This window comes from Vombatus ursinus, unplaced genomic scaffold, assembly GCF_900497805.2.
Source record: "Vombatus ursinus unplaced genomic scaffold, bare-nosed wombat genome assembly UNPS02014847.1, whole genome shotgun sequence".
In the NCBI taxonomy this organism is placed as follows: Eukaryota; Metazoa; Chordata; class Mammalia; order Diprotodontia; family Vombatidae; genus Vombatus; species Vombatus ursinus.
In genome coordinates, this window is record NW_020954625.1 from 95,441 (window position 1) to 157,351 (window position 61,911).

Sequence of the window (61,911 nt, forward strand, 5' to 3'; positions counted from 1 at the left end):
GAAAGTGAACTACTTCACTTCTCATGACTCTGAGGGGGAACCTAAGGATTTGGGGTCTAATGATATTGTTGCACATGAGTCCCCACTGGTATGCTTATCAAGGATCATCAGCCAGTTGCCTCATTTAGTTTTTAGAAAGGACATTTACTAATCAGGTAGAGCAAGGACATTTGTTCTAGAAATATCTTCCCAGAATGGAAGTACACTCTTCCTTTGTATGTGCTTCCTTTCTTCATTTGCAAAGTGAGGATAATAATACCCAACTTACCTAGTTCCACAGGCTATTGTAAGTATCAAAAGCAAAAATGCCTGCATGGTGCTTTAGATGTCTTAATATGCTATATAAATATTTGCTGGTATGATTATTATTAAATTACATATGACAATTCTTATTGCAACAGGTTTCATGGGATATCATACAATAATTCTATAGAAGAAAATTCTGTAATCTTCATTTTTGGCATGATCTTGCCAGAAACAATTTTTATTAATTAATAATTCTTCTAATCCAAATATATTTCTGTTTAGAGAGATGAAAACATCAAAGATAGCCATAAATGGTGGAGTAGCAAGAAACCATTCAGTCAAATTGTCTCCCACAACTACTTTAACAAATATTTATGATGACTAGATTGAGTAGTGGAGAAGAAACCCAAGAAGAAAGTACAATGGGTCCATTTTTTTTCTACCCAAAGGTCACAGATTTAGTGCACCTGCAAGTGACCAAAGCAAGAACTACAGATTGGGTTGGTAAAGGTTTATATGCCTAGAGCGGTGGTGGGGGGGGGGAACCTGAGAACTCCAGGCAACATGTGACCTTCTAGGTCCTTGGGTGAAGCCTTTTGAGTGAGTCCAAGTTCTACAGAATAAATCCTTTTAGTAAAGGAATTTGTTTTTTGAAGTTTGCATTCAGTCAAAGAGCAGCACTTGAGAACATAGAGGGCCACATGTGGCCTTGAGGCTGTAGGTTTCCTGGCCTAGAGCCTTTGAAATATCACTAAAAAGACTTTAAAGTGAAAAGGGAAAAAGAAAACTACCTATGTAGTTTTTATGTATTATCTTTATTACAGAGAGTAGCTACAGTGTGGGAAGAATAGTAGCAAAAAATCTTGAAACTGACAGAAGGCCAAGTCTATGGAAGAATCCCATAATAAAATCCATTATCTCTAAAAATTTGTTCCAGAGTATGGGAATCAAGCAAAGGCAACTACAGATTCTCTTGCAAGGAGGGAAATTTGACTTTTTTTGTATCAAGACATGGTAGGATGAGATCCTTGTGTGGAATAAAAGTATACAATATTCAAAAGAAAACCGATAAAGGTCAGTTAAGGGAGGAGGGGAGCGAGAGCAGCAGCATGTGAGGAAATTCCAGAAAGAGGAAAAGCAAAGGGGAAACCATTGGAGTGAAGCTCAACAGAGGGGAAAATAGAGACAATGTTGTCATTAGAGTTACCTGGATGGAAAGAGGAAACAACCAAGGAATTTGGGAAGAGGAGATATGAGATAGCAATGATTGGGGATTTCAAAATCTGGACATCTGCTGGAATATCCTTTCTCTTTTCTCTCCCTCTCTCCCTCTCTCTCTCTCTCTCTCTCTCTCTCTCTCTCTCTCTCTCTCTCTCTCTCTCTCTCTCTCTCTCTTCCTCTCTACCCTGTCTCTCAACTGCCAGGGGACACAGTGGTTGGAGTTCCAGGAGTTAGGAATGCTTGGGATAAAATTCAGCCTCAGTCACTTACTAGCTTTGTAACCCTGGGCAATTTATTTAACTTCTATTTCTCTCCCTTTTCTCATCTGTAAAATGGGGATAATAGTAGCACCTACCTCCTGGGATTGTTGTTGTGTGGATCAAATGAAATAATTATTATAAAGCACTTAGAAAAGTGCCTGTCATATAATAAGTACTATAAAAATGTTAATTATCATTATCTGTCTGCTATGTCTCTCTATCTTTCTCTTTGTTCTGTCTCTCTACTTTATCTGCCTCTCTGTGTCTCTCTATCTGCTTCTGTCTCTATTTCCTTAACACTCTGTCTCTCCTCTCTCTGTCTCTGACTCTCTGTCTCTATCTGCTCCCCTCCTTAAAAAATATCATAAGGTCTTGACTTACCTAAATGAAAATATCACGTTTCAAAAAGTGATATGTCAATTCTGGATCTCATTCTCACCAAAGAGAGACTAGTTACTTAGGTGGAAAGGAAAAAGGACCATTGGAGAGTTGATCATGGTATCTTAGAGTTTGTGATAGAGAAGAGAGCTAGTTATAGGCTAACAAACAACTGAGTTACAGTGAGAGCAGATTCCATAGAGTTTGGATAAAGGATGGGTAACATCCTGGGAGCTCAAATTCTACAGGAGTATTAAATCCAAGAGGAATGGAAAGCTCTTGGAATGAAATTATGTAGAAAAGAAAAGAATAACAGAGCCAATGAGGAAGATAAGAGGGAGGGATACACACACACACACACACACACACACACACACACACACACACACACCATGACAAGACCCCAAAATCTGCAGAACTGCTTTGAATGTTACTTAATGATCTGACTGATGAGCCAAACCAGGTTTTCCATATTCTGGTCATCCCTTTGTTCTTGGGGGATGTTGTAAAAATTCTTTCCCTTCCCCCATCCTCCTAGAGCTTCCCCCAAACTGATGAGGAGAAGGTAAAGGGGAAAGCAATGAAGAGGAAAACTAGGTAATTACGTGCCTGCCTTTACCTCCTTAAGAGAGTTTTTCTGCATTTCGTTATATGAAATCAGCAGTCATCCTCAGATCTACTGCTTAAACAATGGATACGGAGTGTAAATTCTCTCAAGGCATAGGAGCCAGAGACAAAATAATTGCAACAATTTCTATATTCTTAATGATATGATTTGTATTCCCTAGATTAGGAACCTGGAAGTGGTAGCTTGAGAAGGAATTAATATCACATGAAAGTGAGAAGTGCTATGCTCAATGATCAGTCTTTTGTTGCTCCCTAGTGGTCACAGGGGATAGTGCAGCCCATTGAGAGATTAGCAGCACTATGTATATAAAAGCTATCATTTATTCTTATATATTTATATCTATAATATTCATATATTAGAATGTTAATTTACATATTTATTTTATAGGTTGACTTATATTTTATTTTATTTGTATATTTTTTTCCAGAGTGCTTTGCAAACATTATTATATTGTATCCTTATAAAAGCCCTGAGAGGTGGATGCTGTTATTATCCCATTTTACAGATGAGGAAACTGAAACAGATAGAAATTAAGTGACTTGCCAGAGTCATAGAGCTACTAAGTGTCTAAGGCTGAATTAGAGCTCAGGTCTTCCTTATTGCCGGTCCACTGTTCTATCCATTGCACCACTTATCTGTTTTGATGGAAACTACATGTTATGTGAAGGAGAGAAGAGATATGTTTTCAGGCTGGCCCCATAAAACAGATCTAGCAAGAATGAAATTACAAAGGGTCAAAGGCATAGTGTAAGGAAAAATATTTCCTGACAATTACAGCTATCTCAAAGCGAAATGAGCTGTGTTGGGAGGCCCTATCATTGAATATCTTCAAGGAAAAGCTGGAGGAACACTTTAGGGTCTTTTGGGGTTTTTTTTGAGAAGAAATTATTTTCTTATTCAGGTACCAATTGTTCCAGACGGTCTATAAAGTCCTCTGATTCTGTGAGTTTTGTTCTGAGCATTTCCCTAGGAAAGAAGCTCTATTCTCCTAGGAAAACACATAAACATATCACCCAAATGAGGAATCCATATGAGTGCTCATATTGTGAATTTCCTTTATTTTCAAATTATTTATATAATTTAATCATATTTAAAACACTTTGCAATATTTATAGAGCTATGTAAATATGATCTTATTATTATTATAGTAGATTTCAGAGTGTGTTTGTGTTCCTGTGATAGCTAGACGGCCGGCATAGTAAGTAGAATGCTGGATTTGGAGTCAGGAAGACCTGAGTTGAAATCTTTTCTCAAACACCCATTTAACTATGGGACACTGGACAAGTGAACTAACCTCTGCTTGCCTCAGTTTCTTCATCTGTAAAATGGGAATAATAGCCCTTACCTCACAAGTTTGTCTTAAGGATCAAATGAATTATATACATAAAGCACTTCACAAACCTCAATGATAGAAATGCTAGCTGTTATGTATATGTGAATGTGATTTTACTTAAACAACAAAACCCTAGTGTCAGAAGCTTGGAATAGTGTGGGACCAATACAGCTGTGCCTAAGACACTTTCAGAGATTGGTCATTTTCTCAAAGCATCCATGCATGTCATCATCCACGCAGGCCATCATCCACCTAGAACTTCATAGAAAATGATCAAAGGGTTACCTGAAGCACAGAGAGTTTACAGACCTATGGAAACATGGCTTGTAAGTATTAAGGGCAGGCTTTGAAGCCAGGTTTTCTTCACTGCAAGTCTGCCTGACCATTTTTGGTATCCCTCAGATGGTGGCCATGCTGGGATGCTAGTGTTGGCAATTAAAAGATAGTCTTCAAAATGCAGCTTGCCTATATTCAACAAATATTTATTAAGCAAGTACCATGTATGGGACCTGGATGAACCCTAGGGCAGCAGAGGTAGACCCAATACAGATCTTCCCTCATGTAGTCACAGCCTAAAAAGGGTAGAGACATACATCATTAGCTAGAAGGCAAAATTGAAGAAGGAGGAGATCCAGCAAAGGACTATGGGAAATGAGAGGAAGGAGATATCACAATCACTTTGGGAGGTCAGGCAGCACCTGAACTGGGCCTTGAAGGAAAGGAGGGACCTCCAAAGCCTGAGATTAGGCCTTAGGGAATGGAATGAGGAAAGGCATGAATACCAGAGAGAGCAAGACAAGAACAGGGGGTTCAGATTTCTCTGCAATGTTCAATATGTGAATCATGAAATGATGCTGGGAAGGTTAATTGGAGGGAGATGATGCATAGCCTTGAATGCTAAGGTCAGGAAATTATAGTTCAGGTGTGCTGAACCTGAGTCCCCCTCACTTTGGGCACTCCAGTTAGCTACTCCAGTTTCTAGATACTTTGTGAGTCAGTATCCTCTCCATCAGTTCATGCACCGATGTGTTTAACTTTACCAGTCATGCACTTAGCTCAAAAATAAGACATTCGGAGGAAGCTAGGTGACACAGTTGATAGAGCACTGACCCTGGAGTCAGGAGGATCTGAGTTCTAATCTGACCTCTGACACTTGACACTTACTAGCTATGTGACCCTGGACAAGTCACTTAACTCTGATTGCCTTGACAAAAAAAAAGAACATATCTTTAAAAATTAGGCATGTAAATTAAGTAGCAATGTAATAAGAGAACACTCCCCCCTTCCTCATAAACCTAAGATTCACTCTTTCTCAATGTAAAGCATATTTAATGAGAAAGTAGACCTGCACAGGAATCACTTGTGGGATGTGCAAATATCTGGTAATGCATATGGCAAGCACAACTATATGAAGGAATACATGCAATCTTGTGGCAGCTAGGTAACATTATAATGCATAGAGTACTGGTCCTGAAGTCAGGAAGTGCTGAGTTCAAATCTGGCCTCAGACACTTAGCAGTTGTGTGACCCTAGGCAAGTCACTTAATTTCTATTTCCCTCAGTTTTCTCAACTTTGAAATGAAGACAGTAATAGAACCTACTTTGTCCACAGGACATATTGTGAGGATCAAATGAGATAATACTATAAAACTCTTCATTCACTTCCCTAAAATACTTTGCAAAACTGAAAAAGTTATATAAATTCCAGCTACCCTTATCATTATCTTTATCAACCTATTGTTAGCCTAGCATCCTGTCCAAAATTTACTGGAAATGCTGTAGTTAGTAACCCTCTCCCCTGCAGTGAATATGATACAGCTTTTTCACCAGCTCTTTTAGCTATATCCACAGTCTAACAGGGAGTGCAATGATTAATATGCCTCTTCCCTGCAGATGAAAGCTATAACTCCTTTAGCCTACTTCCTTCAATCTCCTATTCTGCCTCAGATATTGTCCCCATCTGAGGAACTATGTTCAGAGTCATTTCTCTGTTGGGCTACTGGAAAGCCTCTCTCCTGCACTGAAGACAACTGTGATGTTCAATCAACATTCTTAGCCAATACGGTTAATGTTTTCATCAGTTCTAAGACAATTTTTTTTTTACCCATTGATTTAAAAAGTCTGCTTTTCTCTCAGTCAGTCCTATCAACCAATGATGAAGAAGCTTTTCCTTTCAATCATCTTATAGAAAAAGAGAGAGACCTACACTGAGATTAGTCCTGCCCTTTGAACACTTTTGTTTTTACTCTTCTGTTAACTGCTTTCCTTCTTCCAAACTCTTCTGTTAACAGTCAAACTCTGTTTTCTCCTTTAAGCCCCAGTTTTTTTCTGTCATCTGACTGTTGATCAAAAACCCTTTTTAATTCTTAGAGCTTATCATACACATTTCAGGTAAGTATCCCCAGGACTCAACTTCTGAAAGGATTTTCTTTAAGCTCAAATCTAACCATGTCACCTCCCTACTCAGTAAACTCCTGTGTAAACTGGATAAATAAGCTCTTATCCTATTGTCTTTAGGATAAGATAAAAGCTCTTCTGCTGGCTTTTAAACTCCTTTACAAATCACCCCAACCTATCTTTCAGCACTGATTATACATCATTCCCCTCCCCATAGTCTGTGACAGAGATAATTTGTCTTTCTCTATGTCTCTCCCACATGGCATTCCATTTCCATCTTCATGCCTTTGCATGGCTTATTCCCCATCCCATAATTGCCTTACCTTTTTACCTCTGCCTTCATGGAATCGCTCACTTCCTTTATGATGCAGCTTAAGCACCACCTTCACATGAAGGTTTTTTTGATTCCCCAACTTCTAGTGTTTTCAATCCCAAACTACCTTGTATTCATTTTCTATTTCTTCTCTGTTTGAATATATACACACACATATGCACGCACATACGTATACACACATGTCACCTCACTCAATAGAACATAAGCTCTTTGAGAATAGGGATTAATTTTTCATCTTTGTGCCCCTAGCAATTGTGCGTGGCACACAGTAGGTATTTAATAAGTGTTTATTTATTGATTGTGTCTTCAGACAGATAAGGGGTTGAATGACTGTGGTAAAGAAACTATTTTAACCTCACCTAATCGGCCCTTCTATTCCCTGTAAAGAGCAATGCATTTACTGGCTGAAAAAAGATGAAAGACTGTTAACTTTGTTAGACTTCCTCCAGCAACCCATCACTGCCTGGTGTCTCTTAAGTAGGCAATGCAGAACTAGTGGTGGTATTGGAGTGGAGGACTAATAACTAACATCACAGCAGGACATTGGGAAGATTCCTGCAGACACATGCAAAGACAGATTGAGTAGAGTAGAGATTGGAGTCAGGGACATAGTTATAGATCTATTGCAATAGCCCAAGTGAGAGATTATGAGAGCCTGTTCTAGGGTGAGGAGAAGATGGAATCCATTGAGAGATGGTGAAAGGTAGAATCAAAGTCCACAAATCTTGGCGACATGTTGTATTTGGGGAATGAGAGGCAAGGAGAGAGTCAAAGATGATTCTAAGGTTTCAATTCTGGGTAACTGGGAGGATGGTGATGCCAGTAACAGAAATACAAAGCATAACTATATAAATTAAGAGATTTGCATGATTTAGTCCTTGAAAAACAAACCTGGTTTTTCACAGAGCTGGTGCTAGTAGCAAATAGATTCTTTTTAACCCAGTTTATTTATTTATTTTTAGTTTTCAACATTCAGTTTGATAAAATTTTGATTTCTGAATTTTTGTCTCTCCCTCCTCTTTCCTCTCCCCAAGATGGCATGCAAACTGATATAGGTTATACATGTACAGTCTTATTAAACGTACTTCCACGTTAGTCATGTTGTGAAAGAAGAATCAGAACAAAAGCTAAATACTACGAAAAAGAAAATAGTATGTTTCCATCTGCATTCAGACTCCATAGTTCTTTTTCTGGATGGGGATAGCATTTTCCATCATGAGACTTTTGGAATTGTCTTAGATCCTTGCATTGCTGAAAAGAGCTAAGTCTATCAAAGTTGGTCATTGCACAATGTTGCTGTGACTGGGTACCCAAAGTTTATTATGTTTTCTAGGAAAGAAGTGGGACTGAGGAGTCAATGATAAATCTGGTATTTTGGAGGAAGCTGGAACTGCTGTCTTATCATTTTAATTGTGAAGTTAAAAGGTGAATAAATATTTTGAAAAATGAAGTTTTTTAAAAATATCTGCTATATGTGGTTAATATTACTTTATTTTAGTGACCAAGAATAATCAAGAACAAAGTTTGACTCTTTTCCTTTGTTGTTTGTAGGTCAGTTGTGTCTGACTCTTCATGACCCCATTTGGGGTTTTCTTGGCAAAGTAGTTTGCCCTTCCCTTCTTCAGCTCATTTTCCAGATGAGGAAACTGAGACAAACAAGGTTAAGTGACTTTCCCAGGGTCACACAGCTAATAAGTGTCTGATGCTGGATTTGAAATCATGTCTTCCTGACTCCACACCTAGCTCTCTATCTAGCTGCACATGAGGTCTTTTTAATTTTTATAAATTGATATTCTTTATTTTTATAATGCCCCCATTTTAGACTCTATCCTTCTCTGGTCCCTTGCTAGACAAGTCATCTCTCTTTTTGAACTTTTTTTTTATTAATTTTGAACTTAAATACCAAAATACCAAAAAAAAGAACATTTCCATGTACACGGCACAAGATAAGAAGAGGATTCAATATAAAACCATAAATTCTCATTACAGTTTACTTTAAAAAATAAAAAGAAGCTATACAATAAACACTACACATCATTTTCAAAGTAACCAAGTTTCTGTGGTTCCTTCTGATGTTTCTTTTGTTCTCTGCTACCTACTTTTTATTTTTTTCTCCTTCACCAACCCACCAAACCCAATCCACAATTTATACATATATAGATATACATACATATATATATACATATATATATAAAACCACATAATACAAACTTTTATTTATCATGTCTTTCAGAATGAATTGATCTTTAAATGTTTGGTAGAATTCGCTTATAAATACATCTGATTATAATCCTTTTTTCTTAGGAAGCTTATTTATAGCCTGTTCAGTTTCTTTTTCTTTCTTTTTTTGGGGGGGAGGTGGTTAGGCAATGGGGTTAAGTGACTTGCCCAGGGTCACAGAGCTAGTAAGCGATATGTATCTGAGGTCGAATTTGAATGCAAGTCCTCCTGATTCCAGGGCCAGTGCTCTATCCTCTGTGCCACCTAGCTGTCCCTCAATTTCTTTTTCTGAAGTAGGTTTATTTTGATATTCTGTTCCCTCTTCTATTAATCTAGGCAGTTACAATTTTTGTAAAGATTATTCTTCTTCACTTAAATTGTTAAATTTATTGGCATCCAGCAAATCATCTCTTATAACAGGAAATAAAAAAGAAAGAGAAATAAAAGCAGTTGAGCAAAACTGACCAGCATATTATCGACTGCATTTGTCAGAATATGCAGTATTCCACACCCATAGTCCCCCATTTCTGCAAAGCAGGGGGGGGGGGTGTATGTTCTCACCTCTTTTTAAAAACCAACCTTGGCAATTATAATTATACAATGTTGAGTTTCTTTCCCCCCCTTTTTCTTTTTTCTTTTTCTTTTTCTTCCTTCCTTTCTTCTTTCCTTCCCTTCTCTTTCCATTTATGTATTATGATCATTGTGTAGATTGTTTTTCTCATCTGTTTATTTATTCTGCATCAGTTCATATAAATGTTACCATGCTTCTTGGATAAGTATTCACAGACTTCTCCTTCTGACATACCAAATTGTCTTGGACTAGAAAAGTCTCACCTCAAATTTTATTGGCTTTGCAACTCCAGAATTCAATTTGATACATTATTTTCAAGTTGTTTGGAAGAGGATGTTCACGTGTTAATCTGGAATGCTACTTCTACTCCACCTCACCTTTTTAACATCCCTCATATACACCCCCTTCTCTGCTCCGACACTGCTGCTACTCTAAGACCAGCCCTCATCACTTCATGCCTGGAAAATTGCATCCAAGTTGCTACTGGGTCTGCCTGCCTCAGCTGTTTCCTCACTCAAATCCATGCTCCACTCAACCACTAAAGTAATTTTCTAAAATGCTGGTCTGATCACACACACACCACTCAATAAATTTCAGTGGCTTCTTATGGCATCTAGGATCAAATACAGAATACTTTGTTTGGCATTCAAAGCCCATCATAACCTAACCCCCTCCTACTTTTCCAGTCTTCTTATGCCTTCTTCCTTAATGCATACTCTTTGATCCAGTGATGCTGGGCTTCTGAATGTCCCACAAAGATGACACTCCATCTCTTAGCTCCAGACATTTTCTCTGGCTGTCCCACATCACTGGAATGGTCTCCTTCTTCATCTCTACTTATTGCCTTTTTTTCTTTTGCTTCCTTTAGGTCCTAGCTAAAATCCCATCTTCTACAGGAAGGTGTTCCAAACTCTTAATTCTTGTGCCTTCCTTCTGATAATTCCTTCATATTTATCTTATACATTGTGTGTGTGTATGTGTGTGTGTGTGTGAGAGAGAGAGAGAGAGAAAGAGAGAGAGAGAAAGAGAGAGAGAGAGAGAGAGAGAGAGAGAGAGAGAGAGAGAGAGAGAGAGGGAGGGAGAGAGGGAGAGAGCTCTTCCAGGGAAGACAAGGTCTGTCTTTTATCCCTTTTTGTATCTTCAACACTTATCACAGAGCCTAGCACAAAGTAGGTTCTTAAGAAATGTTTATTGACTGGCTATATTCTTTACTAAATTTATTGACTAAGTGTATAGAGGGGAGTTTAAAGTGAAAAGACTGGAAATGTAGGATGGGGTTAGGTAGTGATGGATTGTAAAGTCAACCAACACATTTTATATTTGATCCTGGGAGTAATAGGAAATGACTGGGGCTTCCTATAGACATGATCAGACTTGTGATTTAGGAAATCTATTTGGCAGTTGAGTTTAGCAACATAGATTGAAGTGCAAAGAAAGGTAAGTCAAGAACATTGATTAGAAGTTTATTGCATGACATCAGAAGTGAGCTAACAAAGGCTTGAACCAGAGTGGTAGCTGTGTAAGTTGAGAGAAGGAAACATATATAACAGATGTCAAGATAGAAACAATATGACTCATCTAGAGATTGGCTACTGGGGATAAGGAGGTGAGAAGAGTTGAGGATGACACTGAGATTGCGATCCTAGGTAACTAAAAGGGTGGTAGTGCCCTCGACATTAATAGATAAGTTCAGAAGAAGGGAAGGTTTAAGGAGAAAGTTATCTCTGTTTTGGACATGTTGAGTTCAAGATGTATGTGGGAATCGAGGTTGAAATATGTCCAATAGGCTGTTGGTATTGTGAAATTGTCCATGAACAAGTCCACAGATACCCTTAAAACTATCCATAGACCTTCTTCATCAGTCCTTGGACCTCAGGTTAGGAGCCTCTACTATATAGAAAGACTAAACAAGGGCATGGGACAGAGTTTTAGGGGGCACGCATGGTTGGTAGGGATGACCTGGATGAAGGTCCAGCAAAGGAAACTGAGGAGGAATGAGGCAGGTGGGAGAAGTACTACAAGAGGCACCATAACACAGGGGAGTAACAGCTGGTCTTGCAGTCATGGTGGTCCTGGGCTTATGTCCTGTCTATGTAATCCTGGGCAAGTCACTTAAACTGTTAGCAGCCCGAGCAATGTCGTCTAAAATTGTAAGATACAGACCAGATGTCAATGTTTAGGCACATTTTGATAGTTTTTGTTGCTCTCCACATTTTTAAAAAGAGCTAACATTTCATTCTTATCTTCTTTTCTCATGTGACCTGAATATTTACATTATTGATTCTTTGAAACTTGTAGTGTTTGATGTAACTTTGGAAATTGTTTACACTGGGGAGGAGAGACATATTGCCATTCAGTTTTCTCAGCAGTTTTGTGCAAAGGTCACTTTCCTGAACATAATAGTGGCTTTTGAAAAAGTGGAGGGTGCTGAATTCAACATTAGGAAAGCTACATTTTGGGAAAAAAAATCCTCAGTTTCCAAAGAGTCACCAGTTTTATCCTAGCCATCACTGGGGGAAGGTCATAGCTGTAGACAGAGATTGCTGCTTATGAGTACTGGGAGAGAAGACCTCGTATTGACTGACAAGTGACAATAGTCTTTGCTTTTAGAACCTACTGACTGTTGTATCTTGGATGAGATAGTCACAAACACAGAAGATGTGCTGTAGCTAAGGTGGGCCAGGCTGGGCTTTGTTCCAGGGCCCCAACACTGAGAGGGTGAGGACAACATGTGTATTCTTTCAGTAAGTAGAACAATGGATCTTAGAGCCTAATCCACAAGAATAAATGGTGAACTGGGCAGCCTATCGCTGATGTCTTCCTCATCTCTCTCCTCTGACAAATTGACTCCATCCCATTGGAGCTCTTTTCTGGTTTGGTCTTGATCTCTTACCTACCCCAGTGGTTTCCTTTGCAGTTTCCCAGGGTCTCTGTCTCTTCAATACAGTGCAACGTCCTGGGCAATTCAAAGTGCTTTTGAAGTCACTTGGTGCTTCCTCCTCTGATGTCAGAATTGCTAATTACGGTTCTGACTGTTTCTATGAGTTAACTAGCACAGTTAAACGATTATTTGTCATGGCTCTTGCTCTCAGTCATCTCACACCCTTAGTGGCCATAGAATTCTAAACTCGTTCATAGAGCTGAGTCTTCTGTTTCAAGTGATCTCGGCCACAATGTGGCCACATGGGAAGGCGGAAGAGAAATAGAGGAGCGGTACAGTGTCAAGGAAATCCAAAGAGGAGAATTATTGACCTAGAAGGATTGTGTGGTCAATAATATCAAAAGTTCCAGAGAAATCAAAAGATGAAGATTGAGAAAAAGCAACAGCATTTTGCAATTAAAAGACACACTAATCTCAGAGAGAGCAGTTTCTTTTTTGTAACAATAATAGAAGACAGATTGTGGGGAGGGGAGTTAAGTAGGAGGTGAGAAAATAGAGGCCAATGGATAGATCATTTTTCTAGGAGATTGATCATGTAAGGAAGGAGTAGCAGAGAAGGGCAATATAATTGGGGTTGAACAGAGCATGGAGAGAGATTACCAGGTGCATTTCCTATTGGCCATGTGTGACTCAGCACCCTTGAACTTTCAAGATGAAAAGCCAGTCTTGAAGGACTCGTCCTGTGCCTTCCAGAGGTTGAAGCAAACCCTCCTCCTACACTGAGGCAGAAAAGATGTTAACTCAGTGCATATTCAAAAAGGAATATTGTGTCATTTTTGATGGGCTGAGAGTGCTGAGTAATGCAGAGACAATAACAACCTATCAGGGAATCTCTGGGAATTAGATGGGTTTTTTTGTTTCCTTTTAAGAACGAAAGAGATGTGCTCATGATTGTAAGCAGTAGGGAAGGGAGCAGGTGACATGAAGAGACAAAAAGTTAAGAAAAAACAAGGGAGGATAGAAGGCACAAGCTATCAGAGGAGAAAGGAGCTTTGATTAGGGGTCCAAGTAGAGGGGCTGATAGTTGCAAGAAAAAATGCTGCCTCTTTTTTCTGTTCTTCCACCACCCTCTACCATCCTGGAACAAAAGAAAGGAGGTGTGTGTGTGTGTGTGTGTGTGTGTGTATGATGCAGAGGTGATTTAGAATACAGAACTGTAGAAAATTATAAATTATCAATAGATATTTTCAAACTTTTTTCAGTGTTATGCTGACTTCAGAATTCTGGCAAGGGGGAAGGGGATAATGTGAGAGGACTCAGTATAAAAGAGAAATCTCAAAATAGGTGCTGAAGGACAGGAGATAATGAGTCACAGAAGAGTTCTGTATTTAGTGGCAAGTCTACAGTAACAGATAAGGCAAGTGGTTATTGGAATGTGGTAAGTGATGCATGTCTCCATAGGTCAAGAAAACAAGGGATTTTGACATTGAGGTCAATTTAAAATGGAACTGATTCATTATTAGGTCAGGATGCTGAAAGGAAAAAAGTGAGGCAAGAGATGAAGTGAGGAACTGTAAAAATAAGGGGTCATTGAAGTAAAGGAAATAGAGTGGAAGCCATGTTATGATGCTGGACTTGGAGTCTGAAAAATATCGGTCTGAATTTTGCTTATTTAGAGCTATGTGGCCAGAGGCAAGTCCCACGATGTCTAAGAACTTGAGACAACTCTCTCAGATTTAGCTACTGAGTTATAGTTGGGTTCTCACCTGCTCTGGGACTTTAACTAACAAAATCATAGGTCTTTAACAGATTGCTGTATTGCTTTGAGTTGTAGCATGGTGATGATCTTAGGTGGTTAGTACCTAAACTCTAGAACAGGATTAGGCAATCTGCATCCTCAAGGCTACATGTGGCCGTCTAGGTCCTTAGGTGAGGCCTTTTGACTGAGTCCAATTTTTACAAAACAAATCCTTTTATTAAGGGGATTTGTTCTGTGAAGTCTAGATTCATTCAGTCAAAGGTCCACACTTGAGGACCTCACACATGTGGCCTCCAGAATGCAGGTTCCCCACCCCTGCTAGAAGATTCTACAAACCTAGAAAGTTATGGGTCCATCAATGGACAGTGACTTAGTCACTTGGTGACCATCCTAACCAATAGCAGAGAAGTCCATCACTAGTGTGACTGTCACCAGGAGATGGTTCTCCTTTGAAAGTGGTCCACTAAAGCTTGGGTGGCTGGATCAACTATTTCCACTGATCAAAATATGGAGAGTCAGTAGGGAACCCTGAGCCCATGTAATCCATTCATTGCAGAGATGAAGAATTTGATGTGAGAATAAATAGTGGAATGAATTGTCCAGGGCCACACAAGTCATTAGCATTAGTAGCAGGCTTGGTCCCAGGTCATATGCCCCCAAAATCAGGGCTCCTTCCATATTACCATACTGCTTCTGAAGTCATGAATCCTCAAAGTATGAAGTGCAGGCACACATTTGCACATCAGGTATGATTAGCAACACAGCTGTTTATTGTACCCCAAATTCACAAACAGTGGCTATGTAATACAAAAGAAGATCATCCCTGAGGATATTTGAAAACAAAAGAACAAATTAATATGGGTTTTCTGGGGAAATATTTTCAGATCATTTACACACACCCAAAAATTGGAATTGGGGCTGTGAATCAGAACATGGCTGGAGACATTTGGGAGAGGTTTGCACATAAGTATCTAAAAGGCAGTCCCTATTACAAAATTACATACAAGGTACTCCACTAGCCTGCCTTGCCTCTGGAAATTAAGAAACATTTTAATCAATAAGTGAATTTTTCTTTCCCTCAAGGGGATTCCAATCAAAAACATGAGAGTATTGAGTCCAGAAGATGAAAATAGCTGGCTAATTTACTAAATGAACTTTTTCTTCTTTCTTAGTGAGGAAGAAAGCATAGTTGGTAATGTGGTGGAATATTGATGAACCCAATATGGTTGTTCTTCATGCTAATTCCATTTGGATCTCCAACTGGTTTGAGAGTAAAATTCTGTAGAATAGAGGTAAAGAACAAAAACAACTCCATCCTCGCCAGGCCCTCTCCAAGACAAGACCGTTTTCCTAGAAAAAAAAATTATGTTTAGAAACCTTCATAGAATATCGGTGTCAGCCAAAGTGAAACAGACTCATTGGACCAGTACAATAGTGGGAAAAGGAGTAAAAGAGAAGGATGTGAAGGGGCAGAAAAGATGAGAACTATTAAGGTGAGTTATATTTCAGCCAGTAATAGTCACTAGGGGAAGGAAGGAATTCCTTCTTCACACCATTCTTCCCACACTGAGCCCTTATATAGCGGATATTGAAATGAAGTCATAGTTCCACTAAAATAAGAGAGCTGGAAATCCACTCAAGAGGCTCAGCTCATCTCTTGAGGGTTCTGAGAAAAAAGCCAAGCCATGGGAACACTAGAAAAGATAGTGTGTCACATGCCACAGTGGAGCAGCATGAAATCTGAAAAACTTTTAGGAGGAGGCTCAGGCAGAAGGGAAACAGGATTCTCCTTTTAGAGTGAGAGGTAGAGATGGGAAGGGTGTCTTTTTACCAATGGAAAATGGCATGAAGTAGTCACTTTTCTTGAATTTCCCATTCTTATCCAGGAAGTGCTGGGGATCAAACTGGTCAGGGTTGGGAAACTCTTTGCTGTCACACAAGACTGGGGAGAGCAGTGGGAAGATTGTTGTGCCCTAGAGGGAAGAAATTCCAGGGGAGAGTCAGTTATCATCATGAATATCCTTTATATGCCAGTACCAAAAATCTTCAGTGATTCCCTATTGTCTCTAGTACAAATGGTACACTGCTTTGTGTATGGTACAGACTTGGATGTCAAGCCATTGAGAATCTGTATAGGCTGTAGTCTAGCTTTACAGGTTAGTGTTCCCATCATGCCCTCCTTGGAGTTCTAGCTAAACTGGTCCAACTACTGTTCCCCATCCACAAGGCTCCCTGTCTGGCCTTAATGCCTTTGTAATGGCCATATCCCATGCCTGGAAGGCACTCCTTTCTCACGTCAGCCTTTTAGAATCCCCAGCTTTCTTCAAAGATTGGCTTGGGTACCCCCTCCTACAGGAAGCCTTGGCTAAGGTCCTGAGCTCTTTGTGCTCTCTCTACCCTCAGTTCCTTGGTCTACACTTCATGTCTACACCTGCTGCCTGTAGGACTCTGGGAAGGACATGTGAATTGTCAGTGCCCCAGGCAATGTTTAAAGCCTCTAGGGGAAGATCAGGCTTCCTCCTGAAGGAGTTTCTTCAGCAGGAAACCACTCTTCCAATCAAATCACAACTTGGGTCTGAAGGAAAGAAATAATTATTTGGATATACTTTCCTGGTTCCAAATTGTACTCACTCCAGGAAAAGCCAAAGTCCTCAATAGTAAAATACCCTTCTATTCTTGCCTTGCGGCAACAGCACTTGGACCAGCAATTGTCACATAGTAGGTTCTTACTGACGTTTTGATGATTTTAACTGAACAATGCACTCAATGGGGCACATTAAACATGAAATTAGGGGGAATGCTCCCTTCTTATTTCTTGGAGGGAGAATAGTTTTGCTCAACCATTGCTAGGAAACTTCAATTTAAGTCAATTAATTTAATCAGTGCTTACTTAGTACCACCCCCCCCAGAAAGCAGTATTTTAGATCTAAAAACCTAGGTTGTAGTATCTGCTCCATCATTTTTAAATGACCTTAGGCTTGTCATTTGACCTGAGACCCAGTGTCTCCATTTGCACCATGGGACAGTCAATAGTTTTTACACAATCCATTTCACTGTCTAGTAAGAGGAAATGAAATAAACACAAATTTCACTTAAACAATCTCACTTTGTTATTCTCCCGGTACATTTTCTTTCCAAAGTGTTACCACAGTGAATGAGAAGCAGTGAGAACCAAGATAAGTATATACTTTCCTCTCATTTTTCATTCAGCACCACATCCAAGTAAGCCTCATGTAACAAAGACTGCCTTATGGAGAACTGCACGTGAGATCATGACAATGAGACTTGATTTTCTCATGTCTAAAATGTGATCCCTGGACCAGATGATATTTAAGATTTCTTCCAAAACTAGATTCCATGATCCCATGGCTACTGACCTTGGGCAGGACATACTGTTGGAACTGGATGTCCTGGGTCACCGCATGGGGCAGGTTCAGAGGGATGAGGTCAATGAATCTTTGCACTTCATGCACCACAGCATCCACATAGGGCATATCTTGTCTGTCCTTTATGGAAGGAGCTCGATTACGTCCAATCACACGATCAATTTCCTCATGAATTTTTGCTGCAGGAACAAAAATACAAATAACCACCGAGCTTCCTGGTCCCCTGGAAATGCTTCACAGAGCCTGTGCAGAATATCTGCCTGATCATATGACCTGAAATGATTCTCAGATGTGCTCAGTGTCCTCTTTCTACACAGTGCAGGAAGCAATGACTTTTGCAGCAATAATGCGATAATTTTCTGTGCCTTAGTGGATAGGAGTCAGGACTGCATTCCTCTTTAGACACCATCTGCATAAATTCAGGCAGGGCATTAAACCTGTCTGAGCCTCATTTTCTTCGTCAGAAAAATGAGGATCATTAATTATCTGTCTTCTAAGGTTCCCTACATCTCTAATCTATTATTCCAAGATTTGTAAAATGGAAAAAATAACTGCACCTCCCTTAGAGGGCATCAAATGAAATACTCTACGTCAAGTGATATGCAAACCTTACATCATTTATATTGATGCCAGCTATTACTGTCAAAGAAAGTAGATGCCTTCATATGAATTTGATAGAGCTGGTGATGACATTATCACCTTGATTTAAACCATGAACCAGGTATGTATCTCAGCTCCTGTCTCAATATCCTAAGCTGCTGAGGCATAGAATCTCAGTGTTGGAAATAACCTGTTTTTACCTAGGGCCATCCACACTTGAATGGGATTCCTGTTTCTAATGGACTGAATAAAGGGTCACCCAGCCTGTGCTTGAGAACCTCCAGTAAGCAAGAATTCACTGTTTCCTGGACAAGTGAATGAACTTGGGGAGAACTTTAATAGTTGGCAAGTCTTTCTCTTACATGAAGTCTCCATTTGTCAATTTGCAACATCTATCCATGGCTCCTAGTTCTGCCTCTTTGGATACAGCAGAACCAGCCCTGGCAGAATGTAAGCCATTTGAGGAAAGGAGATGTTTCATTTGAGTCTTTGTATGCTATGCATAGAGTTGAGAGAGCTCAGTGGGAACTTTATCCATATTTGTTAAAGTGAATTGAATTCCCCACGACAAACCTTCACATACTTAAATAACTATCAGGTCTTGCCCAAGTGTTCTGTTTTCTAAAATAGGCCTGTGGGAGTCATACAAATCTAAAAAGTGGAAATGTGGGGCCAACCTCTGAGCTCGTACAGTGCTGGGAAAGCAAGCCTGGCCTGTAAGCATGGCAGTTCTTTTACTTTACCTTGGACCTCAGGATGTTTCAGAATGAGCAGCAGTCCATATCTTAGGGTACTGCTGGTTGTCTCTGTTCCTCCAACAAATAAGTCTACTCCAGTCATTTTTAGATTCTCTAAGTCAAATTCAGACTGCGGATTATCTTTTTCCTAAAGGAGAGGTATAAAATAAATGAAGTAATGAGAGACAGTAGTGAAAGGCATTAGTAACCATACGAAGTACATAAACTTTGTCCTAGGAACCCTGCCCCACCTTCCTTTCCCTACCCTAAGAGACTAGAACTTTCCCAATACCTTCAGGCCTCCACTGCCCAACCAAAGGCTTGCACTTCCCAGGCAACTTTCTTCCCCTCAAGCAATATGGCATAATAGATAGAACACTAGATTTTGAATTAGGAAGATATAGATTTAAATCAAAGAAGATTGTGTTATTCACCTGAATAACTAATCCTGCAAATATGAGCTTAATCATGCACAAAATAAGATTGACTAACAGCCTCAACACTGAAAAAAGAAAAATTTTGGAAAATTAATGAACTCATATCAATTCAATTTTCAATCATGAGTGCAGAGGACCAGTGATGAAAAATGCTACCTGCCTTCTAAGAGAGAGTTGTTGGACTAGTATGTAAAATGAGACAGATATTTTTGGACATGGCCAAAATGAAAATTTCTTTTTCTTGATCATGCTCATGTGATAACAAGAATTTTGTTTATCTTTACTTCATTGGGTGCGAAGATATAAATATTTGATAAAAGAAGATAGCCTTATAGAAAAAAAAAGTGTATTTCAGGCATTTCCTAAAAAGAATTTCAAAGTGAATCAGGTATTTGACCTAGAAAACTTCAAATCAGACAAGCATAAGGTAAATAAAGAGAAAAGTTTAATCAATGGAATAAACACTCTCATGCTTTTAAGGCAATTCAACACTATTTTTAAAAATTTCCCATTGGTTTAGGGCCACTGAAATAAAGGCAAAAAATATAGAGGTAAAAGGGGCAATATGGTAATACATCTAGGGAGGGTCTTGGTATCAAGCTGAAAGAAAGTTTCTAGTGAACATTTCAACGATCAGCATTTAGGTCTGTGCTGTTTAACATTTTTATTAGTTTTTAAATCACTCAATCAACAAATACATGAGATATATCTCTTATGTGCCAGGCAGAGCATTGAGTAGTGGGGATATAAAGGGAAAGGATAAAAATAAGACTGTCTCTATCCTCTAGGAGTTTACGTTCTATTGAAGGAATTCAACGCAAGTACACATGGGATCCTTAGAAAATGAACACACAGAGATTTTTGGGTAGGACACTAACACAAGGAGAAATAAGTGAAGGCTGCTTGAAGGAGGTAGCAGCCAAGTTCAGAAGGACATTAGGGCTGCTAATAGTTGAAGAAAGTGAGTGAGAGCATTCCAGGCATGGGGGCCAGAGTGTACAAAGGCAAAAAGGCAAAAGATGGGCGATCACGTACAGGGGAAAATAAGAAGGCCAGTTTGCCTGTACCATACAGGGTGTGAGGGGGAAATGCATAACCAGGCTAGAAAGAGAGGCTGGAGCCAGACTGTGAAGGGTATTAAAAGCCAAACAGATGAATCTGTGTTGTGTCTTAGGAGCCCTGAAGCTTCCTGATCACAGGAATGGCCCAGTGAGTCTCCCACTTCATGCACGTTAACTTTGTAGATTTGTGAAGAATGAATTGAGAGTCGTGCTTTACATCCCACTTCTCCTGTTTAGAGTTTACTTTGTATTCGTTTACATATTATCTGCCCCTTCAGATTGTAAGCTCCCAGAGGCCAGGGGCTCTCTTTTGCCTCTTTTTGTGTCTTCAGCACTAAGTACTTGGCACGTAGGATGCACTTAGTAAATGTTTATTCATTCATTCCTATTACCATTCTCCAATACAATATCCTCCTAACAGGAAAGCCCAGATCATCCACCAAAGCAGAACTCTTTTAATTTCATTTCACTTAAAGAGTTCAGATAAGGGACAAGGTCAGACCAAACAAAGCCCGGTTATTAGAAGGTAATGGAAACATTAGGGGAAGTGGATATCTTGAGACTTTCTGATGTCCCTGCCTGTACTTTGAAGAAAGTGATTTCTTGGAATTCTTGGAATATGAGCCTTGCTCAATAAACAAGGTGCTTCACCCTTGCATCCTACCTGCTGCATTTTGGAGAGGTAGCAGTCAATGTAGTCTTGAGGATTGCTGGGGTCCAGTCTCTTTTGATGCTCCTTCACTCTTTCCAAAATGAAATGTTTCATTTCCTCTATATTTCTAGAAAATATCTTATGCTTTCCAGGGAGGTACACTCTGAATGCTGGTAAAAAGTTGTAGAGCTACACCCCCCAAACCCAAACAAACACATGTGAGTTTATTGTCATAAAGAGATAACTTCATATCCCTACTTACAAACTATTATGTTCTATTCAAAGGCATTGCATTTCTTTATAAGTTTAATTAATTTTTTTCATAACAAAAAGTGTTTTCTCTCTCATCTTTACTACATATTGGGAAAAAAAGAAAAAAATCTCTTGAAACACATATACATAGACAGGCAAAAATAATCCCCACTTTGGCAATAGCCAGAAATGTTTGAGTCCATGCCCTCTCTGTCAGAAGGAGGGCAGCATGTTTCATTATGGTTCCTCTGGAATCATGGTGGGTCCTTATGTAGATCAGAGAACTCTAGCCCTGCACAGTGTTTGTCTTTCTCTAGTTTTTGTTATTGTACAGATTGGTTCTGCTCACTTTACTTGGAATACATTCATAAAGTCTTCTTAGATGTAAGGCTTTCCCTTTCATCATTTTTCACAACATAGTAGAATTCAATTATATTCACATACCATGATTTGTTCAGCTCTACCTCAGTTGATGAGCAGCCCCTTAGTTTCCTGTACTTTGCAGCCCCCCAAAATAATCAGGACAGTTTTTTATGTAACGTCAATTTTGCTTATTTTCTTCTTTTTGATTTTTTGGGAGCACTGGCCAAAGATTTGTGTTGCTGGTGCAAAGGACATATATGAGTTGCTAATTAGGGATTGATAGGTCCAAATTGCTTTTGGGACTGCCTAAACAATCCATAGCTACACCAACAGTCTGTCAATATGTTTATTTTCCCATTGTCACTCAAACATATGATACTTAGTTTTGTTTAATACATTTTGAAACATTTGGATAGAAAAATCAGGACTTGCCCACATTTCTAAGAAAGTCATTTGAGACATTTTTGTGACAAGCTTTAAAGTGCAGTAAAGGGGTAGAAATATAGGCTTTTTAAAAAGGCATCCATTAAGGAAGAACTTGGTATTGAATATGAAAAAGGGGGAATTTCTAGCAGCCATCAGTAGGCAAAGCATCTTATCCTAATCGGACAGAGCAAATTTTAGGGTAACATGCAACAGAATTAGGGAAATCAGAAGTCACTGGCCTCATTGAAAGTTAGGGAGTGATAATCTCATTTCTCTGATTGAAATGGGCATGGAGCAGAGAGAGAAACCTAGGAAGAAGACCAGGTTTCTTTCTCTTCCAGAGATGGGATATTAACAGAGTACAATGCTACCAATTGCACCCAGTAGGGGTGGGGGGTGATTAGGACTGGGGGATGACAATTAATTAGAGACTTCAGAAAAAGAAAAGCTCTGACTATCAGGGAAGCTCAGTACTTGAGGTGAGAGGAAAAGAAAGATTCTCTTTAGAGCAGGAAGTGTATAATCAACTTCTTTTTATTTTATTTTGTTTTTCAATTAAGAAAAATTGTCTCTTCCTGCCACTTGAATTTAAGATATTAAAAATTCTTGTAATAAACATGAATAGTCAAGCCAAATACAAATCCCACATTGTCTACGTCCATAAATGCATGGCTCATTCTGCATATTCAGTGTGTCACCTCTCAGTCAGAAAAAGAGCAGCACACTTCATAATAAGTCCTCTCGAAGCAATGTTGGTCATAGCATTGATCAGAATAATTCAGTTTTTCAAAGATTTTGTCTTTACAATGTTGTTGTAATCAAATAAAATGATCTCCTGGTTCTGCTCATTTCACTCTGCATCAGTTTATACAATTCTTTCAAGGCTTCTCTGAACCCATTCTTTTCATTATTTCTTTCAGTAAAATAGTATTCTATCAAATTAATCTAATATATTTTTTCAACTATTCTCAAATTGAAGGGTATGGCCCCTCAGTTTCCAGTTCTCTACTACAACAAAAAGTCACTAAGAGTATTTTTGTAAATATGAGTCTTTTTCATTTTTCTCTGATGTATATAGGGACTAAAATTAAGAGAGAAATTGCTGATTGAAATGGTATATAGTTTACTAACTTTTGAGGCACACTTCCAAATGGCTTTCCAGAAGGACTCCACCAACATCATATTAATGTGCCATTTTTTCTGCAGCTCCACCAATATTTGTCATTTTCTTCTTTTATCATCTTTGCTAAATGAGTGTGAGATTTACTTTAGTTTTCATTTTTCTAATTATTTGTGATTTGCAACAATTTTTCATATAGCAGTTTGTAGCTTTGACATTTTCCTTTGAGAGGTTCTTGTTCATAGTGTTTGACCACTTATCACTTGGTGAATAGCTCTAATACATTTGAATCAATTCCTTATGAATTTTGTCATTAATATCTTTATCAGAGAAAACTGATGCAAACATTTTCCATCAGGTAATTGCTTCCCTTCTAAGTGCAGCAACACTGATTTTGTTTGTGCCAATAATTTTCAACTTTATATATCAAAAATGATCTTTTTATCTTCTGTGATTCTTTAAATATATTTTTCATGAAATCTTTCCCTACTTACTGATATGAAAGGTAATCTCTTCTTTGTATCTCTAAGTTGTATGTGATGTGACCTTTTATAACTGTCATGTATAAATCTGAAGCTAATTTTCATATACAGCATGAGGCATTGGTCTTAGCATTTATTTTGCCACAATAGTTCCTAGTTTTTCCAGCATTTTTTTGTCATAGTGAGTTCCTACCACAGTAACTAGTGTTTTGGCTTGTGTGTGTGTGTGTGTGTGTGTGTGTGTGTGTGTGTGTCCAGCATTAGGATATCAAGTTAGCTTGCTTCTAAATGTAGTATACTTCAGTTATTTAACTGATCTACCTCTCTATTTCAAAATTAGTAAGAAATTTTGAGATCTGGTACTGCTACTCTCCCTTCTTCTTTCTTTTCTTTCATGATTTCCCTTGTAGTTCTTGACATTTTGTACTCCAGATCAATTTTATTATCATTTTTCTAGCACTATCAAGTAATCCTTAGATTTGTATAGCATTACATGAGTAAATGAATTGAAGTGGTATTTTGTTATATTAGTTCAGCCTACCTATGACCAATTAAGATTCCTTTAATTATTTAGGTCAGTCTTTCTTTCCATAAAGCGGGCTTTGTAGTTGCTGTATTCAAACAATTCCTATGTGCATTGTGGTAGATTGATTCCCAAGTATTTTATATGTTCTATAGTATTTTTTTAATGAAATTTCTCTTTCTATTACTTCCTATTCACTTTTATTGGTAACATACAGAAATATTGATGACTTTGTTAAAGTTACTAATTGAAAGACTAGTTCTGGGTTTAGCAGTAATTGATGTTTCCGCTACTAAAGTCTCCCAATTTTGCCTAGTCCCAGTATGGAGGTGATCCTGAGATGTCAAAGGATCTGGAAGCTCTTACCAGTGTAGAAAGGCTTCCAAGAGAAGCTAGGGCATGCTCTTAGTATTTTGTGTGTGTTTCAGGACCAGTATGTCTGAAGGTAGGCTGTATAATGAGCTTTCTCACTATAACTTCAACTAAATGAGTTTGTGCTAATCAATTATTCATCCATTTAGGTCAATTTGATGAATACTCATAAAATACATAATGCAGAGCAAAATATTAGGTGCTCAGACAGATACAAAGTTTCCAAAAGATACAACCCCTGCCCATATTGAGTTTATATTCTAGAAGGGGAATAAGATAAATACACATAGATGACTCTTAAACAATACATGATTGGTACATCAGAACCAATGTTCTGATTGGTTTCATGAAGTAGGTGGCATTAAAGTTTGACTTTAACTCAACAAGTAAAAAGGGGGCCTGAAGGACACTCAGGGAACAGGGGACAGGGTAACAAAGTCACAATGTCAAAGAATCACAGGATTTAATGTGAGACGGAGAAAGATCCAGCTTGGCTCAGCCATAAAGTACATGAAAGAGAGTAGTATGTAGATCAAGCTTAAGAGTTAATATGATGCCAAATTTAGAGGGTCTAGAATGCCAAAGAGAGTACTGTTTTCTACTTCTTGGGAAAGCCTAGCTTCTTTATCTTTGTAGCCTCAAACCTAGGTACTTCCATTCTCTTGGTGGCATTGATGGTTATCAGATAAAAAGGGACAGGGTAGTGAGTAAAGAGCAGAATCGTCTCTGGCTCCTATAATATTGAAGATGGAAACTCAGACCTCATTTTTCACCACTCATTTTCCTTGTCAAGAGTGACTGGAGGCTTGGGCTGACTATGGTGCTGAAATTCACAATATCAACAAAAGGACTTAAAGATGTTAAAGATTCAGGTTTCTTGAAAAATTAATTCTCATCTGTTTTGTGAAGATGAGGTTGTCTGTTCTACAGCACAGAATAATTAAGTGGAAAGATGATTGGATTTGGATTAAGAAGATCTGGGTCATCACGTATGATCTGTGACTTACATGGTGATTTCATGTAAATCATGTGAATTCTCTGCACCTCAGTTTCCTCCTCTCTGCAGTAATAATAATAACAATAACAGCAGCAAAACCTAGCATTTATGTAGAATTGTAAATGTGCCCAACATGCTTTAAATATATTACCTCATTTTAGTCTCTCAAAACTTTGGCAGGTAGGTGCTTTTATTATACCCATTTTACAGACAAGAAAACTGGTCTTACCTGTGTCCATGGTAAGCTAAGCAGCCGAAAGTTTTCATTTAACAAGTTCATCAGTTTTAGAAATTTCTCATCATTGTAATCGAATCGATCATGGAACAGGATAGAGCAGATCACATTGCATGGGGCACAGTCAAGGATGAAGGTGGGATCAGTGGGCTGACCTAGTGAAGAGAAAAGTTGCCAGAGGAGGAAAAAACAGCTTTAACTGAAATGTTTCCAATCATGTAGGAACTGGGCATCTCTTCTATCTATACCTGGATATTGTGTTTAATTCCTCCAAGGCTAGAGAATATTATTGTCCTGGACAATTCCCTTTACCCCTTATAAGGAAACTAGATTAGCTTATAATACTGAGTATGAGAAGAGAAAAGGGAGTTCTCTGGCCCAGGAGAGTGATTGCCTTATCAGTGGAACAAGATAGAAACTATCAGAATGACTTCCAAAGCAAGAAGTATTCAGGACTTAGGATGAGTGAGCAGTTGGACCCCACATGCCCCGGAGGAAAGAACTAAAAACTAACCCTTTGTTTTCCTGAGCTCCTCCACCAGGCATTGGGCTTCTTCTTGAACTCTCTCTTCAATGTTTCTCTTCCCCATCCCAAAGTTCCTTAGGGTCATGAGGGAAAATCTTCGTATTTGTTTCCATCTCTCTCCACGACTGAAAACAACTCCTGGACAAAAGAGAAAAAAAGGACATTGGTCATTATAACACTGGAGGTGGTGGAGGGCACAGTGTTTGGGGCTTAATTCATTGATGAAATTTAATTTTATTTAACTGAAACCAAAATACAATACAGCATGGTAGATATAAAGTACCTACCCCAGGAAGGTCTTGTCCTACATACTGAGAAAAGACCAGTAAATATGAAACCAGTAACTATGCTCCAGGGGTGAGCGGGGGTTACATTCTACTGGATACACTCTGCCATACCCTTTTGCTTTTCAATGTCTCATTTGAATAAACAAAACATACCTTGTCCTCTGATTACATCTTCAAACAATGATACAATTCCTCTCTCTAGAAAACGATCTCCTTGATCAATTAGAGCTTCCTTCATCATATTGTATCCATGTAGCACCACGACAGGTTGGGTTCCAAAATAAACAGTATAGATGGGGCCATATTTTTCACTCAGCTGTGAAAACAATGTCAAGAAGTAGGAAGAAGTTCAGTGTGAAACTTTAGAAAGTTGGAATTTACCTCCACAGCTACCTCATAACGTGCCTTATGTATGTGTGCATTTATGTACCTATACATTCACTGGACCATATGTTGTTAATGAATTCTGGGCATACGAAGGCATAATCTGTGGGACACCAAAGTAGTATTCTCATTCCTTTTAGTTTGCTCCTTGAGAATCCCTGTCACTAATATGGTACTGTATTTTTCTCAGATAGTTTCCCTCTGTGCTCCATTGGTAATATCTAGTGAAAAGAGGGTGCAAAAGGGCCTGGTGTTGATTTTGGGTAGATGAATCATGGGAAACTTTTAGGAGAACATGGAAAAAAGCCACAAAGGATGCAGGGAGGATTGTCATCTCCTAACCAAAGCTATCTACTCTTGTGACCTCCCCTCTCATTTCTTAAATTTTTACAGTATTTCTTCAGTCATCAACACTCAACTCCAACTGATCTCTCTAAAGTTACTAATGATCTCTGAAGAGCCAAATCTGATGGCCTTATCTCAATCCATATTCTTCTAGACCTCTTTATGGTAATTGACACTGTTGACTACCCTCTCTTCTCCCATATATTCTCTTTTCTCTGGGTTAGTCTAATCTCTCTCTCTCTCTCTGCCTCTCTGTCTCTCTGTCCCTCTCCCTTTTACCTGTATGATTGCTCCTTATCAATCTCCTGCCATTATATAAGCTCAGGTCTGATCATTTCACTCCCCTGATCAACAAATTTCACTGCTTCCCTATCACCTCTGGGATCAAATGTAAACTGTTTTGGCATTTAAATCTCTTCACAACCTGACTGGAACCAACCTTTCCATTGTCATTATTCCTCTTCCTTTATTCCATGGTTCATACAAATGGGCCTTCTTACTGTTTCTCATTCAACACTATCTGCCATCACCCTGCTTTTGTAGTCCACAAGCCCGGGATGCACTTCTTTCTTGCCTCTGACTCTTAGAATTCCTAATTTTCACAAAGCTTAGTTCAAATGCCACTTTCTACACAAATTGTTTCTTGACCCATCCCCTAGCTGCTAGTGCCTTCCCTTATAAATATCACCTTACATTTATTTTCAACATATTTTTACATGCTTACTTTGCAAATTCTCTCATTCCCCCATTGCCTTACTTCCCCAATCTTTATCCACACTAGAAGTTTGTGTCCTCAAAAGGGGTAGCTGCTAAAGTTCTCTGAGTTGTAGGAGGAGAGTGAACACAAAATTATTGTACCATTACAGTGAAGCAGGTATGTAGGGATACATGTGGTGAGGACAATTAGAACTCTGGAACCCATGTGGGGTCTGCCCTCACAAAGGTTCACAAAAAGGGTTGAGTTGGAAGGCGGATCTACTTATAAGCTGAGCTTCTCTGAGAATGTTTTACTGGACCATCGTGCTCTAAGACTAGCCCATTGCTAAGCCATACTGCTTCTCCACTGCAGGTCAGGTGTATATCTGCTGGACTGGATTGGGTTGCCTTCTGTTACTGAGATGCTCCAATCCCAGGCTGTTCCAGGGTAGTGGCAGTGAAGAGGGTCTTTCAAAAAGGGCATAGATCCTTACTTGGGAAGTTATGAAAGCTCCTCCAGTTCTCCCATGTCTGAAGTGTGAGGGTTTTCTGCCTTTCAGCCAACATATGTAACTACAGAGAGGTATATAGAAGCTCTCCTTTATTAACCAACTCTATCAAGCACCAAGTGTCAGTGCATAGAAATAGTCATTCTTCCACTAGAATTTGAGTTTTCTTTGAAAAAACTCTTTCACTTAAAGACCTCATTCTGCTGTAGGATGATTAATGAGCAGTTTACTAAATCCTCATGTCTACAGGTTAAGTGATAGCCTGGCAATGTGTGTTTGTCAAATAATCACAAAACAGTTCTTGGTCTCAGGTTTTCCCAAGTCTTAATTGCAAAGTTCTCATTTTGGTACAAATGAAACATTGGGACACAAAGTCATGAAAAAATTAATGCAGAAAAGACACAGAGAACAGGTAAGGTGGAATGATGGTTATGGAAGGGTGAGTCATCGAGGGGGGAAATAGTGAAATGATGAATCAGTATTGCTTTTTTCCATGTGGACCCATTAACAGTAGGAAAATTTATTGAACATAGACTCAAAGATTCAAAATTATATCCCTTATATGAAGGAAAAATAGGAGGAGAGGAATCATAGTGGCAATTGTTAGCAAAAAGATAGGAGAAAAAGTGGTGGCATGGGTAGCGTGAGCTATAGGAACATAGATCTAAAGAGAGAAGGGACCTTGGAAGGTATATTATTTCACAGATGAAGAAACCAGGGCCCAGGGACAGATGTAAAGGCCTGAACCCAAAGTCCTAAAAGTAACAAAGTACAGAGCCCTTCTGACACTAGACCCCGTGTTCCATCTACTGTACCACCCAGCCTTCCTCAGTATTTAATGAGTCAGACAAAAAAAAATCTTTCAACATGCAGTACTTGCACTTCTTTCAACCATTTTTACATTTTACTTTTTGTATAAAATTGGAAACCGATTAAGAACTTGAAGATTTGAACATCTGGCAGTTTTATGGTGAAAGACTTTCATCCAAGACATTAAGAAGTATTTCCTTGGAGTTAGGATGTAGAAGAAGATAAAATCCTGGTCTTCCTTAAGCCTTGGTTATAGTTTCCTTCATCCACTGCCTTGGCCAGAAGAGGATATCCTGAACTTCTAATGGTATAAGAGATATTGGGACTTCCCATAAGCATCATAGCAACATTATTGGAATAACTGATGGCAGTGTCTATCTCATGACTCAAGGAAATGACACGATAAAGAAAGGCAGCTTCAAGGCTGTACAAGGAGACTGGCAGAAAAACTACTAACACTTGAGGAGAAAATCTTAAAGAATCCATAAGAGAGCCTTTTAAGAATGTGAGTTTCCCCTTGGCCAGATGGGTACTCTTGAGCCCATTTCCTACTGGACTATATATCTACTTGGAGGAAAATATTCCACAGGTTTCTGGTGGGATTTTCCATATCAACAATTGTTATTATACTATCCTTTCCCCAAAACAAATAAGGTCTACCTGACTATTTATTTTAACCAATAATCATGGTACAAACACGCCAGTAGGGGGTTCATGAGTTGTTAGTATTAGAAAAACTCCCTTGAACTCCTCAAGACTACAGCTAGAATGTGTGGAAGTAAGAGATAGCCAAGCCCTGGATGACACAGTCTGCTGGGGTGAGTGGGGGTTGAGAGAGTAGGTCCAGAGCATTGGAGACAAATACACCAATAACAGATTGGAAATAGTATATGAAACTGAGTTTCTGTTATGTACAAATGGGTGGGTTTGATTGGTATTTTCAATTTAATGTGATAGTAACAAAACTGCCCTGTTTGTCTATGTCCTTTTTGGGGATCTTCTCTGTTAAAAAAATTCACAAAAATCACAAAAAAATTGTAACTCAATTAGCATGATTATGTGTTGAATTTCATCACTAAAAACTTATGGAATGTTTTTGCTTGTTACAGATATACCTACATAATGTCCTTTATTTTGCCTTTTGGCCTACAAAGCCTAAAATATTTACTATCTGGTCCTTCATGTAAAAACATTGCTGACTCTTACTCTAGGCTGCCAAGACCTAGCTTTTGTTGTACATTTGAAAATGTTTCTTAATTAATTCAACCCAAAATTCCAAGGCAAAACAGTGCTTGTATGAACCTTATACCACAGTAAAATCAATGGAATGACCACTAACATTATTTGAAGAACAAGTAATATCAAGCAGCTTTATACACCTCTTGTGATTTCAAAAGTTAAAAAAATGAATAAGAAGCAAGATCTCCCTTACCATGAAAATCTGCAATGAAGATATGGTTTTAGCTCAAACTGTGATTCCACTAGAAAACATTGCTTCCGCCCTTTATTTAAGTGGAAAAGAAACTCCCATATTCCATATTCCATTAATTGTTCAGTTGAAGAGGTATCACTTTCCTATCTCTGTCAAAGGATATAAAGTTAACCTGGTATCGTCTGTTCTGGATGCAGATAGCGTGGCTCTTTGGTATCATTGTGTCCCTTCCTTGATGTTCACCAAACATCTTTTTGTTGATCTATTATCAAAATTTCCCAAAAATTGACATAAAATGCCTTGGTCTTTATTTTACAGACTCTATTTTTTCTCTTTTTGATATTTGGCTTGGAAACAATTTGAGGCTCATGACTCCATAAGACATCAAGAAATAGTAAAACACAGTCAAAATTCCCCCCAAAAAATGGAGGGAAGAGCAAGTAAGAGGTTGAGCAATCAAAAAATTTCTGGAGACCTTTCTCTTCTCCATGACACTGGTCTCTTCTGCTTCTCCTGATACGTGTCTGGCTGCTTATTGTCAATCCTCATTGCTGGGTCATCATACATCTCTTTCCCACTAAGCCTCTTTTCTGGGTGATTTTTTTTTCTTTCCACTCCCTTGGAAATTTCATGACCTGCCATTATGCTCTCTAACTAGGTGACCTCAGCACCCATGGTTTCACTGATCATTTCTAAGCAGAAGACCCCCACCGCAATATGACCAGAGAATTTATCACTTTTGAAATCCAGGCTCATGTGACCAACTGTTTACAAATGATTTCTCAACCTGCATGTCCTGTTGGCATTGCAAATTTAACATTCTATAATGCAACTAATTTGTTTTTCCCTAATACTGCTCTTTCCTCCAAACTTACCTATTTTTCTTGAGGACATCCAAGAAATGAACTTCACTAGGAAGCATTTCCATTCACCCTGACAGTCACAGATTTATATTTGATTCTTCATTCTTACCTACTATACAAATCCAATTGATTATGGTCAAGTCAAGCAGCTTCTATCATCATGTCTCCCACATCTATTCTGTCTTACCTCCTCAATTGTCCACTGACCCAATTAAGACCCTCATCCCCTCTTTCTTAGACTGTTCTTTTTTTTAAAAAAATTCTAATATTTATTTACTTATTTATTTTTAGTTTTCAACATTCACTTTTATAAGATTTTGAGTTCCAAATTTTCCGCTTTTTCCTTTCCCCCCTCCTCAAGAAAGTATGAAATCTGATGTAGGATACACATGTACATATTACACATAATTCCACATTACTCATGTTGTAAAAGAAGAATCAGAAGAAAAAGGGAAAACCACAAGAAAGAAAAAACAAAAAAAGAGAAAATAGTATGTCTCTATCTGTACTCAGACTCCACAGTTCTTTCTTTGGATGTGTATAGCATTTTCCACCATGAGTGTGTTGGAATTTTCTTCAATCATTGCATTGCTGAGAAGAGCTAAATCTATCAAAACCAGTCATCACACAATGTTGGTGTTATCGTGTACAATGCTCTGCTCGTTCTGCTCACTTAACACAGCATCAGTTCATGTAAGTTTTCCCAAGATTTTCTGAAATTCACCTGCTTGTCATTTCTTATACCAAATATTATTCCATTGCATTTATATGCCACAGCTTGTTCAGTCATTCCCCAATTGATGGACATCCCCTCAATTTCCAATTCTTTGTCACCACAGAAAGAGCTACAGACCACTATTCCTACTTCCATCGCAGCCTCCCTCAATATTAGCCTTGGAAGGAACCTCCTGGCAACTGCTTCTGTAGATGCCAAGCCACAGCTACTGAAGACTAGAAAAGAAAAGTCTCACCACCAAAGTCCTGGGAACTATCCAATGGTTCAATATCAGAAAAGGTATGATTTTTATCAGTGGAATTGACACGAGATATGCTGCATTAGCAACAGTTTTGTTGATTTGCCCTAAGGAGCACTAGGCCTTTCCAACTAACATGAAGCAGAAATCTCTTACTCTGTGTTACCTCCACAATACTGAGCACATAAGGGACTTAATAAATGATATTTTTATCCATTCTTTCAGTGGCCTCCAAGTTCAATCCCCTAATTCTAGTATTTCTCGTTTGCAATGAATAATCTGCACAATTAACAACTTAATACTCCCGTGCACAGTTCTGACCATATCGTTCCTCTACTCAAAAGTCTGCAAGGGCTCCCTGCTGCCTCCATAACTTGGCACTTAAATGTCTGCACAGCTGGCTCCAACCTAATTGTCCAGATTGATTTTGTATTACCCCTCACCCCAAACTTCACATTCTTGACAAACTCCCCCCACCCCATAGCTATATTATTTCTCAAATACTTACCTTTACCCAGACTGCCTCCCATGCTTGGCATTCATTCCCACCCTCTCTTCCCATCAGAATCTGTTACATCCTTCAAGGTCCAGTTCAGGGGTTCTCTTCTACTTGAAACTTTTTTGGGTCCCCCAATTACAAGTCCTTTCTCTGTCCTCTAATTACATTCTACTTACTTATCTACGAATTTGTTGTATCCTAGGAGAATGTAAGCTCCTGGAGGACCATATGTTTCTCTCCTGTGTCTGACACAGTACCTGGCACATACTAGGTCCTGAAGAAGTTTTCATTGATTGAACGGGTTATTTTTCTCTTGACATCTCTAGAGCCTAGTATGATGCATTGTACACATGGTAAAGATTTGGTCCTGTTGCTGAATTTCTTCTTCTGCTACCAAAGTTTTGACAAAACAGTCAATGCATGCCTGACATCATTGCTAATGGAGATATCACTCATAGAGCCCTTGACCCACACCACCCATGACCTAGGACTCTAAATAATCATGAGTCCTGATTCACTTATTCATTTGAATCCTTAGTGTCTCTCCCCCTCCAAAACCCAAGTAGCTAGGATCCAAAACCCAAATCCAGCCCCTTTACCTGTGAGAATGATGCAGCGAGGTTCTTCAAATCTAATTGCAGGATGTTGCCAATAAAGGGAAGAGGAGTGGGACCTGGTGGGAACTTTCCTTTTTTGAATCCTTGGCTCCATAGAGACAAAAAGGTCAGGAAAATGACACAAGCCAGGAGGGCAGTCGTGGTGAGTCCCCAAGCATCCATTGCCCTGAGAGATGGTCCTACAGCTCTCAGAGGTACCAGATTAGTTGCTATGCTTTTATATTCATTGGTAGATAACAAGGGGTGGGAATGCCCAAACAGACGGTCCTTCTGGGCAATCAGGAATAGTTTTCCATTAACTTTGATTAGTTTAGTAGGCAAGAGGTTGTTAAAGAAATGTCTACAGATTTATTGTTTGGTAATATTTTCCTGACTCTAACCTGGCCCTGAATTGCACAGGGAAAATGGGGGTATGCAAACATTTTGTCCAGCTCATCTTTTGGGAGGTCATGGGTTGTCAACAATCCGGTTTCTGTTGGCCTATAGATATGTGTTGAGCTAAAGAGAGAGCAAATATCCAAATTCAGCCTGAGAGGATATGGTTATACAGTCTAGTTTCTAAGATCCTGCAGACTTGACCTCGTATTAAAGAAATTAATTGCTGTCTTCTTATGTCCTAAGCTACACTGGGCTTAATTGACTTCTTAACCATGCTTGTTCTTTCTCCACCTTGAAGAACATTTTTCTTGAGAGAGAAGATGGCAGCAAAATAAGCATTGACACGCTCTGCCTTCTTTCTGTCCTCTTTGGGTAGTGGCCCATTTGCCCTACGGGCTCCTCCACCTATCTATCCTTCCCTTCTTCTTCTTACCTTTGGTATCCCCAATAATTGTACACCCTTGAATATCTTCTGAGCTTTAGTCTTTTTGACCCTGATCTTTCAGTTTTGTGCCTTTTCTAGTATCAGTCTTTGATAATACTCATCTTCTGACCACCCTTGGGATATGCTCTCATCAACTAATGACACTTCAAGCAGAGCATGAAGCCGTCTCTCTCACAGACCTCCATGGATTACCTGCCCCATTCTAGCTTGGAGAAAAACCATGGTTCTCAGGTTGAGACTGTAGCCTTAGGTAGTATTATTCTTAATGGTCTTCCACCTTGGATTGACATGGAATGCATTTCTCTGCTAATACTGAACTTTGCTTTCCTCTCAGGTGCAAGGCTGAACATCACATCAGAATGTTCAACTTGCTCTGTGTTTGACTTGTCCACAGATCTTTAAAGTTTCAAAGATAACCTAATGTACCATCAATGGTTAGCACACAGGAACCACTTCAAGAACTCTACACACCTGGGTAGGGTCTCAGCTAGTTACCATTCACTTATCACCCTCTCTTCACTTCACAGAAAGTCCATAGCCTGCAAAGTTTGTCTAAAGGTGCTGTCCTACCAAAGCTCCTTGTTCTGTTGGAACAAAAGAGATTCTGAGAGTTTCAGAAAGAAGATAAAAAGATAAAGAAATAAGATTCTTGCCAAAGAGTGTGCTAGAGCCGCCTCAGTCCATCTCAAGAGAGGTGGTTGTTAAATTCTAAGTGTGGCCATTTATACTTCGGACATCTGACAAATACTGCTAATCAGGGCTTGATTTATTGTTGTATTTCTAGATTTAAAAAAACTCATGAAGAAAATGTTAATAGTGCAGATTCAGCTTTAAAATGTGACGGATATATACATACATATATTTTTTTTCTGGGAATCTAGGTTTTAAACATTTATCAACCCACCCCTGCATCCTGCCCTTGTGGAGAATTTTTCAGTAGTACTTATACAAGAGCTGCAAATTCTGCAAAGGTATGATGGTCTTACATTTTCCATTGTTAGACGGAGTTCCTTCATTGTTACAATCACAGAACCCTTGATGAATGCAATAATAATTCTTTTTTATTGTTATTATTATATGAACTTTTTATGTCACAGGCATTATGCTAAAAGCTTTATAAGTATCATCTCATTTAATCCTCACAACAAACCAAGTAAGTAGATACTCTTATCCCCATTTTACAGTTGATGACACTGAGCCAAATGGTGGTTAAGTGACTAGAGAATCATAGCAGAAATGCCATCCTGGCTCTACATGTTAACATTCTGACCTTGTCCAAATCTCTTCCTATCTCTAGACTTCAGTTTCTTTCCTTGATTATTGAGAGTGTTTAACTAGAGGATCTAGTTCTCAAACAGTGAACCCTTGTGATCCTCTGATCACCCCCCCCATCAAATCCTCCCCACCCAGTTGAGAGATTAAGAAATTTGAGCATAGAGATATGAAGGGATTACACAATGCCATAAATGCAATGAGTGTATGCCAGAACTGGCATCCTCCCTGAACTATGAACTCACTCAATCATCTGAGTTGAACTTCTTTCTTTGTTTACAGAACACTGAACCCTGTTGACTACACATGGACTTTTTTGAACTTGGCATAAACTTCTGAGTAGGTTTAAATGTCTTTAAAACTTACCTGTTTACCTAATATAGCACTGTTATTATTTAACTCCTGCTCATTGGTTTCACACAGATGGAAGGTGCATCGTTCAAAGACAAGAAAGGGCCACGTGCAGTCTGGAAGACCTCCCTTTGAATCAGCCTTTTTCTCATTATTATCGGGGAGACACATGCTCATAAACAGTTTTTAGCACTGTCATAGTGAGGAGCCAGAAGGATTTAGTTTGCGTGGTAAGGTCTTCCAGGTGTTCCATCTGGAGATGAAATGTCACTGGGTGCATCAAACCCCCAAACCGCGCAGAGAATTCTGGACAAGATGGAATTCTACTTCATTCCAATTTCTATGCTGAGGTTCAGTTTGGAGGTAATAATGAGAAAAGCTACATCATTATCAGACTTTTATATAGTTGTTCAACTCATATAAAGTCACAATTGAGGCATTTTTTTTTTGCGGTAAAATGCAGTTTGGGTGCACCATGTCATTTGATCTCACAAGTTTCCTGTGAGGCCAGCACTTAGTGAGGTGACTTGGAGTCAGAGGATCTGGTTTCAAATCCAAGCTTTGCAGATGACTCCCTATGCGACCTTGGTCCAGGCACTTGCCCTAATTAGGGCTCCAGTTCCTCATCTGTCAAATGAAGCCATTGGTCTCAGTTACTTCCAATTTCTGACCCAGCTCTAGATTTACGATCCCATGATTTTCTTTAGCACTTTATGGTTTCCCAAGCTCTTTGCAGACATTGTTTCCTTTATTCTCATGAGAATTCTGTGAGGTGAGCAGGGCAAGCATTACTCACCTGATTTATCAAACACAAAAACCTAGGCCCTGAGTGATTCAGTGATTTATACGAATATGTTCAAGCAGGGAGTGGCAGAGCAGGATTTGAACCCATGTCTTTTAACTCCATATAAAGTTTCTTCTACCACAAACCCCTCCTATGATCTTGCCAATTATGTGCTATGGAATTCCCAAAAATTAGATGGGTGATTCCATTAGGGCATGAATTCCTATTGATAAATGTCCTCTACTAATAATGGACGTTGGCATTTTCTTTGAAATATTCTCCTAGAGTTTTCTGGGCACACTAAGACGGTAAGTGACTTGTCCAAGGTTACACAGTAAATAAGCGAAACCAAGTCTTCCTGACTCCAGGGCCAACAAGATTCCTACTCTGCCACTTAGGAATGGAATATGGGATTGGAAGTATAAAAGGAGAAGAAAAGAGCGAGCAGCTTAGGTTAGCCTGCTGGGTAACCTGCCAATCACGGAAAACGCATCATCTCCTTCCCACTGAATATTCCATGGTAGTTCTCTAACAACTCAAACGCTGTAAAAGTGAGTGAAACAAAGGTCCTTTTTCTTTTTTCACCCTGCCTTCTCAAACCATTTTCTCTTCTTTCAGTCCTAATTATGACCATTCCTTCCACAGATCCTGATAAGTAGAAGATTCTTCAGGTTAAATTTGGCTGTATAATTAATCTGTTAGCAAGCGTGTGTGGCCAAAGGAAACATCCATATCATACTCAACCTTTTGGTAAACATATCTAGTTAGTCTTAGTTTGTACCCCACACCTGTCCCCCCCATTCCCAGATTAACAAGCACTGACTGTAACGTATTGCTTTGTTGACTATCCCTTGCAGTATGCAAGAGTTTTAGCTATTTGAGATTTGTGGACCATCGATTTTGCACTTTAGAGAGTGACTCAGATCCACTGTTTTAGTAGAAGTTTGGGTTTCCCTTGCTGTTAGCCTGAAAGTTGATCATTTACCAGTTTCACACAGCACTCTCCTGTTTTGGACCCATGCAACAGAGTCCGCTTACCGTGCTGCAAATTGTTGACTTGGCAAAGCTCTCTGGCGAGGGAAAAGACGGGCTCCTGAAGAGTTGAGCCCCCGCTCGCTGTCCCTGGGTCTTTGGAGCCCAGCTCGCCAGGCTTGCTGGATTTGAAGTCGGTCTCTGAACGGGCTTTGGGACTGAAGAAGTGCTTCTCGTCAGCTTTCCACCCGCGGGCCAGAGCTGCGGGCACCCCCGTGGCGCCGCCGCGTCTTTGCTTGCTCGCGTTTACCCCGCCTCGGCTGGCCCTCGCCCCAGCCCCGTTAGAGTCATATTTACCGAGCCCATATTTTGGCAACTCCACATGTTAGTAAGTCCAAAGAGAGCAAGTCCCCTTAAGTATGTCTTATACCAAATTAAATTAGAAGAGACGAGATGATGGTTTTGTAGTTGCTACAAAGACAAAAATGATGAAGAGATTTGTTGTAAAACGACAAAACGACAAGTTAGAGTAAATAAAGTCGCCTAATGAGTGTAATGCTTGTTTATTTTGTGTGTGTACCTTTGCAATATATTTTCCATACATTGACAGAATAACTGTGAAATACTTTCTTAGCTATGTAGACAGGAACATGTGAACAGGTCAGAGCGTGTGAAGAAAGACTTTGGTAATGGGTAACTTAAATGCTACTCAGAAATGATGATGGATGGCAAGTCATGGTGTGTGTGTGTGTGTGTGTGTGTGTGTGTGTGTTACCTGCACTTAACCCAAGTAGTATTAGCTGTTTGCCAGATTGGCTTGTTCCCTTGTACCTTAACATTCTTTTCTCCTTGAATTACAATACTGTAACTGGGTGGTCCTTCTTCAGAAAAGTTACTTGCAAAACGGAAGGTATTGTTTGTTTTTAAACTTTTGTAAATAAAGGCTTCAAAAATATTTTCTTACCTGAAAAATTGTTTCAAATCACTAATAATTAGAAAAGTGAAAATTAAAGCACATCCATTCTCATCAGATTGACAAAGATGATTTTTAAAAGGAAAATGACAAATATTGGTGGAGCTGCAGAAAAACTGGCACATTAATATGATGTTAATGGAGTCATTCTGAAAAGTCATTTGGATCTGTCTCAAAAGTCACTGAACTGTGTGTATCCTTCCAACTTCATTTCTTCTCTCAGTCTTAACCCCCAAAGAAATCAAAGAAAAAGGAACAACCTATGAGTGAAAATATTTATAGTAGCTTTTTTTTTAGAGGCAAAGAACTGGAAAATTGGGGGCATCTATGTGTTTGGGAATGGCTGAAGAATTATGTTAAAGCAATGTAATGGAATACTGTTTTACTGAAAATAATGATGAAAAGAATGAGTTCAGAGAAGCCTGGGAAGAAGCTGATTCCAACTGAAATGAGCAGAAGCAAAAGAAAATGTTACTAACACAACATTGTAAAGATTAAAAAAAAACTTTGAAAGCCTTAATTACTCTGATTAATGCAATGAAAAATGTTGATTTCTGAAGACACATGATGGAATATGCTGCCATCACCTCCTGATAGACAGGTGATAGACTGAAGATGCAGAGAGATACACATTTTTGGACATAGACAACATAGGAGTTTTTTTTCTTGAAAACACATATTTGTTGCAAGGGTTTTGTTTTTCTTTTCCAACGCAGAGTGAAGATGAGAGAGAAAATAGATTTTGTTAATTTAAAATTTAATTAAATTTCAAAATAAATGTTATGCTATTTATTGAAACAGAATAGTTCCTAAGTGGAGATATACAATTATTTCTTTAGGACAGTAAATTCACTTATGTTTGTTTGTTTGTTTGTTTGTTTGTTTGTTTGGGGGGTAGATCTACAACATTTAGCCAATATTCAGAGTATACCTATACGGAAAGCATAAAGAATTTTTAAAATTGTTGAGGAATAAAATGTTTCCTTTTGGAAAGAGTGAAGGAGCATCAAGAAGTGCCAGAGCCTAACAACCCTCCAGACTACATTGACTACTTCCTCTCCAAAATGCAGGAAGTAGGATGTATGGGGGAAGGATCTTGGCTGTTGAGCAAGGCTGATATTTCAAGGATTCATATATGCCACTCTCTTCAAACCACAAAAAGGGACATCAGAGAGAGTCTCAGGGCATCCTTGTCCTTCAAGGATACTACTGGCTCTCTAGTAAATGAGATGTGTTTGCTCTGACCCTGCCTCTTACCTGAACTCTGTATGAGAAATAATATCTAGAAAACTTTGTGTTGCTGGGAGATGAACAGCTGGTCTGAGTTATCCTGTTTGGAGAAGGAAGGTTATGTGAAAATGGTAACACGTTTCCCATGGCTAAGAGCACACAGGTTCTAGACTCATGTGGACCAGGTATAATTTTGATGGACAACTCTAAAGCAATATTTCTTAACCTATGATCCATAAACTTGGTTTTTTTTCATCTTTTGAGAACTTTTCCAACATAATTGGTTTCCTTTATCATTTTGTATACTTTATGAATTTAATTACATCATTCTGAAGAAGGGTCCATAGACTTCATCACACTGCCAACAGGGTATGTGACACAAAACAGTTTAAACACCCCAGCATTAGAAGGGTGCTTGAAGTCAAATTCCCTTTGGCTTATATGACCCCACTAAGAATTTACTTCTGAAAGTCTCTACATGTGCTACTGAGTTTGGGGAAATATGTTTGACATGGTTTCCAGTTAGGTCCCCAAAGGCAAAGTACATGGAGTCCTTAACTTAGAGTTAGGAAGGCTTGAGTTCTAAGCTAATTTCTGACACTTCCTAGCTGTGGTACCCCAGTCAAGTCATAATACCTTTGTCTATCTCAGTTTCCACATCCATAAAATGGGGTCAATAATTGCATCTATCTCCCAGGGTTGTTGTGATGTTTGTCAAGCACAGTAAAGCGTTACATGGCTATTATTATAAATGCTAGCTATAGCCAACTCCCATAAAAATACTCAAGATAAGTGAATTTCAGGTGCAGAAGCTTTATTTTGCCCCACAGAAAAATGAAGACACAAAAGACACAGAAACCTGCAAACCAATTCAAAAAACACGGAGATGAAAAAAGGAAAAGGACCTATTTGTACAGAAATATTAAGAGCAGTTCTTTTGTGGTGGCAAAGAACTGGAAGTTGTGGCGTTGCCCATCAATTGAGGAAAGGCTGAACAAGTTGTGGTTTATGATCGTAATGAAATACAATTGTGCTATAAGAAATGACAAGCAGGTTGCTCTCAGAAAAACCCAGAAAGATTTCCATGAACTGATTTGAAGTGAAATGAGCAGAACAAGGGGAACATTGTAAACAGTAATATCAATATTATACGATGATCAACTGTGATTGACTTACCTATTCTCAGCAACGCAATGATCCGAGACAATTCCAAAGGACTCATGATGAAAAACGATATCCACTTCCAGAGGAAGAACTGATGGACTATGAATGCAGATAAAAGCATAGTTTTTAAAACTTTCATTATTTTTCTTGGTTTTTTTATCTGTTTTCTTTCACAACAAGAATAATATGGAAATGTGTTCTGCATAGTTGCACAGGTATAACCTACATCAAATTGCTTTCCATCTTGGGAGTGGGATGGAAGGAGGGAAAGAAGTTGCAACTCAATTTTTTAAATGAATGTTATTTAATGTAATTGGAAAAAATAAAATGTCATTCAAAAAAAATTTCAACGTTGACATCTAGTCTGTATCTTATAATTTTAGACCAAGTTGCTTGGGCCACAAAGAGGTGAAGTGATTTATCCAGGGTTACATAGAAAATATGCATCAGAGGCAAGACTTGAAGCCAAGTCATTCCTGACTCCACTATGCTGTGCTGCCTCTTGTAGGGCTTCTCTTACCTGTCTGACCCCTCCTCACTTTCCTTTGCTGGATCTTCATTTGTGTCTTGCCTACCGACCACAAGGGTCCCCCAAGACTCTGTCCTAGGCCATCTTTTATTATCCCTCTACACAAAGGTTTCTTAAACTTTGGTCTATTGGCCATTGAAGGGCCTGATTTCAGGGTGTCTGGGACCCTGGGACTTTCATGATTATATTTCAATATAATTGTTTTTTGTAATCTCAAACATTTTAGTTTATGCATTTAAAAATTTAGGTTTCAAAACTCTCTAAAGGTTTCACAAAACTATCAAAATGTCCATGACACAAAAAAAAGCTCCAAAGGCCTGATCTCCATGATTGTTCTACATTGTCACTTGAAGATCTCATCAGCTCCCCTGAGTTACATTACCATCTCTTCAAAGCTGATTCCCACATCTCTGGATCTAGCCTACTCTCCTGAGTTCAAGTCTCACAGCCCTAACTTCGTACCGGACGTATTTCAAGTTTGATGTTCCACATACATCTCAAACTCAACATGTGCAAAGCAGGGATCATTATCTTCCCCTTGAAACTTTCCTTCTCCTGAAATTCCCTATTACTGTTGAGGGTACCATGATCTTTTCAGTTATACAGGCTTGTCGTCTCTGTGTGATCCTTAATTCCACTCTCCCCATAACCATTCTATTGGTGATTCAAATAGCTTCTGCCTTCCTAAAATCTGTGATGTACATCCCCTTCTCTCCACTTACATGGTCACCACCATGGTTCAGGCCTTCATCAATTTATGTCTGGTTTAATGTAACAGCCTTCTAGTTGGTTTTCCTGCCTCACTTCTCTCCCCGTTTCTGTCCATGTTCCATTAAACTGCCACAGAGATTTTCCTAAGGCATATCTGATCATGGATCCCTCATATTCACTCCCCCTTGTTGTTGTTCAGCCATTTCAGTTGTGTCCAACTCTTCATGATCCCATTTGGAGGATTTTTTGGCAAAGATACTCAAGTGGTTTGCCATTTCCTTCTCCAGGTCATTTTATAGATGAGGAAACTGAGGCCAACAGGGTTAAGTGATTTGCCCAGGGTCACATAGCTAGTAAATGTCTGAGGCCAAATTTGAACTCATAACAATGAGTCTTCCTGACTCCAGGCCCAGTGCTGTATGCACTGTACCACCTCGCTGCACCATTCACTCCCCCCGTGTTTCCCTATGACCCCCAGGATCAAATATAAAATTCTCTACTTGGCTTTTAAGGACTTTCACAAACTGGCTCCTTCCTACCTTTCTAAATGTCTTACTTTTCACTTCCCTGTATACACTCTATGATCCAGAGACACCAGGACCCCACATCTTTTCATTGACTGTGTCCTATGCCAGTCTGAAATGTTTTCCAGACTTGTCTTTGCTCAAGGTTTCCCTGGCTTTCTTCAAGACTCAGGTCGAGTGTCACCTTATGCAAGAGGCCTTCTCTGTTCTCCCTCTCCCCCATCCCTCCACTAGTGTCTTCTCTCTTAGATTTCCTTCCATTTAATCTTGTGTATGTGTGTATTTGCATTTTAGCTTCCCCATTATCAGAGCCACCTCTAGAGTGTGAATGGGCCCTGGGAAATATACACACACACACACATACACACACACGTATATATACCTATCCATAGCTATCTATCTATATTTGCAGGGCTTTTGTTCATATAAACAATTTAGATAAAAATGTTTTACAAATTTCATGGACTCGTGTGAAATACAATGATTTATCAATGAAGCTACAGAATAATTAGCTTATCACATTAATCTTTTCATAAGATATATGGTGATTTAAAATGCTGAAAAGCATGGAGCTGAAATAATTATCTACACCTAGATTACTGTTGAAGTCCATGACACCAGATAAATTACAATTCCATTCAGGTTTCATGACCTCTGATAGATAAAGAGTGAATCCTCCCATTTACTCTCCTTGCCATTCTCAACTGTCAAAATATTTTAGGAAAAATGGTTTACACTTTGATGGCTTTACCTCACTCCTATGCAGTCCCACAACATGCAACAGATATCAATAGCTGCATTTTCAGAGTGTTTTCAAAACTATCTGATAGCTGACCCTGAAATTAGTATCCATTGAACATCCTTTCATCACTACCATACAACACTCATTTTGAGAAAAACCAAATACGTTGCACCCATTGCCATGGTCTATGTCAAAGAATAAAATGTAGTGAATAAAAAAAAACATTTTCATAGATAGGAATTCTGGGGATCAGGTATTTTGTGTGTGGGAGTAGGATCCCTTCAAATGCAGTCCTGATAATAGTTGTTTTCATGAAATAAGTAATTTTACGGATAAATTTTATATTTGTACTACTATATTATTATTGTTGTTGAATATTATTTGTTGTGTTGCCAGTATAGATAAATCAAGGATGGAATTTTGATACTGCCTTTAGATTTCAAAGTGCCCTGTTTTTCAAAACCTTCAGACACAGTATGTCTATCTTTCTTGAAGTTAGAAGAATCATTTTGTATTAAGTGTACAATATACATCAAAATTATAATTTAAACAAATCAAATCAAATAAACTTACATTTCAATTGTTGACACAAATTTATAACAATATTTTCAAATTAAGAAATGCAGTATATCTTGTTTTTTTCTGTTGCTGAGTAATGAATAGCACACTGGCCCTGGAGTCAGGAAGACCTGAGTTCAAATTTCACCTCAGATCCTTACTAGCTCTGTGATCCTGGGCAAGTCACTTAACTTCAGTTTGCCTCAGTTTCCTCTTCTGTGAAACAGTAATAATAGCACCTACCTACCAGACTTGTGAGGATCAAAAGAGATAATAGTTGTAAAGCACTAAGCACACTGTGTGACACATAATAAGGGCTATACAGATATTAACTATTATTACTATAATTGTTCCTATTTTTAACAACAATTTAAATCCACTCAAAAAGAGAAAAGACAAAATTAAAATATTCTAGACTACACACAAACTATGCAGCCTGTAATGTAGCATTGTCTATCACAAGACACTGCCCTACCCAATATGATGAATAATCATACACACACACACACACACACACACACACACACACTTTGATGGCAACTATCAATCTATCCCCTCTTTAAATGGAAATTTTTTTTAAATTTAAGCTTATTATGGTTACAGTCATAACATTAATAATTAGGAGATTTTAAAAAACATGTTTGAAGAAATGGTAGCTTATTTTGTGAATCACTAAAAATTTAGGTAAAGCATCCATAATTTTAAAGCAGCCAATGTGGAATGTATTAGAAACTCAGAGAAGCAAATACAGGACATCAAAATCATTTAATTGCTCAGAATATAGAGAGTGTGCTACTCATATCAATATTTAAAGATCAATATTCACAAATTGCAATGTCATTTGTAACATCCTGTCTTCTTTCCATGGGTCTTTATGCAGACATTCTCTCCCTCCTTGCCTCTGTATCTTTAACACATATGATCCCTCAAGTCTCAGCTAAACAGCCTCCATATTCAAGTGGTCTGTCCTCCTTCCTGTAATTGATAGCCCCACTCTAAATCACTGTGTATTTATTGTGTATGTAACATAGTATAACTCATCTGTGAATACATTGTCTCCCCCAGTGAGATATGAGCTCCTTAAGTACAAGGATGTCTCATTTTTTAAAATCAGTATCTCCAGAACCAAGGATAACACCTGACATATAGCATACTCTTGATATAGGCTTATTAATTAAGCACAGAATACAAAGATAAAGACACAATCCCTACCCTCATGGAGTTTACAAATTGTGAAATAAACACAAATATATTTATGATGCTAGGGAGGTTATACTGAGAGTAAAGTTGTGATACAAGAGCTCAGGAAAAATTTAGGCAGAAGAGAACTTATAAGTAGGAGGAACAGGAAAGGGGTGATGTATAACTGAATCTTGAAGAGGAAAAGGCTTTTGATAAACTTGAAATAAATAGAGAGGGCATTTCAGGCTTAGGGAACACATGGTGAACAGATGCCCAGAGACAGGAGATAGTAGGTAGAGTTTGGAAAAGAGGTCCTAATCCTCTATAGGTAGAATTTAATTGTATAAAATTAGTCATCCAAACAAAAAGTAAGATTTGTAATATGCAATTTTAAATAAAATGTAGAATGAAATAATGCCACCAAAGAAACCAAATAAAAAGCAGCAAAATTACAAGAGGCAGTGTGGCATGGTAAAGAGAAAGCTGGTCTTGGAGTCAGGAGGACCTGGGGTTCAGGTCCAATCTCTGATATGTGCAGGATATGTGACCCTATACAAAGTCAAAACCTCTCAGGGCTCCTCAGGTAAGTCCCTAAGTCTATAAATTGCAAAGTAGAGTCAGGTCTACATTGATAAAGGAAATTTCCTCCTCTTGGAGCTCTCTATATCAATGAACTCACAGATTCAGTCTCCGTGTTAGAAAGGGTTCCTCAACATGAGGGTGGCGGCAATGACACCCCTGGACTGTGCGGAGGGCTCCTGAGACAGTCAGAAAAAATCACATCAAGGCGGTAGGCCCATGACCCAGTCTCCAGTGTGTGGTCCCACTCCCAGGCTCAAACTCTTGTCCCGACACCACTCGATGCTGTAAGATCTATGTGAGGGTTCCACGGCAACATGAAGACTTTTTCTTCCCACCCACCCTTATATCTAGCCTCTGTGGTGCAAGACGGAGACTGCAGGAGGGAGCAAATTAAACTCGATGGGACAAGCCCCAGCTGCTGATCTTGACAGAACTGGGAGTGGAAACCTGCCTCTGCTGAGCTGAGCTTCTCTCACAGGAGGAGACTTTTCCATCTTCCTGTATTCCATGACCAGTGGTCCCACCACACTTCCTCTACCTTGGTATCACCTTCAAACCATGTGATTCAGGACAACCTACTGATTGGGCCAAAGAAGATGAAAAGACAGGTATTAAAATGCCTGCCTTTACCCCCTTAAGAGAGTTTTTCTGCATTTCATTAATATGAAATCAGCAGTCATCCTCAGATTGTCTGCCTAAAGAATGGATACAAAGAGTGAATTCTCCCAAGGAGTAGGAGCCAGGGTCAAGATAATTGCAACAAGAATCTGGAAATGGTAGCTTGAGAAGGGATTGATGACACTTTGGGCACCAAACATGAAAGTGAAAAGTACTGGCCTCAGCAATGAACTTCCCCCACCCCCCTCTAGTGGTCAAAGAGGATAATGCAGCCTATTGAGAGGTTAGCTGCACCATGCATACAAAAGCAATCATTTCTCTATATATTATGCATTTATATTTATAATATTAATATGTTAGGTTGTTAGTTTATATATGGGCTTTATAGATTTACTTATGTTTTATTTGCATATTCATTTGCAAAGTGTTTTACAAACATTATCATATTGTCTCCTTATAAAAGCCCTGGGAGGTGAGTGCTATTATTATCCCATTTTATAGCCATAGAAACTGAAGTAGACAGAAGTTAAGTGACTCACCCAGAGTCATAGAGCTACTAAGTGTCTGAGGCTGAATCTGAGCTCAGGTCTTCCTCATCCCAGGTCCAGTGTTCTAGTCATTGAACCACCTGTCTGCTTTGATGGGAACTACATGTTATGTGAAGGAGAGAAGAGACTTCTTTTCAGGCTGACTCTGTAAAGCAGAACCAGCAATGGTGAAACTACAAAGAGTCAAAGGCATGGTGCCAGGAAAAAAATTTCTAACAATTACAGGTATCCCAAAGTGACATGAGCTGTGTTGGCAGGCCCTATCATTGGACATCCTTAAGAAAAAGCTTAAGAACAACTTTAGGATCTTGGGGGTGTTTTTTAGAGGAAATTATTTTCGTGCTCAGGTACCAATTGGACCAGATGATCTATAAAGTCCTCTAATACTCTGAGATTTTGTGCATCTTGGTTTCAGCATTTTTCTAAAGATGAAGCTCTATTTACCCTAGACATTCCTTTGGGATAACACATAAACATATCAGCCCAAATGCAGGATGTATGTATGTGCTCATATTTCTGAATTTCTTTTAATTTTAAATTAGTTATATAATTTAAGCTTATTTAAAGCACTTTGCTATATGTATAGAGCTATGTAAATGTGATATTATTATTATTAGTATAGTAGGTTTCAAAGTGTAATTGTGTTCCTGTGACAGCTAGATGGCATAATACATAGAGTGCTGGATTTGAAGTCAGGAAGACCTAAGTTGAAATCCTTTCTCGTACACCTACTTAACCATGGGACCTTCAGCAAGTGAACTTACCCCTGCCTGCCTCAATTTCTTCATCTGCAAAATGGGGATAGTAGCACCTACCTCATAGGCTTGTTCAGATGATCAAATGAATAATATATAGCACTACACAAACCTTAAAGAGTGATAGAAATGCTGGCTGTTATTGTGTGTGTGAGAGAGAGAGAGAGAGATTTTACTAAAAAACCAAAACCCTAGTGTCAGAAGTTTGGAATAATGTGAGACTAATACAGATATGCCCAAGGTACTGTCAGTAATAGTGGGTCATTTTCTCAAAGCATCCATGCAGGTCACAATCCATCTAGAACTTAATAGAAAATGATTAGAGGGTTGCCTGAAGCACAGAGAGGTTATAGACCTGTGGGCACATGGCTTGGAAGTATAAAGGGTAGGCTCTGAAGCCAGGTTTTCTTCACTGCAAGTCTGTTGCTCTACCCTACCATGCAGCCATCTTGTTCTGTCCCCCCTCATCGGTTATCCTCAGGGGAGCTTCTAATCACTCCACTCATCCGTGTTATCCAAGGCTATTATACCTACTCTGACTCTACCTTCTTCCCTTCAAAATGCTACCATCAGATAGCTGGGTAGTTAACCAGTCCAAGTTTACATGATCTTCTAATTGCGTGTCCTTTGTTCCCTTCTCCCATTGCTGCTCGTCCCTTTCCAAAACCCAGTCCCGGATGATTCTGCCATCTGCCTTCTGCACTATACACTAGTGCTGCTAACCACAGATGGAGGAGGCCCAACTACTGTGTCTTAAAACGCAGTGCTGCCAGCCCATCATTTACTCTTCCCTAATCTAGCCTCTATCCTGCTCCCAGACCTCTGCTCTCCTCAGACCCCTACATTTCCCCATCCAGCTCAGCAGACAACCTCACCAAATGCTTTACAGAAAAAAAAAATTGAGGCAATCCGTCACAAGATCTCTCTACTCCTCAACTCTACACTCCAAATCATTCCCCATTAGCCCCTTCTTTGTTCCAGAATCAGAGGAAAAGGTGTCCTTTCTTGCAAATACCAAGCCCTCTACTTGTGCCTTTTATCCCATTGCCCTCCCTCTCTTCTGGGAGCTCATCCCTTTCACCATCCACTCTATCTAATTATCCATTTCTCCTGATCCACTAGCTCCTTCCCTCCTGCTTGCAGAAAAGGCCAAATCTCCTTCAACCTTCAACACTCTTCATTTTATCCTACCTGCCTCTCAAGCAACTCTCCAATATCTCTCCTTCCATATGCAGCAAAACTATGAAAAGCAATCTACATTCATTGCTTCCACTTTTTCTCTTCCTGTTGCCTTTCAACCTCTTGCAATATGGTTTCTAGTTTCACCTCACCTAAAATGGCTCTCTCCAAGATTAACAGTGACCACTTCCTTGCCAAATCCAATTGTCTTTTCTGGGTCTTTATCCTTCTTGACATCTAGCCCCAAGTAAGGTAGCATTTAGGTAGTGCTTTAAGATTCAAAAAGTGCTTAATAGATGTTATTTCATCTGATTTATTTCATTTGATACTTACGACTTCGTAGGGTGGATGCTACTATTATCCTTATTTTATAGAAGAAAATGAGGCTGAAAAAAGTTAATCAACTTGCCTGAGGTGACACAATTCACACAGGGTGCTAAAGCAAGAATTAAATGCTAGTCTTCTGAACTCCAGGTCCTGATATTCTGCCCTATACCACCTAACTCCCTAAGGCTATGCATACGTGTATTCATATTTGTTAACTTCAGGAAGTCTTCAAGCACAGTATGTTTGTGATACTTGTCACTTGTCAGGGTTACTTCAGAAAAGACTCATGCTTAGGGATAGGTTAAAGGGGCTGAGCTACAAGACTTTTTCCACCTCTGAAATTTGGTGACTCTATGAAATTCAGACACCCAAGTTTGCCATGCCCAAAGACTGCTTCTGAAGATGTTCCCAACTTGGCCTGCAGAGGGCAGCAAAATTTCTCTGGTCACAATTATCTCACCAAAAAGCCTACAGGCAATGCGTTCTAAAAAAACAAAGTCAAAAATTGCCCTTTGGAGTCTCTCCCAATGCCCCTAAGAACCCTTCTACTTGCCTATTTGTAATATCCCTCAGATAGTAGCCATGCTGGGATACTAGAGTGTTTGCAACTAAAAGATTGTCTGCAAAATGCAACTTGTTTCATTCAACAACCATTTATTAATCACCTCCATGTACAGGACTTGGATTAACACTTGGGCTGCAGAGATAATCCCAATATAGGTTTTCCCTCAAGGGGCCAAAACCAAAAAAGGGAAGAAACATACATCAATGGCAAGAAGACCAGATTGACAGAGGAGGAGATCCAGCAAAGGACTATGGGAAATGAGAGGAGGGAGACATCACAATCACCTTGGGAGGTCAGGCAGCACCTCAAATGGGCCTTGAAGGAAGGGAGGGACCTCCGAAGTCTGAGATTAGACCTTAGGGAATGGAATGAGTAAAGGCACGAAAAGAACAGGGAATTCATGAATCTAATTTCTCTGCAATGTTCGATACGTGAAGCAAAGTATCATGAGATGATGCTGGAAAGGTTAATTGGGCTGAGATGATGGATAACCTTGAATGCCAAGTTCAGGAAATTAGAGTTTATTCATGTTGCACTTGGGTCGCCCTCTTTCTGGGAACTCCAGTAGCTACTCCAGCTTCTGGATACTTTGTGAGTCAGAATGCTCTCCAGAAAAGAGTCCATGCACCAATGTGTTTCACTTTTTTAGTCATGCCCTTAGCTCAGAAATAAGGCATTTGGGGCCAGCTAGGTGGCACAGTGGATACAGCACTGGCCCTAGAGTCAGGAAGACTTGAATTCTAATGTGACCTCAGACACTTGACGCTTACTAGCTGTGTAACCCTGTGCATGTCACTTAACCCTATTGCCTTTCCCCCCCCCAAAAAAAAGAAAAGAAAAGAGAATCTTAAAAAAAGTTACGCTGTTAAATAGCAGTGTAATAACAGAACACTCCCCCTTCCCTCATAAACCTAGAGTTCTCTCTCTCATAATATTTTTACTCTTTTGTTAACTGCTTTCCTTCCAAACTCTTCTGTTAACAGTCAAACTCTGTTTTCTCCTTTAAGCCCTAATTTTCCTATCACCTAACTAAAGATCAGAAACCCATTGTAATTTTTAGAGCTTATCATACACTCTGTAGGTAAATATCCCCAGGACTCAACTTCTGAAAGGATTGTCCTTAAACTCAAATCTAACCAGGTCACCTCCCTACTCAGTAAACTAGATAAGTGTAAAATAGATAAACAGTGTAAACTAGATAAGTAAGCTCTCATCCTATAGTCTTTGGGATAAGATGTAAGCTCTTCTGCTTGGCTTTTGAAGTCCTTTACAACTCAGCCCCAACCTATCTTTCCAGACTAATTATACATCACTCCCCTCCCCAGAGTCTGTGACAGAGACAATTTGTCTTTCTCTGTCCCTCACACATGACATTCCATCTCCATCTTCATTGCATTGCCTATTTCCCATCACATAAATGCTTTCCCCCTTTACCTCTGCCTTAATGGAATCCCTCACTGCCTTCATGATGCAGCTTAGGCACCACCTTCTACATGAAGGTATTTCTGACTCCCCAAATTCTAGTGCCCTCGATACCAAACTTCCTTATATTCATTTTATATTTCTTCTCTATATGCATATATATATACACATATGTGTGTATACATGTTGTCTCCCTCAAGAGAATGCAAGCCCCTTGAGCATAGAGATTCATTTTCACCTTTGTGCCCCCAGCAACTATGTGTGACACATAATAGGTATTTAATAAATGTTTGTTGATTGAGTCCTCAGACAGACAAAGGGTAGAGAGACTGTGATAAGGAAACTATTTTAACCTCACCTAAGCAGCCCTTCTATTCTCTGTAAAGAATAATACAGCTACTTGACGCGGGGCCGCTGCAATGATGAGCATAAGACCAGCTCAATGCTCTGTAACCCCGAGACGCATGGATGAGGCGGGAGACAGCAAGGTGGCAGAAGCTCCGTTTATTGAGTGCAGTTAGCTGTCTTTTATGGCCCTAGTGATGCATGTTCAAAGCGTGATCCCGCTGTGATAGCCAATCATCAGGTCTGCTGGAGCTCATGTCAGGACTCATCTCCCAGTGAGAGAAGAGCCAAACCAACCGTGGGAGCTGCATGTCAGCAAAGGAGAGGTCCTGGGAGACTTCCTTATTTTTGCCACGCAACTATGTTGTGACCCTCAGCTTCTACTGATAGAAGCTAGAACTCCCACAGGAAAGTTCCCTCAACAGAGCTCTCATGAGACCGTGAGACATTCACCCTAACAGCTACTGGATGGGAAAAGGTGAATGACTGTTAACCTTTGTAAGACTTCCTCCAGTAATCCATCCCTGCCTAATCTCTCCTGGGTAGGCAATGCAGAGCTGGTGGCAGTATTGGAGTAGAGGAATCACAGCAGGACATTAGGAAGATTACTGCAGACACATGCAAAGACAGATTGAGTAGAGTGGAGATTGGAGTCAGGGACATCAGTTATAGATCTACTGCAATAGCCCAAGTGAGAGATTATGAGAGCCTGTTCTAGGGTGAGGAGAAGATGGAATCCATTGAGAGATGGGGAAAGGTAGAATCAAAGGACACAAATCTTGGTGACACATTGTATTTGAGGAATGAGAGGCAGAGAGGAGTCAAAGATGATTCTAGGTTTCAATTCTGGGTAACTGGAAGGATGGAGATGCCAGTAACAAATACAAAGCACAACTACATAAATTAAGAGATTTACATGAGTTAGTCCTTAAAAACAAACATGGTTTTGCGTGGACCTGGTGCTAGTAGCAAATACATTATTTTTTCTCACTTTATTTATTTATCTTTAGTTTTCAACATTCACTTTCATAAGATTTTGATTTCTAAATTTTTTCTCCCTCCCTCCCTTCCACTCTCCCGAAGATGGCAAGCTATCTGATGTAGGCTATACATGTACGATCATATTAAACTATTTTCACATTAGTCACGTTGTGAAAGAAGAATCAGAACAAAATGGAAATATCACGAGAAAGAAAAAACAACAATAAAAAAAAAAGGAAAATAGTACGTTTCCATCTGCATTCAGACTCCATAGTTCTTTCTCTGGATGTAGCTAGCATTTTCCATCATGAGTCTTTTGGAACTTTCTTAGATCCTTGCATTGCTGAGGAGAGCTAAATCTATCACAGCACAATGCTGCTGTTACTGTGTGACCAAAGTTCATTATGTCTTTTAGGAAAAGGGTAGGACTGAGGAAACAATGATGAATCTGGTATTTTGAAGGAAGCTGGAAATGCTCTCTCATTATTTTGATTGTGAAGTTAAAAGGTGAATGAATATTTTGAAAAATGTGTTTTTGGGGCAGCTAGGTGGCACAGTGGATAGAGCTCTGGCCTTGGAGTCAGGAAGAACTGAGTTCAAATGTGGCCTCAGACACATAACTCTTACTAGCTGTGTGACCCTCGGTAAGTCACTTAACCCCATTGCCTAACCAAAAAAAAATGTGTTTTTTAAATATCTGCAACATGTAGTTAATATTGTTTTATTTAAGTGACCAAGAATAGTCAATAACACAGTTCACTTTTTCCCATTTGCTGTTTGTTATTCAGTTGTTTATGACTCTCTTTATGACCCCATTTGAGATTTTCTCAGCAAAGATACTGAAATGGTTTGCCCTTCCCTTCTCCAGCTTGTGTTACAGATGAGGAAATTGAGGCAAACAGGATTAAGTATCTTGTCCATAGTCACACAGCTAGTAAGTGTCTGAGGCTTGATTTGAAATCAGATCTTCCAGACCCCAGGCTCAGCTCTCTATCCACCATACCACCTCACTGCACTTTGGGTCTTCTTAATTTTTTTTAAATTGATATTATTTGTTTTTATAATGCCTCCATTTAAGAATATAACCTTCCTTGCTGCCTTGCCAAGCAAGTTATCTCTCTTTAAATTTTTATTCATTTTGAACTTAAATACCAAAAGACAAAAAAAGAACATTTCCATGTACACAGCACAACATAGGAAGAGGATTCAATATAAAAACATAAATTTCCATTTCACCTTGCTTACTTTTTTTTTGTAAACTGTAAAGCACTATATATTTACATGTGAGCTATAATTAAAATATCAATTATTATTGTGATCTAGGGTTCTTTTCATACACAGTCAGTTTTCTTGGTTAATAAGAATGTTTTTTTAAAAAGTTTTTTCCTCAATTAAATATAAAAAATAATTGTAGCATTCATTTCCTTAAAATTTTGAGTTCCAAATTATCTTCCTTCCCTCCCCCCTTCCTTCCAAAGGTAAGCATTTTGATATAGATTATTCATGTACAGTTATGCAAAACATTTCCATATTAGTCATGTTGCAAAAAGCAAAACATAGGAAAAAAAGGAAAGAAAAAAAAGTATGCTTCAATGTGCATCCAAACTCCATCAATTCTCTCTCTGGAGGAAGATAGCATTTTTCATCATGGGTCCTTTGGAATTGTCTTAGATCATTGTATTGCTGAGAATAGCTAAGTCATTCACAGTTGATCATTGTACAATATTGTTGTTACTGTGTACAGTGTTCTCCTGGTTCTGCTCACTTCACTTTGCATCAGTTCATGTAAGTCTTTCTGGATTTTTCTGAAAGATTCCTGCTCATCATTCCTTATAGCACAATAGTATTCCATCACAATCATATACCACAACTTGTTCAGCCATTCCCCAGTTGATAGGCATCCCCTCAATTTCCAATTCTTTGCCACTTCAAAAAGAGCTGCTATAAATTGGATATTTTCTCTTACAAGGAATTGTAACACATAAAATGCATTATGTGCTTCTACCCATTAAAAATTTGAGAGAAATAGAAAAACAATCTTTTCCTAACTAGAGGATACCTCTCTAAATGCTTTCAAAATTGCATTTGCCCTCTCTTTCTGAAGAAAGTTAAGTCATTAAAAGTACATCCCTTCAGTTTTGTTAATACTGAGAAAATAGTTTTTAAATGTGCAAAGTCTACTGCTTTTCAAGCAAATGAAGAACAAAAATATGGCACTATTTCAAAAAAGATGCCAATCAAATGGCGGTGGCACAAAGATTCAAGCCAATCTCCAATATCACAAGTTAGTTATAATACCATGGAATGGTTTTCTGGTAAACAAGGAGCTTATGGTATTAAGAACAGGAATAAAATACTGCTTAATATTCATGGCTATGCTAATTATATATATGCATATAATAACCTTACAGTCTCTCATTCAGAACTACTTATTACTGACTGAATTTAAGCACAGATGAAACAACAGGGACAGGGGCAAGGCCACTGGACAGAGGTCGGATCCTCCCGAGAGCTGCGCAGTTGGAAAGCCCTTGTTTACTTTTTTTTTGAAAAGAACTACATAATAAATACTACACATCATTTTCAAAGCTAATCCGCTTTTCTCTGATTCCTTCTAATTTTTATTTTGTTCTCTGCTGTGCACTTTAATTTTTTCCTTCCTCCCCAACCAACCCAACCTAAACCACATATAATATATAGGTAAAACCCTGCAATACGTACTTCAACATATCAGTTCTTTCTCCGAATGTTGATAGCATCTTCTTTCATAGGTACTTTATAATTGATTCAGAATTAGTTGATATTTAAATATTTGGTAGAATTCACTTGTAAATCCATCTGATCCTGATCCTTTTTTCTTAGGAAAATCATTTATGGCCTGTTCAATTTCTTTTTCTAAAATAGGTTTATTTAGATATTCTGTTTCCTCTTCTATTAATCTATGTAGTTTATATGTTTGTAAATCTTGTTCCATTTCACTTACACTGTTAAATATATTAGCATCCAACAAGTCATCTCTTGTAACAGGAAATAAAAAAAGAAAGAAAAATAAAAGCAGTTGAGCACAAGTGACCAACATATTATCAACTGCATTTGTGAGAATATGCAATGTTCCACACCTGTAGTCTCACATTTCCTCAAAGCATGGAGAGGGGTACATTTTTTCATCTCTTCTTTAAAGCCAACCTCAGTAATTATAATTATACAATGTCCAGTTTTTTCTCCCACTCACCTATTTCCTTTTTTCTTCTTTCCTTCCTTCTTTTCTCTTCCCATTTGTTTATTATAATCATTGTGTGTATTATTTTCCCCATCTGTTTGTTTATTCTGCATCAGCTAATGTACGTGTTCCATGCTTCTTGGATAAGTATTCACAGACTTCTTCTTCTGACCTCCTAAGTTGTCTTGGGCTGGAAAAAGTCTCACCTCAATTTGTTGTTGATTTTGCCACTCAAGATTGCAATTTGATGCACTGTTTTAAAGTTGTTTGGAGAGGGACGTTCAAGTGTTCATCTGGAATGCTCCTTTACCCCATCCGTCCTGGACACACACCTCTTCTCTCCTCTCACATTGCTACTAGTCTAAAGCAGGCCCTTAGCACTTCATGCGTGGAAAATTGCATCCAGGTTTCTGTTGGGTCTGCCTGCCTCAGCCTTCTCCCTACTCCAATCCATCCTCCACTCAATCACTACAACATTTTCCTAAAATGCTGGTGTGATCAAGTCACACGCTTACACATACACAGACACACACACACACACACACACACACACACACACACACACCACTCAACAAACTGTAGTGGCTCCCTATGGCCTCTAGGATTAAATATAGAATACTCTGGCATTCAAGGCCCATCATAACTTAGCCCCCTCCTGCCTTTCCATTCTTCTTACTCCTTTCTCCCTAACATATGCTCTTTGATCCAGTGACACTGGGCTCCTGGTTATTCCACAAAGATGACACTTCACCTCTCCACTCCAGGCATTTCCTCTGACTATCCCACATTGCTGGAATGGTCTCCCTCTTCATATCATTTTGTTGGCTTTTCTTTTTGCTTCTTTAGGTCCTACCTAAAATCCCATCTTCTACAGAAGGTTTTCCAAATTTCTCTTAATTCTAGTGATTTCCCTCAGAAAATTCCTTCATATTTATTTATCCTATACATAGTGTGTGTGTGTGTGTATGTGTGTGTGTGTGTGTGTGTGTGTGTACAACCTCTTCCAAGGACTGTCTTGTATTTCCTTTTGTATCCACAGCAGAGAACAAAAGAAAACTTACAGGGAAGCAAAGGAACGATGGACATCTCTCAACACCGTGCATATTATTTATTGTAGAGGCTTTCTTGAAATGGAAATTTATTGCTATATATTCTGAATCCTCTCTTATGCTCTGCTGTGCACATGATATGTTTTTTTTCTTATTTTATATTTGTTTCAATATTTAAGTCACATTTCTTTTTCTTCTCTTTTTATTTATTATTATCTTCTCTTTTCTTCTCTTATTGTTTATTCATTTAAATTTTACAGAAATAAAAAAATGTATTAAGGAACAAAATTTAATGATATACAATGTATTCTCCTAGACTGTCTTGTATCTGGAAATTAAAACCTATTTTAATCAATTCCAATTGATTCCAATCAAAAACCTAAGAGCACTGAATCCAGAAGATGAAACCAGGGCTCATTTACCAAATCAACTTTGAGTTCTTCCTTAGAGAGGAACAAAGCATAGTTGGTAATGTGGTGGAATATTGATGAAACCAACATAATTGGACTTGAGGCTAATTTCATTTGGATCTCCAACTGGTTTGAGGGTGAAATTCTGTAGAATAGAGGTAAAGAACAAAAATAACTCCATCTTCGCCAGACCTTCTCCAAGACAAGACCGCTTTCCTAGAAAGAAACAAAATTGCACTTAGAAACTTTCATAGAATATCAATGTCAGCCAAAGTGAAACAGATTCATTAGACCAGGACAATAGTGGGGAAGGGAGAAAAAGAGAAGGATGTAGATGGGCAGAAAAGATGAGAACTATTCATGTGAGTTATATTTCAGACATTAATGGTTAGTAGGGGCAGGAAGGAATTCCCTCTTCACATCATTCTTCCCATGATGAGCCCTTGTACAATGTATCTTGCAACGAAGTCAGAGTTCCACTAAAATAAGGGAGCAGGTGAGCCAGCCAAGAGGATCGGTTCATTTGTTGAGTTGTCTGAAAAGAAGTGAAGCCACGGGAATATTGGAGAGGACAATGTGTCACATGTCAGCATAAGGCAGTGTATCCTCAAAAGAACTTCAAGGAGGAGGCTCATCCAGAGGAGGGTTTGGAGGGGGGACAGGATTCTCCATTTAGAATAAGAGGTAGAAATGGGAAGGGTTTTTTTTACCAATGGAAAAAGGCATGAAGTAGTCGCTTTTCTTGAATTTCCCATTCTTGTCCAGGAAGTGCTGGGGGTCAAACTGGTCAGGGTTGGGAAACTCTTTGCTGTCCCACAAGACTGGGGAGAGCAGAGGGAAGATTGTTGTGCCCTAGAGGGAAGAAATTTCAGGGGAGAGTCAGTGATCATCATGGTTACCCTTAGTATTCCAGTCCCAAGAATCTTCAGTGACTCCCTACCGACTCTAGTACAAACCGAACACTCCTTTGTGCATGGTATAGACTGAGATGTCAAGCCATTAAGAATCTGCAGAGGCCCCAGTCTAGCTTCCGAAGTTGATGCCCCTATTATTGCCCCATCACATCCTCCTTAGGATTCCAGTTAAACCAGTCCAACTGCTGCTCCCCATCCACAAGTCTCCCTGTCTGGTCTTTATGCCTTTATAATGGCCAGGTCCCATGCCTGAAAGGAACTTCTACCCCATTGCAGCCTTTTACAATCCCCAGCTTTCTTCAGGGATTTTCTTGGGTACTCTTTCCTATAGGAAGCTTTGGCTAAGGCACTGAGCTCTTTGCTCTCTCTCTCCCCTCAGTTTCTTGGTCGATACTTCATGTCTACACCTGCTGCCTGTGTGACTCTGGGCAGGACTGTGAATTGTCAGTACTTGAGGCAATGCTTAAAGACTCTAGCGGCAGACCAGGCATCCTCCTGAGGCAGTTTCTTCAGCAGGAAGCCACTCTGCTAATCAAATCACAGCTTGGGTCTGAAGGAAAGAAATAATACTTTGGGTTGACTTTTCTGGTTCCAAATTGTGCTGCCTCCAGGTGAATCCAAAGTCCTCAATGGTCAAATACCCTTATATGCTTATCTTTTGTCAACAGTGCTTGGCTCAGCAATTCTCACATAGTAGGTTTTTGCAGAAGCCTTGATGATTTGAATGGGGTTTATTAAGTGTGACATTAGGTGTGATCTCCCTTCTTTTTTCTATGACTGGGAATAGTTCTGCTCAACCATTGCTAGTAAACTTCTATCTAATTCATTTTAATTCAATCAATGCTTATTTAGTACCCCATGCAAAGCAGTACTTTAAATCTAAAGACATAGGTTCCAGTCTCAGCTCCAACATTTTTAAACACCCTTGGGCAAGTCATTTAACCTGAGACCCAGTATCTTCAGCTACAGAATCAGATAGATAATAGTATTTACACAATTCACTTCACTGCTTAATAAGAGGAAATGACATAAACAAAAATTTCACTTGAGCAATCTCACTCTGTTGTTTTTCCTTGTATATTTTCTTTCCAATGTATTGCTGTGGTAAATGAGAAGCAAGGAGAACAGACATAAATACACACTACCTCTCATTCTTCATTCAGCACAACATCCAAGTTAGCCTCATGTAACAAAAGACAGCCTTAAGGACAACTTCATGTGAGATTATGACAATGGGGCTCAATTTTTTCATATCTAAAATGGTATCATTAGACCAGATGATATTTAAGATCTCACCAAGACTAGATCGGGTGGCCTATTGATTGCTCACCTTGGGGAGGACATATTTTTGGAACTGGATGTCCTGGGTAACTGCATGGGCCAAATTGAAAGGTGAGAGGTCAATGAATCTTTGTATTTCATGTACCCCAGCATCCACGTAGGGCATATCTTGTCTGTCCTTTATGGAAGGAGCTCGATTACGTCCAATCACACGCTCAATTTCCTCATGAATTTTTGCTGCAGGAACAAAAACAGGAATAGCCATTGAGCTTCCTGATCTCCTGGGAATGCCAAATAGAGCCTGTGTGGAGTATCTGCCTGATTATATGACCTAAGATGATTCTCAGATGGGTTCAGTGTCCTCCTTCTATTCAGTCAAGGAGGGAGAGGCTTTAGCAGCAGCGATGGAATGGTTTTCTATGGCTTAGTGGACAGGAGTCAGAAAGAACTGTGTTCATACTCCTCTTTAGACACTATCTGTTTAAATTCAGGCAATTCAATAAATCTCTCTAAGCCTCATTTTCCTTATTTGAAAAATGGGGATCATAAATTATCTGTCTTCTAAGGTTCCCCTACACCACTAAATCCATTACCCTACGATTTGTAAAGTAGAGGTGATATCTGCACCTCCCTTAGAGGGCATCAAATGAAATAATATAAGTGAAGTGATTTGCAAACTTTAAATCCTTCACATTGACCCTAGCTATTATTGTCAAAGAAAGCAGATGTCTTCATTTAAATTTGATAGTGATGACGTTACCACCTTGATTTAAACCATGAACCAAGTATGTATCTCAGCTCCTGTCAATACCTTAAGTTGCTGAGGCATAGAATCTCAGCATTACAAATGACCCATTTTCACCTAGGGCCACTCATAGTTGAACAGGAATCTTGTTTCTAATGGACCGAACAAAGGGTCACCCGGCCTTTGCTTGAGAACCTCCAGTAAATGAGAACTCATGACCTTCAGGGCAGCTGAATGGGCTTTGGGAGAATTCTAGCAGTTGGCAAGGCTTTCCTTACATGAAGACTCCATTTGTCAATTTGCAACTTCTATTCATGGTTCCTGGTTCTGTCTCTTTTGATCTAGCAGAACCAGCCCTGGCAGAGTATAAGTTATTTGCAGAAAGGGTATGTTTTATGTAAATCTTTGTAACCCAAGCATAAAACTGAGGGTGCACAGGGGCAGCTTTATGCATGTTTGTTAATGTGAATTAAACTGCCAAAGACAGGCCTTCACATACTTAAATAACTAACTGGTCTTACCCAAGTGTTCTGTTTTCTAAAATAGACCTGTGGTCATCATACCAAGACAAAAGGTGGACGTGTGGGGCCAACTCCTGAGCTAGCCCAGTGCTGGGAAAGCAAGCCTGGCCTGTAAGCATGGCAGTTTTTGTACTTTACTTTGGACCTCAGGATGTTTCAGAATGAGCAACAGGCCATATCTTAGGGTGCTGCTGGTTGTCTCTGTTCCTGCAGCAAGTAAGTCTGTTGTAGCTGCTATTAGATTCTCTAAGTCAAACTCAGACTGGGGATTATCTTTTTCCTAAAGGAGAGGTACAAAATAAATGAAGTAATGAGAGACAGTAGGGAAGGACATCAGCAAACAAGTGAAGTGCATAATGTTTATCCTAGGAGCCCTCCCCCACCTTCCTTTCCTTATCCTAAGAGACTAAAACTTCCTAATGCCCTCGGGCTTGAACTACCCACCAATAGGTTTCCCCTTCCCAGGCAACCTTCTTCACCTCAAACAATATGGCCTAGAGGATAGAGCACTAGACTTGGAATAGGGAAGACCTAGGTTTCAATTTGACCTCAGCTAGGAGGTATCTATGTGTCCATGGGAAAGTCACTTCATTCCTCAGGGCCACAAAGTCCTCATATGTAACAGGAGAGAATTGGATCCCTGTCAGCTCTCTATTTACTATCAATGACATGGATGGCATGGAAAGGACCTGATCAAGTAATTCACTTAAAACCTTCATGACCTGGTAAGTGACCCCTTATACTGATATTTTCACCACAAAATGGGACAAGAAAAAGAAGAAGAAGAAGAAGAAGAAGAAGAAGAAGAAGAAGAAGAAGAA

The 61,911-nt window shown here is 39.1% G+C and overlaps 1 protein-coding gene and 1 pseudogene across 1 annotated transcript; both read right to left on the reverse strand.

Moving 5' to 3' along the window:
• Window positions 1–14,970: 14,970 nt before the first annotated feature.
• LOC114026891 (cytochrome P450 2C23-like) lies at window positions 14,971–34,014 on the reverse strand. Its single transcript, XM_027840654.1, has 9 exons — window positions 33,796–34,014; window positions 26,838–27,000; window positions 26,386–26,535; window positions 25,866–26,026; window positions 21,114–21,290; window positions 18,958–19,099; window positions 17,606–17,793; window positions 16,060–16,201; window positions 14,971–15,578 (listed from the first exon to the last, which is right to left on the reverse strand). Exons 1-9 carry the CDS (start codon window positions 33,973–33,975, stop codon window positions 15,397–15,399), a joined length of 1,485 nt encoding a protein of 494 aa, XP_027696455.1. The 5' UTR covers window positions 33,976–34,014; the 3' UTR covers window positions 14,971–15,396.
• Window positions 34,015–57,663: 23,649 nt separating this feature from the next.
• LOC114026914 overlaps window positions 57,664–61,911 on the reverse strand; it is a 19,365-nt pseudogene continuing 15,117 nt past the window's right edge.

Bases quoted from the DNA above. Each gene is read 5' to 3' on its own strand.
- LOC114026891 (XM_027840654.1), bottom strand. From the start codon at position 33,975: ATGGATGCTTGGGGACTCACCACGACTGCCCTCCTGGCTTGTGTCATT. The intron at 26,536-26,837 runs GTATGTTTTGTT...TCTTTTGTCCAG, and splicing joins AGATGTAATCAGAGGACAAG to GAGTTGTTTTCAGTCGTGGA. The intron at 15,579-16,059 runs GTAAAAAGACAC...TTTTTTTTCTAG, and splicing joins CTTCATGCCATTTTCCATTG to GAAAACGGTCTTGTCTTGGA.